The 72089-nt window shown below is 41.2% G+C and overlaps 1 protein-coding gene and 1 long non-coding RNA gene across 3 annotated transcripts; one reads left to right on the top strand and one right to left on the bottom strand.

Moving 5' to 3' along the window:
* Positions 1-14173: 14173 nt before the first annotated feature.
* LOC132570606 (uncharacterized) lies at positions 14174-55533 on the bottom strand. Its single transcript, XR_009555333.1, has 3 exons — positions 55350-55533; positions 45184-45254; positions 14174-15752 (listed from the first exon to the last, which is right to left on the bottom strand). It is a non-coding gene; the product is annotated as an uncharacterized LOC132570606 (long non-coding RNA).
* On the top strand, positions 55420-65757 carry ZFAND5 (zinc finger AN1-type containing 5). 2 transcript variants are annotated; one of them, XM_060237468.1, is made up of 6 exons: positions 55420-56132; positions 60519-60676; positions 61069-61180; positions 61525-61625; positions 63843-63968; positions 64168-65757. In XM_060237468.1, the coding sequence occupies exons 2-6, from the start codon at positions 60526-60528 to the stop codon at positions 64314-64316; spliced, it is 639 nt and encodes a 212-aa protein (XP_060093451.1). In that variant the 5' UTR covers positions 55420-56132; positions 60519-60525; the 3' UTR covers positions 64317-65757. The 2 variants fall into 2 exon arrangements, with proteins under 2 accessions (XP_060093451.1, XP_060093450.1); XM_060237467.1 differs by having other exon boundaries at positions 55656-56132; positions 60524-60676.
* The last annotated feature ends 6332 nt before the right edge of the window (positions 65758-72089 follow it).

Below are 72089 nucleotides of genomic sequence, written 5' to 3'. Positions count from 1 at the left end.
CCCACCGCACCAACTGCTGCGCCTTTTGATCCACAGTTGCCTCCCATTCCCCTTATGGTGACCAGATCTCCATAAAAATAGATCCAGTAGCTTTGATGGGAATGGGAGGTAGTCACGGATCAAAAGGCAACCACACAGCAACTGGTGGGGAATCGATTGCTTGTGCGGGCTCAAGCAGAAGCCCGGGAGTGGAGCAACTGCAGGTGAGGAATCAGTCTTAGTATTTAATAGTCCTTTTGGAATGTTCCAAATACCTCATGCGTATTATCTCTGTAAACAATGAATAATGGCCCTGTATGACAAATCAGTATTATCCTCATTGCAGAAAGGAAACTGAGATCGAGAGACAGTGAGTTGCTTAAAGCCCATTAGTGTAACAAGAATGGGGTAATATGGTCTCTTGTCCCAGCTGCAGCCTAGAATGAACTCATAGTGATCCCATAATATATTGCAAATTATTTAAGCAAAGTAATTTACATAATATTTTCTTTTGAATTTGAAATGATTCAATTCTGGGGCAGACTGGCCATTAAGGCCATTGAGAAAAGTCCTATTGGGCCAAAGACCTAGGGGGAAAAACATTGGTGGGTCTTTTTCATGAGGCCTTCCCCCCCATACACACACAGACAGGATACCTGATCTTCATGAGAGGAACATGCAGGGCTGTGATTGCTTTTCAGCTGCTGCATACCTTGTGTTGGCCTTTTGACCTGACTTGTAGTTGATCTTTTCATCTCTCCCTCAAACCACTGTGGCACACATATACCCACAGACTGGGTAAAATGTAGTTTATTGCCCTACCTGGCAAAAGGAAGAAAAAAAGATCAGAAGGAGGTGGGGCAGAAACTGCACCAAAACTTAAGAGGAAAACAGAAAGCTTCATTGAGAACTTGGGTCTCTCTAACCAGATAGCAAAAATTATATGCATAGGGTGCATCAGCTTGCAGTTTTCTCTTAAGTGCTGGGTATATTTGCAAACTTACTTGTACAAACTAAGGCATGCATAACTTTAAAATTTCACAAATATATCAAATATTGTCAAATATGTCAAATATTGCAATTTTATATGCCAAGTAAGTTTAAATGATGTATTTATGTTTTTAAAGCAGCAATATTAGTTTAGGTTTGACAGGACAGCACATATTTCAGTTTTCCCCAGAAGTTGCCTTTTTTCCTGAAAAAAAACTGCAGGAAAAGCTTCCCACCTCCTGCTTCAAAATTTCTGGAAATTTATATCTCTAGGACTGCCCCAGCAGCCCCAACTCAGGAACCCTTATCTTGTTTGGGGTGATGCTTGTAACTTGTAGTCAGCACTGCAGTAAGCTGGCAGTCCTCTCTTTATGCAGTGTGGGAGAGCAGCTACCACAGCAAACAAGCTGTCTGCATGGGTAAGGATGCCAGCTTGAGGTTGGAAAATACCTGGAGATTTGTAAGGGGAGTCTGAGGAGGGCAGAGAGGGACTTCAGTGGGGTCATACAGTCCATCTTTCAAAGCAGCCCTTTTCTACAGGAGGACTGATCTCTGTCACCTGCAGATCAGTTGTAATCCCAGGAGATCTCTAGCCAGTAACCCTACTGCATGGACCCTGTGTGGGGCTGGTGAGCAGCCATTGCCATGAGTGAGCAAGCTGCCTTGGCCCCATGAGGAGCAGGTGAGCAGCTGCAGAGGTGAGCAAGCTGGCTGCTTGGGCCCTCTGTTTGGTAGATTAACAGCTGCTGCCATGAGAAAGCCAACTCTTGTTTCTTCTCTCCCTCCCCCCCACCTTGGTTGGGAAGTAGGTCCATTTGTAGGGCTGTTTTTGCTTCCTAGTGCATCCCACTTAGGATTTGATTCCAAGTTGGTAGATAAAAAATTGGTAGAAAGTAATTTGTTCAGAGCTTGGATAGAGCTGCAGTCTGGGCAGGATGTCACTCTTCTCTTTGGCCTTGTGTTTATAGCTTAACACAGTATACATTCAGTGATGAATGAGAAAAAACCAGAATACATGTGAATATCACTGGATTTTATAAGTAACTCTTGAAATTTCTAAGGAAAGTTATGGCCCTGCCTAAAGCTACCTACTGAGGTTGGGTATGTGTTTTATGTGCCATCAAGTTACTTCCAATTTATGGTGACCCTATGAATTAATGACCTCCAAAACATTGTATCATTAACAGCCTTGCTCAGGTCTTGCAAACTAAAAGCCATGGCTTCCTTTATGGAATCAATCCATCTCATGTTGGGGCTTCTGCTTCCTGAGGTCAGAGCAGGTGTCATATTTAAAAGCAGTTCATATGTAAAGTGACCAGAAGCAACTTTGAGTGAATTCCTGCTCTACAATGGACCAGCCTTGATGACCAAACTTAAAGGCAGGGCTGTGAAAGTGGGAGGGCTAGGACAACAAATTTTCAGTGAGCCTGGGACACTGTGAAGCTGGTCATTTGCTCATATTTTGATTGGGCAAGGAGGGCCTCACAAGACATGTGTCTGGGGATCTGTAGTGGCTGTTAGTAGCCCTGCCTGGAGGCAAAATGGCCCATCCAGTTATGAGGCCTTATCCCATTAATCAGGTTTGCTTCCAGCAACATAGCAAAGAGTTAATCAGAAAGTCAATGGTGAAGTGAATAGAGACTTTTGTTCTTAATTACATATTTAGTGTAATTTGAAACGTGCTTGGAGGAAGAAAACATAATACAGGGTACAGCACTTCACAAACATATTCCTATATCCAGTCTAAGATACAGGGTGACTCTTATCTCAAGACTGGTAAACATTCATTTGAACAGGTGTTTTTTTTTTAAGTGCTATACAATATTTGTTTTCTGAACAAAATGTTCCATATCAAAGAGTCCTAAATGCTCAGGGCTTTTTTCCTAGAAAAAGCCCAGCAGGAACTCATTTGCATATTAGGCCACACCCCCTGATGTCACCATTGTTTCACATAGGGCTTGTAGAAAAAGCCCAGCAGGAACACATTTGCATATTAGGCAACACCCCGACACCAAGCCAGCCGGAACTGTGTTCCTGTGCATTCCTGCTCAAAAAAAGTCCTGGCTATAATCTCCATGTAGCTGCCAACCTCCAGTTTGGGCCTGGAGTTCTCCAGAATTACAACTGTCTGCAGAAATCAGTTCCACTGGGTGAAATGGCAGCTTTACACCTCAATCTGAATCTCCCCCTTCTCCTCTGTGCAAGTCATCATATCAGCCTTGCTCATATTCATTTATGAGAGTCAGATTGAGACATAAAGGAGTTAGAGTGACTGACAGGTTCTCTCAGCGATGGCCTTCTTTGGATATTAAAAATTAAAATTACACGCACACACTTTATATGTGAACAAATATGGATGCCGCTGCTGTGTCTAGTTTGGTTCCTTCTAAAGTGCAGGCTAAAAAACTTCAAAAGAAAGTAAAAAATAATAACCCTATAACCCCTAAAGTTCTTCAAGGAAATACAGGATGTCTTAGTTTAAAATGAGTGTACACTTCAAGTCTACATATACCACACTTCTTTGAAAACCTTATGCTGTTTTCAACTGGTATATTTTAAAAGGAAATGACCAATGCTCTTGTTGATATTTCCTGCTCCTGTTAGAGAGTCTACTATAACAGATCATTCAACTTTCAGAGTGTGAACAGTAACTGATACACTTTATTAGCTTTTATTTGTGATCTTCAAAGACACTGAGCTAAACTGAATATAAAAGCACCACGCACTAAAACATAAATAAGTGGCAAAATGCAATAAGGTTAAAACTGGTACTTGAAAAGATTTGTAGTACCAATAAAAAGCATTATGAATCAAAGAACTATGAATGGTGGTCTTGTGTTGTAATGATGAAGCCTTTTCTTGTTTAGTGATAGTTCTTCTCAACATATTCTTCAGAGCTAGAAAGGGTAATTTACTGCCCACAGGTCTATTTCCTGTGGTTTGTTGTCATCTTTCTGTGGCTCAAAGCCTGTCCTGGAATGTAATACATAATAAGATAGCTTGATTGTCTGAAAAGTACACCACAGTCATGCATCAACCCATCACTTCTCTCCTTTTCCCTGCAAGGATATCAGCAACACTACTGTTGCACACTGTAACCCTCTTCAGACATTACATCCATGGAATGGGATCCTGTTGACCTTGGTTTCCAATTCGTGTGTAATAAAGCTGCACGTGCATGGAAAATTCACAGGTTGCCCATTTCACAGGAAGTGCCATTTCATATATTGGGTGCTTTGTGGAGACAGCATACTTCTGATATGCATAGTCTGTTGATTCACATTTTGCATGGAGTAGTTAGAGTGCTGAACTAGGATCTGGGATTCCCAGGGTTGAATCCCTGCTCTGCCATGGAAGCTTTCTGGGTAACCTTGGACCAATCACACACCCAGTTTAGCTTACCTCACAGTATTGTTGTGTGGATAACTGGAGAAGAAATGAGTGATGTAAACTACTTTCAGTTCCTACTGAGGGGAAAGGTAGGATATAAATTTAAAGATAAATAAATATACCACTTGCTGATTGTAACTCAAAGCTAGTTCATATGTTACCTGAATGGCTGGGAATGTCTTGTGGATTGATGCCACACATCTTCAGAAGCATTTGAAAACTGCAGTTGTGTGCAACAAGGAAGTTACATTGGCTGACCTCAAGGCAAAAGAATCATGATGGAGCACAACATTCATGCAGCAATATTACTCATATATGAGAAACCAAAACAAAGAGATCTAGAGAAGGGCAAAGCAAAGTTAGTTCTAAGCAGCTTCCTTCTTGTATATCCAGTGATTTATGGAATCCATTGCAGATGTAATCTTACCTGCACTCGATACAGAAAATCCCCACTTGTAAGAATATTGTGCATGGAATTCCAAAATTTTTGGAAACATACATAATAAATAGGTTGACTGTGAAAACTGGTTGTCATCCTAACCTCCTTTTGGCCTAGTAACATGTATGGTAGATTTGTGATCCTTTCAGAGTCTTTTTGGTGTGCATACAGAAGTCAGATCCTTGTGGAAGGTCTCCATCCCTCTAGTTTTTATAGTAATGATTGTATTTTACTGTAATCATGGTATACACCATGTCCTGTGAGCCGCCCTGAGCCTGCTTTCGGTGGGGGAGGGCGGGATATAAAAATAAAGTTGTTATTATTATTATTATTAGTTTCTTTTTGATCAGGTAATTCTGAACTGCTGTTCAGAGTCCATTGCAATGAAAGCAGTTCAACAGGAATAGAAAACAAAGCCACTTCTCACTTACATACACAATAAACATGATGCAACATGACCTCTCTCTGATTCCTCAGTAAACACAAAAGGCAGGTCAGAGTGGTATTTGTATTAAGAGTGCCTCCCTCTGCTTAATACACAGTTACTGGATAAACACCCTGTCATTTCCTGTTCATTTCAATGTCTGTGTGCCACGTGCTGGTTTACAAAATAAACTCCAGGGGGTGTAGGAAAGGTAGCCATTTATAAGAAAGGTAAAAATATTAAATATATGTAACTTCTTGAATCCCATGGGCCAGGGTAATGTTCATAAACTCAAAATGTAAATCTAATTTATTTAAATACAACAGAAAGCAACTGTGAAAAACACTTTCCAAGATATCAATATTGGTTCACTAACCATTGTCTCAGAGCAGAGTCCTACTCTCAATCCACTTTGTAGAACGCACAGACAGCACTGTGTGTTCTTCCTGAGGCTAAGACTGGAGCAGAGTCCCAGATGTTAAGAACCAGACTTGCAATAGCAGGAACTCTTCTGGTGAGGACACTGGATGAGTCTTCATACGGTTGCTAGCTCTCAGGTCCCGACCAACTGCCAGCCAGCTGGTTGGTGAGGGAAAACCTACCCCCAGCAGTGATTTCATTACGCAACATCCCTGCCAACGCCCCCCTCCCCAGAGTTTTGCATAAAATCCAGAGTTTTACCACTTATGTGATGTCACTTTCTGGTGCTCACCCACCCCATAATGTCCCCCAAATCCCCCCGCCATGATGAAGAGTGGACCTGGCAACCCTAGACTTCAAGCTTGTTCGTCACCATAGGAGCAGTTCCCCTTCAGTGCTTCTCCCCTTCTTGTCCTTTCAGCTAGCCCAGTCCTGCTTTGTATCACTTCTCATTGTCATGGTGGGTCTTTTAAAAACATGCCCCATAAGTCTTTGCTGAACATGTAAATTAACATGCCTATGTACACATTTGCTATCTGCTAGTCCAATCTGACCTAAGCTCTATCTAAGATCTGCAGCCTACTAATTAGACCTTTGCCCAAACCCCTTTTTTCCCTAGTGCAGGTTTATATATATTTATGAGATAAGCAAAAATAGTTCAAAAGGAATGAAAAAAAGGAACTGCTTTAGTTTCCTCCACCTGCCTGCTATGCTTTCTTCTTTTTCCCCTTCTGCACATACCGACCCTGCAATGTCTCATATATTTATAAACTCTGATACCATGTGGATCTATCTCAGCATTCCCATTCCCATTTTTAAAGGATTTGCAATTTTCAGCCTATCCTCTGATAAAGCAAACAAGGGAGCCTGCAAATGATGGAGCTTCAAGGCTTGTGAGGAACTGAATGGGACAATGCAATCAAGGAATAATTCACATCACTGTTATATATTGGTACTACAGAATGTTGGACACATGTGCATGTGATTTTTTACAAGACTGAAGTCAAGAGTCAGCATCACTGGTCTACCAAGATCCCAAAGCCACGACAGGGTCTGCTGCCAATGTCTCTCCCATCATGATTCAGTGACAATCATTACTACTTGAAGTCTTTGGCATCCTCTGAGACTGACCATTCTCAGCATTGTCTTGAAACCAGCAGAAAAATCTTTGATGGCAAAAGAGGCTTCTATCAGTGCAGTAGGGACTTCCTTGCCTCCCTTCCGCCACTAAAAATCAAAATGCTCCTTGGAATACTGCTTTTGGGGGGACAGGAGACTCCCAGGAACAGCATGAGAGGAGAGACAAAATTCTGCAACAAGATAGCAAAAATCACCCCACTTCCATTAGCAGAAATTTTCCAGGGGATCTTACACATCACCAATAGGTGGTATTTATAAAGGTAGAAATGCCAGTTATAACCTCCCTCACAGCAAAGACATACGTGCCTCAGTTGTCTAAGAGGAGTGGACAGATAGCAGCAGTGACTACTCCTTGCCACAACTAAGCTTTGTTTTGGTGCTATACCACCACGTATAGTAGCAACAGTACTTCTCCATTCCCAACCAGGCCTCGACCAAGAGGAGGGAGAGGAACTTTGGCTGCACTTACCCATCCATGTGCATGCTGGGCCTCCTGCACCTGGGAGCCTGTTGGGACTCAGAAACGACAGAGGTTAGCCACAGAGGAGAGACCTCGCCCTTCTCCTTGAAAGTCAAAAAGCTTGCCCTGCACTGCCTAAGCGTCCTCACTGTGTACCATCCACCACCAAAGTGCCTCGCCCTAGCTCTGAGTCCGCATGGCAGGGAACTCCATGGCAGAGTCCCTTGCCTGCGTCCTACCCTACCTAAAGAGCTGTGCAGGGCTGGAGCGGGAGGCTTTGTAGGAGAGGGGGACTGTGATTGGGTGCTAGAGAGTAGGCTTATCCCGTCCAGGGTATGCAGGGATTGGTGTGCCATTTAGTCGGCTCCCTAAGGGGTTTTGCGGCTGCGCTGGGAGCAGCAGCAAGCTTTGTTTTCGGGATACATGGGTCTCTATTGGATATGCCAGCATTTGCCTTGTCTAACTTTGTGCCTCTCGTGGGGGGCGTTCCCAGGCTGGAAGGTCTTTGGGAGCTAACACAGGCCATGACCCTCAGGCCACCCCCTCCTGCGCCAGCATGGCTCTCTCCACCCCAGTTGTGCTGCAGGCAGGGCAGGGCGCTGCCCTGACATTTCTGCCAACGTAGCGGTTAGTTTGCTCCCAAAGCACTTTCAGCCCCCCTTAGAATTGCACTGTTAATGCGTGCAGCCCAAAATCTCTGTGGAAACACTGCCATAGTAAGCCTTGCCTATTTCCAGACATTATAACCCTCTGAGGTCCCTCCCCTTCCCCAAAACCTGCCCTCCTCACACTATAATCCCAAATCTCCAGAAATTTCCCAACTTGGAATAGGTAACTAACCCTGCCTCTGGATTTGTGTGGTAAAGGTACACATTCAAAATCTGGGAAATAAGGTAAGATATCTAGGTTATGTAGGGAACGTGTTTTCTCTCCTGACATACTTTCAAAAATAAATTCCAGTGCAATTTTTCTGGTTGACAGAAGTCAGTATCTCAAGAGTGTTGTGTAAACCCTCACCCCATTTATTTTGTCCTGCTCCTTTTAGAACAATCATGTGCTTTCATTTCCAAGAACCCAGTTCCAAAACTAGTACAGTTCTTAGTGGTTCTTGCTGGCAGTGTAATGAGCTCCACTGAAGCAGAAAATTTCTCTCTCGCTCTCACTCACTGACTCACTTTCACACACAAATATATACACATCCACCACTCAGAATTACACTCTTCTAAGTCATGAAAACACCAGGTTTAAGTCTCTTTAGGATTGCACTGTAAGCCATAGTAAGAAAAATTATTATAAATATACAGAACAAAGTTAGAGTCCAATGGCAGCTTTAAAACCAACAAAGTTTTTTTTAAGGTATGAGTTTTCCACCTGGATCTTTTATAAAGATATGTGTGGTGTGACAACCTGGATTAATTCATTAGGTTATATTGGGCAGGTCTTTTTACTGGTGATGATGGAAAGTGCTGTCAAGTCGCAGCTAGCGTTTGGCAATCCCATAGGATTTTCAAGGCAAAAGACTTTCAGAAGTGGATTTCCACTGCCTGCCTCTGTGTAGTGACCCTGAGCTTCTTTGGTGGTCTCCTATCGAAATAGTAGCCAGGGCTGACCCTGCTTAGCCTCCAAGATCTACAAGACTGGACTAGCCTGGGTGATCCAGGTCAGAGCTCTCTTTACTATAAATTAGCAAATATGTGTATGACAGGTTTGGAGTAATGTGTATTTTCAGGCAAAGATGAGTCATCCTTATCCCATCCATGAGGCAATCTAAATACTGGCACGGGGGGGGGGGGAGCCACAAGGGCAGAAAGTCGTATGTCATGTTTGGCCTAGATAACTTTTGAGCAAAACAAATTGTTTATTATCTGTGGATTATACTTATTATAATATATATTATCTTTTGATACAGCTCCCAATAGACATTTTCAATGCCTATTTAATTTCTGGGATTCTCCTTTTGAACCAATTCAACTCATACCATATAAACTCTGTAGATTAAATCCACTATTATATTAACACCCACGTTAAATGAATTTCCATGTATTTAAAAATATTGGGTTGGATTCAATGAACTATGAATGGAAGGTGGTGTTATAGGAATGAATTTTCCCCCTTTTCTCCCTTTCCCTAGCATTTTCACAACAGGCACTCTGGAAAGTCAAGTTTGCAAGCAAACTAAGGAACCATGGGTTAAAAATATTATCACAATGTCACTTGTTGTTCACAAGACCACTACTAATACACCATTTCCAATTATTATAATAACACCATTTTCAACTCATTCCATAGATAATTCCAACTTTATACAATTATCATGGTTCCACAAATCCTTAACAGCAATTCTGAAGGGTGTATTCCTTCCATTCATATTATTATAAAGTAACTGAAACTACCACACTGTGATAGACAAATTGCAACCTCCTTATGCAAGCATCATGACCCCTGAGTGTCACCCCGATGGATCAGCGATGATGTAGTCTCCAGATTTCAGTACATTCTCATCAGTCTTCCTCAAAGTCTCTCATACTGTTAGAACCAAATTTTCCTTATCTGGAAGTGTCAAATGTAATTTTTATATACACAATAAACATACTATAACAATTTTACAACTGTTTCCTGTATATTCCATTTGTAGGCTTAACCATCGCCTTCAAGTTTAAACCTGCAGACCCTGTCATTGTCAATTTCCTGCAGGCATGATGTCTGTCTTGTCAGTTTCAAAATGCAGCTTGATTCTCAAACAATACATTTGCTAGCAGCTCTAAAATGCTTAGCCACTAATTGACAATTCAAATACAGCAGTTTCATATTACATATCTTTAAAGGTTCAGCACCATAATTCATATATTAGATTATATAATACCATTTAGTATGAATACATAATTTATTTACAGAAAGAGGAGAAAATCCAAACTAAGATTTAATTCTTCAGGCTCACGGGTATTTAATTTGCAAATCTAAAAAGTCTCCTGCCACAGTATATAGGATGCATCAGACATGTTGTTTGCATGGGCAGAATATTTAAATATCACCCAAAACCTCAGATCATCAGGTGTGTGACCTTCTTTAATAAAATGGCTCACCATCAGGATTTCCATAATTTGATTTTTTAATGCAGGACCTATGTTCCAAAATTCTAGTTTTCACACTCCTCATACTCATCGCTATATAGATTTTTTTCCACAAGGACATTTTACCAAATATATTACTTTTTTACTTCTGCAAATAGAGAGATGTTTGAATTTTATAACAAATCTATCATTGTTTATAAACTCTTTACCTTGCATAGATAACTTGCAGGCTATACATCCCCCACATGGAAAATGTCCTTAAGTAGCCTGTGATCAGCAAATTTAGCACATAGACTAGTGTCAGATTTTAACACATAATCCCTGGTAATTTCCTTTTTCTAAAACCCACTTTAGGCATCTCCTCACATCCTGGAATCCCAGCAACAATATGCCAGTGCCTATAGATAATATTGATAGAACTGCCCAAAGTGGAGTACTGAAAGGCACATATAATATAATTTGATTTAAAAGGACATGTATCTTTACATAATGATGTCATGTCCCTGTTTTTCACCCTATTCTGAGCCTTGAAAGGCAGGTAGCCCTTAGGAGAATAGTTTACATTACAAGGAGCTGAAATTTGTAGGGAAAGTGTTAGAACCTTCCCCCTCCCCTGTGAATTGTTCTGAAAGTAGAAAAAAAGGCACACATGTGAGCATTTCTACCAATTGTCTCTTATTGCTTCTCTCCCCATGTCACATCACACCACATTTTTGCACAGCCTTATAGAATGAGTAATTCCCCCTTCACATCATTTAAGTACCGGACTCAAACATCCATGTCCCTGGGTAGACTCATCTGCCCTTTTGGCCAGTTGCAGAAGCCTCTGCAATGAAACAAACATGATTAAAACAAAAGTCCACCATTACACTTCCTGCAAAGTTGTTCAACAGCCATTCACGTTGGATTGGTGACAACTAGAGGTTCATCTTGGGGGTGATCATGGCCATTGAGCATAGTGTGTTCGCCTATTGGACAGGTTTTCAGCATCGTTACTTCCTAAGGGTCCTAATATTCAGAAGCAGTTTAGGGAGGTGGTCAGGAAGCTGTTAAGGAAAGAGAGAGTCCATGCCAGAAACTTTTTCCTTTCACAGTTCATTGCATATATTTCACAATAATTTAGGGGCCAAGTTTTGTAGCTGAAAAGAAGAATTAATAAATGGGTAGCTTATCAGCTAGTGTGTCCTTAAAAATTTGGGAATTGATCACTTTGGTTTGATCACTTTGGTAACGTTATCTGGTTTAATAAGAACATAAGAGAAGCCATGTTGGGTCAGGCCAATGGCCCATCCAGTCCAACACTCTGTGTCACACAGTGGCCAAAAAAATCACACACACACATATATATATATATATATATATATATACACACACACACACACTGTGGCTAATAGCCACTGATGGACCTCTGCTCCATATTTTTATCTAACCCCCTCGAAGCTGTCTATGCTTGTAGCCGCCACCACCTCCTGTGGCAGTGAATTCCACATGTTAATCACCCTTTGGGTGAAGAAGTACTTCCTTTTATCCGTTTTAACCTGACTGCTCAGCAATTTCATCGAATGTCCACAGGTTCTTGTATTGTGAGAAAGGGAGAAAAGTACCGTACTTCTTTCTCTACTTTCTTCATTCCATGCATTATCTTGTAAACCTCTATCATGTAACCCCGCAGTCGACATTTCTCCAAGCTAAAGAGCACCAAGCGTTTTAGCCTTTCTTCATAGGGAAAGTGTCCCAACCCTTTAATTATTCTAGTTGCCCTTTTCTGGACTTTTTCCAATACTATAATATCCTTTTTGAGGTGCGGTGACCAGAACTGCACACATTATTCCAAATGAGACCGCACCATCGATTTATACAGGGGCATTATGATACTGGATGATTGGTTTTCAATTCCCTTCCTAATCATTCCCAGCATGGCGTTGGCCTTTTTTATTGCAATCGCACACTGTCTTGTCATTTTCAGTGAGTTATCTACCACGACCCCAAGATCTCTCTCTTGGTCAGTCTCTGCCAGTTCACACCCCATCAACTTGTATTTGTAGCTGGGATTCTTGGCCCCAATGTGCATTACTTGGCACTTGGCCACATTGAACCTCATCTGCCATATTGACGCCCACTCACCCAGCCTCAACAGATCCCTTTGGAGTGCCTCACAATCCTCTCTGGTTCTCACCACCCTGAACAATTTAGTGTCATCTGCAAACTTGGCCACTTCACTGCTCACTCCCAACTCCAAATCATTTATGAACAAGTTAAAGAGCATGGGACCCAGTATTGAGCCCTGCGGCACCCCACTGCTTACCATCCTCCACTGCGATGACTGTCCATTTATACTCACTCTCTGCTTCCTATTAATTAGTCAGTTTTTGATCCACAAGAGGATCTGTTATTTTACTTCATGACTCTCGAGTTTTCTAAGGAGCCTTTGATGAGGAACTTTATCAAAAGCTTTCTGGAAGTCAAGGTAAACAACATCTATTGGGTCTCCTTTGTCCACATGTTTGTTCATCCCCTCAAAGAAATGTAACAGGTTAGTGAGGCAAGATCTTCCCTTACAGAACCCATGCTGAGTTTTCCTCAATAACCCGTGTTCATCAATGTGCCTACTTATTCTGTCCTTGATAATGGTTTCTACCAACTTTCCCGGTATTGAAGTCAGACTGACTGGCCTGTAATTTCCCGGATCTCCTCTGGAACCCTTTTTAAAGATGGGGGTGACATTTGCTACCTTCCAGTCCTCAGGAACGGAGGCAGATATCAATGAAAGATTACATATTTTTGTCAGAAGATCCACAAGTTCAACTTTGAGTTCTTTCAGAACTCTTGGATGTATGCCATCCGGACTGGTGATTTATTAGTTTTTAATTCATCTACCAGTTGTAGGACCTCCTCTCTTGTCACCTCAATCTGATTCAGGTCTTTCAACACCCCTTCCAAAATTAGTGGTTCTGGAGCGGGCAAACACTTCTCGTCTTCCACAGTGAAGACGGAGGCAAAAAATGCATTCAGCTTCTCAGCCATTTCCCTATCCTCCTTCAGTAATCTTTTGACCCTTTGGTCATCCAAGGGCCCCACTGCCTCCCTGGCTGGTTTCCTGCTTCTAATATATTTGAAGAAATTTTTATTGTTGGTCTTTATGTTTTTTTGCAATATGCTCCTCATAGTCCCTTTTTGCCTGCCTGATCACAGTCTTGCATTTGATTTGCCACAGCCTGTGTTCCCTTTTATTAATCTCACTTGGACTGGCTTTCCACCGCTTAAAGGGGTCCTTCTTACCTTTTACAACTTCCATTACTTTGTTTGTTAACCATGCAGGCCTTTTCTTATACTTGTTCGTGCCTTTCCTAACTTGTGGTATATATTTTATCTGAGTTTCTAGGATTGCAGTTTTAAATAGCCTCCAAGCTTCCCCAAGGGTTTTGACTGTATTTTCCTTTCCTTTCAGTTTCCTCTTCACATGCCTCCTCATCTCAGAGAATTTACCCCTTTTAAAGTTAAACATGGTTGTGCCAGTCTTTTGGGGCAACTCTCTATTTATACAAATGGCGAAATCAATAACGTTATGATCACTGCTCCCAAGCGGTGCGATCACTTTTACATCTCTCACCAAGTCTAAGGCATTACTTAGGACCAAATCCAGGATCGCCCCACCCCTGTTAAGTTCTGAGACCATCTGCTCCATAGCACAGTCATTGAGAGCATCAAGAAACTCAGTCTCTTTCTCTCGACCAGAACACATATTGACCCAATCAATCTGCGAGTAGTTAAAATCACCTATTACGATACAGTTTTTACGTTTAGCCACTATCTTTATCCTTCCATCATAATGAACCTGGAATTCATAAACAATAAAAAAATTCACAAAAATAAGTTTATTCACTGGACAGGATCAAAGGTTAATCTGTGATGCAGATATGTATGATTGAACCAATGGGGGCCATTTCATTAGGCAAAGAGCACAGAAAAAGCTTTAATACCTTTCCCTCCCCCTGGGCCAATTAAAATGAGGTTTTCACACATTCACCCCCAACCTTTGTTTCTTCCCTTCTCCCCCTACTTCTCTCACACTCTTTCTCCTTCCTGCCATCCCTATTCTTACTCTACTCCTCCACTTTCTTTCTTGCCCCCATCCCATCATATCTCTTGCTTTTTCCATCTCTTACCTCATCACTTTCTTTCTGCCTCCCACCCCATCACTCACTCTTTTTGCCTCCCCATCACTCTCCCAGCCTCCTGCCTTCTTCCTCACCCCCACAGCTGCAGCAGTAGATCTGTCTTGCCCATTCACAGCTTCAGTCACTGGATTTAATTATCCAAAGAAATGCCAACTTAAATTATTAGAAATAAGATTTACCCTGTTTCTCCATTCATGGAATTCCCAGTATTCCGAGTACTTATTCCATTGGTTTCACTAGAATTAGCATGTTTAAATCTTTGTAAATGAAAACAATCAAATGAGAAGCAAATATGATTTTTTTGGGGGGGGGGGTTGGCTGGCCAAGACCATTTCAGATAAATATATTGTGCATTCTGAATGAACTGTGTTTTCAAAAATGTTTATTTTATTTGAGGTATTGTTAGCCTATCTTCCACTTAAAATTTTTGTGTGACCATGAAAAAGAAAGTTCATGGTTGTGGAACTGAAAACTTTGATATGAGGCAAATCCAAGTTGTGAAGGCAGCTTCAAAATTCTTGGCATGATCACTGTTCTTATCTTCCTCCCAAAGAATGCAGGGCAACATATATGGCTTAGCATCTAAGGGGGAGAGCTTCTAGGGCCCACACAAAGCTACCTGCTGAGCCTCAAGGCTGAACTGTAATTAGAAATTTTCTATCTCCAAGCCTCAGATTTTAGCCACTGGCAGAAAAGTGACCAAAGTATATCCAGATTGTTGCTTCGTACATGCAGACAACAATTAAAGGCTAGGTTTTGTCTCTACCTTCTGCTGTCACTTTCTATCATGGGAGGCATCATTTTGGCTTTACCATCTGAAGAGTGCATCCTTACAGGTTAACAGGTCTATTGAACATGCAGCTATGAAATAATTGCTGACAGCAATCCAAAAATTTTAAATGACACTAATTTGGGTGGCACTGAATTTCTTGTCTTGATACAAGTGTTGACTGATGAAATATGAATAATAGAAATTAAAGGCTACTAAGGCCTACTAGCTCATCCACTTGTCCTCTCCGCCAGATCAAAATTGTTCCCTGAAGATAATTCCCTACTGCTTGTCTAGACCAATTTTAAAGGACTCAGTGAAGAGGACTCATCATCATCATCTTGGCAGCCTTCTCTGCAGTGTTAAAAGATGTCACTATGACAGTCCTTTCTTCTGATTGCAGCAGCTGGAGCACTTTGGAGCATCCTTCAGGATTCCTCTATATTCAGTCCAGATCTTGGTGTCCTGGCCTGTTGCCATCATGGTTGACTTCTGTGTTGTTGAAACATTCACAAAAGTACAAAAGGGTGTTAACAGATTTGTGGGGAAAACATGCAATAATCCACCCTGAGCCTACTAATTGAAATTGATAAATGTATTTAAATAACAGATGAAACAGAAGATAACAATGTCAATTTTTACTACTTTCATAGTCCATAAATAGTATCAACCACATAAAAGGAACATACAAAAATGAATGATTGAAAGGTGATTCAGATTCAATTCAGCCTCCTGTGCAATCTCAGCAAAGAAAGGTAGCATATAATAACAAATGATAAAGTTTAAACATTCCTAGGAACAGCACCTTGCATTTAAAAAATGGATTATATATTATGTTACTTTTGCCTACACATGAATGAAATTAATATCTATGTTGGATAAAACACATTCTTCATAAAGTGGTACAAAATACAGTATAAAGTACCCAAGATTAGTTTCCATTGCTTACTGGTAAAGCATGCAACTATATTAATATTTGAAGTGCTCTGATAAGAATACTTTCAGTATTCATAGTTCTGTGGCACCATTTCATATTCTTAATCCTTAAATAGAATCAAGGTTACTCAGAGCATTTTGGCAACTAAAAACCTTCAGAAAGGAACAGTCATTACCCTTAACAAAAGGTCAATTTTAATATGAATTCACACAGTGGTCTCCAACAAAAATAGCCCAAGCAAATTCTATGCATATATAAATATAATTTGTTCTTTTATCAGAGAAAGAAGAAAATGGAATCTTCTGGACCTCTGACCTTCCAAAGAAGTGCAAAATTATTAGTGATAATCAATGTCATCACTGTTCCTCAATTTTCCCTCCAGTGTAAACAATTTCAGCAGCTACATGTAAAAAGCTGCAGAATACTCTAACCAGATTATCTGTTTCTTTTGCTTAACACAGCAGGGGATAGAAACATGAAATCTAGATTACATGTAAATTTCTAAATATAGCAACTGTGGCCTTTGAGAAACATCTACTGCTTAAAATCTGGCAATAAAAGCTAACAACCCTGGAAGCACGTAAAAATACAGTCTAATTTGGAATATTCAGGTCCCCAAATGAACGGCTTTTCATGCGGATATTTTCACTTCAATAATGCCATCAAGTGAGCTGGGTTGTAAGATACATGTATATGGTGAGAAGCAAACCATACTAGGGGAATTCAGAAACCAGAAGTCATACACTTTGTACAATCTGAATTGATATTTTGTAAGGTACATGAAATCTGATTTAAACAAAAATAAAGCATATGGGGAAAGGTTGTTAAAGCCAATTTCTAGTATCAGAGTTTGCACATGAGAAATATGCTTTGAGGTAAGACATAGGAACAGCTTAATTAAACTCTTCTTATTTTTGTTTATAAAAGGACCTACCATTCTCTCCTTCAAACATGAATGCACAATTTATGACACAAGTATCCCTCTATCATATACGATTTGTGCCAACCCTACATTCTTTCTTGGGTAGCTGAATCTCTGACTTTGCCCACTGTGCAAGGGAAATTGTAACTGCCTGTGAGAATCCTTTCTCCTATCTGCCTGAAATTTAGTGGGTTGGGTCACTTGCATATGCAGTATAGTCCTTGAGAATTGCATTCCAATTGGATAAGATGAAAATTACAACCACAAATATGCTTCCCATTAAAACCAATAGAAACTAATAAATAGGGAAAATAAATAGGTAACAAGTACATAAAGACAAATAATAAATACATTAAAAATGAAACAAAAACAGAGCTTTTTTTTCTGCTGGAGCCCACTGGAGCAGCCATGTGCTCCCAGGCCAGACAGTGTTGCCTAATATGCAAATGAGCTCCTGCTGGGCTTTTTCTACAAAAAAAGCAATGAACAAAAATATGTGCATTTCCCCAGCATGCACCCCAGAAACATTACATCTAGATGATAGTATTTTAAATCAAGAATTCAATCTACAGTTTTTTATTTTAATTCTATGCTCAGTTACCAATATTTGAAGTCATTGATTTCATTGGAGTATGCAGAACTGTGTGAAGGATGGCAGCCTGAAGAATACATAAGACTGAAGATTTGGGTCATAGCCAAAGACACTTATCTTAAAAAAAAGAAAACCCATGGATTTACTTCTCAGTAAATGTGATTAGGATAATGCTGCTGGATGCCCAAAACATGATCAGAAAGCACATGACTATGAAGGGAAGACAAAGGCAGGAATGATGTAACAATCATGCTGAAGTTGAATGAGTCTGGATCCAAAATCAAAGGCAGGTCCTTGAAGTGAACTTGGCATACGGACCATCACACTGCTGTAGTATCTAACTCCCCCACCACACACACACCAAGGGGTTCTTTCTTTACTGGTTGAGGCCCGTCAACTTCACACTCAATGTGAAGAACTGTTGGAGTTGTCAACAAGCTTGAAGAACAAATATCCTGTTCCTTTAGGAGAGGCTTAATGTGGAAATAGTTAGCTGGAGCATTTCATGGTATGGTGATAAATAATATCACCTGTAAAAAAAACATTTCATTAAACCTCTACTAAAGTTCAGAATAGTTTTTCTCCAAGTAGTTGACTATCCAAGGAATTGCTCAGGCATCATGAGGTAACTTAGGATGTTTTGTTGAGTCAGCTGCCTGAACACTAAGGACTGTTGACTTTTGTACTTTGAAACTTGCTCATTGTATGGTGGTTAACTAATTCCTTGAGAATTTTTGGAATAAAATAAATGAGCATTGGCAGTACTCACAATCATCAGATACAGCACAGCAATAGTGAGCAAGTTTAGAATATAGCATAGAAATTAGGCATATTCATTAAGCAGTCAGATGTTTACTAACCTGAACCCCCAAACCCTCTATTTGTTAATATATTGTTGATATATTTAATTTTCTATATTGCTCCATCTGGATGCTTAAATCCAGAGACAGGAACAATGAACAGACGGGACAGATCTTTCTACCAACTTGAAAAATGCCACAGGTTTGACATCTTATTTTAAATACTTTGGTGGGATTATACTCACCAATAGAAGAGCAACTGTACGAACAAGTGCCCTAAGTGGCCATTACTATAGGCAATCACAATAATAGTGCCAGCCTTCCAAGTGATTTTTTTTTTCCTGTACAAGGGAGGCGCCTCTGCAGTGTTGTTTTGGCCAGGCTTGGTAGTACTACCACATGATTTGAATGACTCGCCTAAGACTGGCTGCTTAACACTGTTCAACAGCAGCCACCTCAAAAAAGACCATGTGGTAAGACCAAATTTGAATCCCTATTCTACCAAGGACCTCATTTAGCCTAAATTGCCTCACAGGATTGTTGTGAGGATAAAATGAAGGAGAGGGGAATGATGTAAGCTGCTGTAGGTCCCAGTGGAAGAAAGGCAGGATATAAATGAAATAAATAAATTATAAATATAGCTGAAGATGAGGGGCAGATAAAAGGCAGGTTAGTGGGTGAGTAGGAGAGAAGAAAAGAGCCCTGTGGCACAGAGTGGTAAAGCTGCAGTACTGCAGTCGGAGCCCCTGCTCACGACCTGAGTTCAATCCCAGCGGAAGCTGGTTCAGGTAGCTGGCTCCAGGTAGCTGGCTCCAGATGACTCAGCCTTCCATCCTTCCAAGGTCGGTAAAATGAGTACCCAGCTTGCTGGGGGGAGAGTGTAGATGACTGGGGAAGGCAATGGCAAACCAGCCTGTAAAAAGTCTGCCGTGAAAACGTTGTGAAAGCAACATCTCCCCAGAGTCGAAAACGACTGGTGCTTGCGCAGGGGACTACCTTTACCTTTAGGAGAGAAGCAAGCAGGAAAATTGAGGGTATCGGGGGCTGCCAGAAGGAGAGAAAGAGGAAATTGTGTGTGGAAAGGATACAGGGGGAAATGAGGTGTTCTTCAGCACGGTGGCTGGCACCATGAAATTAGGCTGTAGTTTTCCCAGCTAGAGGCTGCCAGGAGGAGGAAAGAAAGGAAAGCTGAAGCGGGAGAGCAGATAGAGGTAGATTAGCTGGTTGGTGGGAAGGAGACAAAGAATGAGGAAAAAGCAAGAGGATATGGGGACTTCCAGTGAAAAGAAAGAGCAGATATGTAACTAAAAATCAGCCATGCTATATAGGTTTTGTCAATTAAGAGGATTGCTTTTATAGGCTTACCTTTTCAAAGTATTTATATATTAAGCACAGATTCAGGTGGCTAGCAGTGTTGGTCTGAAGCAGCAGTTTTTTCAGATACACTGAAACAGAAGTCACCAGCGATTACAGGCGAGGAGGGTACTGCTCGGAAAGGCCAATTAAGAGTCAAGATGCATAAAAAACTGAGCAGTAAATACAGCTAAAACTGGATAAGGATGACTGGTAAGACTTATGAATAGTAGCAAATTAGCATACACATACAACATAAAAAAGGAGTTTAAAGCAGATGCAGGAACTGAATGATGTTAGCATGGGTAGTGACATAAGAAACCAATGTTTATATTAAGTCCTAAGGATTCCATTGTCCTGAGAGTTGTAATAACTTATAATTTAGCAATCTCTTGTTCTAGTCTGTTTCTGAAGTTCCTTTGAAATTGAACAGTTACTTTGAGGTCCCCCACTGAATGTCCCGGAACAGATGAACACACGAAGCTGCCTTATACTGAATTAGACCCTTGGTCTATCAAAGTCAATATTGTCCACTCAGACCAGCAGTGGCTCTCCAGGGTCTCAGGCTGGTTTTTCACATCACCTCCTACGTGATCTTTTTAACTGGAGATGCTGAGGATTGAACTGAGACCTTCTGCATACTGAACAGATGCTCTGCCAGTAAGCCACAGCCCCTGGTTTCTCAGTTTTGTAGTTCTTGATGTCAAATTTGTGTCCATGTATCCTTTTGCATAGAGTTTGCCCTATAAAGAAAATGGAAGGGCATTGTTGGCATTTAATGGTATATACAGAGTTTGAAGATGAACAAGTGAATGAGCCTGAAACAGGGCCATAGTCAGTGGGGGCCACAGAGGGCAGCACCCCCTATTGAATCTTCATCATTCCACTGCTGCCTCCTCCCTTCTCCCAAAAAGTACTTTGCCTTTTAAAACACAAGAGGGTACAGTGAGGTGTGGCAGAGCAGATGGTTCATCTGGCCAGTACTACTGAATTCTAACCTATGTAACTGACATTTGGTAGCAAATGCTTATAACTGTAATGAAAACAGCAGGCAGCATAATGGGATAAATATGTCCCTGTGACCAGATAATAAACCCAAATAGCCCTGGCTTTGTTAATAGAAGTCATTCTCAATTCATCTTCACACTTAGGTGTGTATATAAGGATTGGGCTGCCTGGCTGCCATGGGAGTCACAAAGTGAGCATACATAATCAAGATTTTGTTAATGGAGAACAGGTGGAGAGTCTAACTATATATGTGACAATTATAGTATTAAATTTAATGGGATTTTAATATGCAAAGAAACTGTCTACCTCCATAATAATTCCAAATCTAGTTTCCTAATAACGCATGTTGCAGGAAAAATACCAAGCCTATGCTATCAAAATGTAGGAAAGCAATCAGGGATTTTTAAGTAGGAGAAAGAGATACAGGCGCACAGGGACCACTCACAGTTCCATTATCATTCTGGCAGGGGCTGAGAAAGCTGTGTTTCAAGGTTAAAGAAATTAGTATAATCACACCCAATTGATTGCATGTGTTACAGAGAAACATTAGCCACACTTTTAACAAAGGTAATACACTGACCGTATATGAAAGAGTCAATAAGTGATCAATATGGGTTCAAATATATGGTTCAGTAATCTCTAGACTACTTAACTTCTAAGCAAACCTCCCTGCTATGATGTTTTAGAGGGATATGCTTGTAATTATCTGACACATAAAATTTATGGTGTTAATATAATCATTTCTATTAAGCTCTTAACATTTATTACCTGCTGTAAACTCTAAAGACATAATGTTAAGTGAAATCTCATAAGCCAATTTTATCCAATTGCAGAAGAACATCTGTGTCATGACATCTATGGGCCAGCACAGCAGCAGTACATGGTGCTGGGAAAACTAAAGTCCTTTTCATATTCTACTATAGAAATAAAAGAGCCATTTTCAACACCACTAGCATTTGCAGTAAAACCATACCTGTACACCTCAGCAGGATGGGCAAGACTGTAATCCATTTTTTTATCCTGTGCTGGCTAATCAAGAGTCCACTTCAAATGTATGGAAGCCGAACACAAATGAAAAACTGAAGCATTGCCCAATTCACACAAAATGACACACACACGTATCAAGTGCATCATGCCGAACACATGAATGCAATCAGTGGTTTCCAAATAGGTTAAGATAGACACCTTCACACAGAAAGAAAGAGAGAGACTCAACAGTTCCATTATCATTCTGGCAGGGGAAAAGAAAACATCAGATACATACTGTTGGCAGATTCTCAGTTCACATGGATGTAATGTTTCGAAGGGAGCTGTCCTGTCTCTGCCTTTTGTCACATTCCTCTACTGGGGACCATGGACAGCCACTGCCAGTCTGAGTAGACAATACTGACTTCAATGGAACAATGGTTTGATTCAATTCAAAGCATCTTCATGTGCCCAATTGCCTTCTGAGGGAGCCATTTTGTACTTGGCTCCAGCTAGTGGACTCTGGATCTCCAGTATACTAAAAAGAGCTTGAAGGCTGTTCAGCTCTATGCTAGAGCAGGGTGGTCTCTGGATGTTTGTGGTCTCTGGATGTTATGCAATCCTTTAAACTAGCTCTGGTGTTTCAGCCTCTTTGAATGTAAGAAAAGTTATCACCTTTCTGGGCAGGTTTGGGCAGCAATTCTTGAGGCAGGGGGAAATGTTCAGATTCCAAGGAAGAGACTGTCTTGCAAATTCATCTCACAATGGGGGGAAAGTATGAGTTTTCAAAAGATAAAACTAGGGCAACACTGGGATGTTGATGAAGTTGTCTGTTCACAGAGAGAGAGAGACAGACAGACAGACTGATAGACAGACCGACCGACCTCTGGTAAGATCAGTGAATGAAAATGCAACTAACGTAGTCTGGAAAACTCCTGTCATCCAAGTCCCAGTGCAATGTTCCATTCTTTTCATCTTTCTCAATGTATTGGTTGGTCATCATAGGGTATAATTGCCTATCTTCCAACTAATAAATTTAAAGGTATATCTTACAGGTTGCATTATTTGCAATTTCATCAAAGGAATTTAAACAAGGTATGTGGGAAAACAGAGGCTTAAAATGCTGATTTATTTTAATGTGATGCCTCTGACTAGCATATATACATGATTTTTTAAAAAAATTATTAGAGCTTAACTTTTTATGTAAAGTTCTTGATTGTATCAATCATTTTAATCTGTTCTCTAATAGCCTCTGGCTATAGCAATAAAGTTTTATTAAATCATTGAACTAAAGTGAATAACTAAATAATGAATTCAACAAACCTTAATCAAGAAAATCCATGTTATAAAACCAGGGAAACACACACACATCCATATGATATCAGAACAGGATTGCTTCAGGTAATGAGGCAAGATGTACCTACAGCAGCTATAGCTAGCAGTTGGGTATTTTTTCTCAGACTTAATCTATCTCTTGATCATTTCACAGTTTAATCTCTGTCTGGAATTTTGGAGAAGGTACGGAGCTCCAGGAGTCATCTGAAGATTCCTTGCTTGCAAAAACTGCTCCATTCTGGGTAGTATCATTTGAGCACCAAGGAAACTATTCATATATACATGTTCAAGTGCATTTCTTTGTTTTTTTTTAATTAGAGCAACTGACTCCAATCATCTCCATTCTCTAGCATGGTGTGATACTTTCATAGGATTTAAAGCATAAGGCTGAAGCACAGATCTGGAGCTTTTGACTCTCTGTGTAGCTTGGAAAATGAGCTGCAGGGAGGCATATCTCAGCTGGATGTTTGCTTCCATGCTACAAGAAATGATCTTGGCATTCACAGCATGAAAGCTTCAGGGTTTTAGAGCGATAGCAAAATCTTGCATATTCCCAAATATGTGTTCTTGCAGGCAGTTCAAAACACTTCAAGGACCTAGTTCTGGACAAAAGCCTTGAAGCCATTATCCAGGGATATTCATTTACTAGATTAGTTTAGGGAGTAGTGTAAACTTAATCTATGGAACTGCATATTGTCTACATACAATGTTATAAAGTCTTTTAAAAGTTTTAAATCAGATCAGGTCAGAGTAATTCTGCATAATTTGATCAAAATTTGCATAAACAGGATAGTTGGGTGATAAAGAGGATTAAAATAGATTTATTTCTATTTAGGAATATAAAAAGAGCCCTGATTTAGGAACATAAAAAGAGCCCACTTAACCCAGCATACTGCTTCACACAGCAGCCAAACCAATTGCCCTGGAGGGCCAACAAGCAGGGCACCAGAGGCTAAGGCCTTTCCCTGATGCTGTCTCCTCACATTGGCATTCAAAGGGTTTCTAATGCCTTGACTCACCATGGTTAGTAGCCTCCATGAATCCACCAAGAATCTGTCTAATCCCTACCTAACCCAATCTGTTCTCATGGGCATCATTATTTCCCCAGGCTGTGAATCCCACAATTTAATTAGAAGAGCATTTTACACACATCATTTATGTCACACTTTTTTATCCAGTGCAACCCAAAGTTGCTTACTATATTCTCTCCTCCCCCTTCATTTTATCCTCACAACAATCCTGCAGGGGTAGGTAGATTAAGCTGAGTGTATTATTGGTCCAAGGTCACCCAGCAATTTGATTGCCAGCTCTAGAATGCTAGGATCATTTCTGGAGATTTATAAGATGAAGCCTGGGGCAGTTGTGGCTTGAGGAAGGGAGGGACCTCAGCAGAGTACAATGCTGAGTACAGAGTACAGGTCCAACTGGCACTAGACAGGGGAGTCCTGGGTCTGTTCTGGGATCTTATTTCTGAAAGACCCAGAAGTGACATAATAATAATAATAATAATAATAATAATAATAATAATAATAATAATAATAATAATAATAATAATAATAATAATAATAATAATAATAATAATAATAATTTATTTTTGTATCCCGCCCTCCCCCGCCAAAGGCGGGCTCATCATCATGTCACCAATGTGGGGATGGAACTCTAGTTTTGGGGCAAAACTCTATGGTTTGTGGCTGATTTTACACTAGAGATTTGCCCAAAACCTAGAGTATCATTGCACAATGTCGACAATGTGATGATGTCACTTCTGGGTGATATCATCATATCACCTTTTGAGCCACTTATCTGTGGGATTTTTCCCTGCCAGCCAACTGGCTGGTGGCAGGGAAGCATCCCACAGGGGTTCCCCCACCCCTGGTGGGGGTCTGGCAACCCTACCTCCAAAGCAACCATTTTCTCCTGGGGAACTAATCTGTCAACTGGACATCAATTGTAATACTGGGAGATCTCCAGACCCCACCTGGAGGCTGACAACCCTACCCAGCAAGCTTCCGTGGTAAACTGGGGATGTGACCCTTCCAAATCCTCATCTGACAACTAACCACTACAAAAATATTTCCTTTTGTGCATCCTGAATCTATTGCCCAACAACTTCAGGATGCCGAGTTCTAGTTGAAGAAAAAGCTCTCTCTTTATTGACTTTGTCTTGGTCCTGTTACTTCATAGCCCATTTTAAAAATTTATCTTGTCTTTTACACAATACTATGAATCTATAGTCAATACCATTGATCTATTTGAATGACTGGAAAATACTGTGTTGTTCCCTTTTCATCCCCTCAGATAAGCTGAGTTTGGGGAAAGGGTTGGCCATTTCTTTTAGGTAAACCTAATCACAGCAGATGCAATCATTGCCCTTTGGGGCTTTACAAAGTCTGCTTGAACAGCCTAATACCTGATTCAGTCATGAGCACAGAACTCCAAGGCATCAGAGACAAATGAGCATCATTAGAATAGTGGAACACAACAGCAGACTTCCAGCACTAACAGCAGATTTCCAGCACTAACAGATTTCCGTCCAGTTCTTAACTTGTTGATTTCTCTCCCCCCCACACACACACGCATATACACCATCATCTTGTTCAATGCACATCCCCCCTTTTGGGGAGGACTGCTTTGATTCAGTTACTTTGCTCTTTTTTCTCCATACAATAAACTGTGGCAGCAGAACAATGTGTTCTTTGATTAAAAGGAAAACACAAAAAAAAAGAAAAAATGAAATCTGCTCTTGTTGGAAGGCTTCCTCCACTCCTACTCTGTTCCCTCGGGGGCTCTTTTTCCTAATTTCTTGACAGCTGCTTTGCTCAGCACAAGGGTTTCTTCTTACCATTCCCTTCACACACCAATCTCTTTATGCTGAGACCCCCTAGATGTATCGGTTGGAAACCTTGCACACATAAAGCCTAATTGAATATTGTGAGACTTTTTTCTGAGGTTTGCATAGGTTTGCGGTGCTGTATTACTGTAACTCACCTGCCATTTTGACTATCCTGCTATTTGTACACTGACTGCTGCTAGTCCACATATTTTCCTTTCAGAATATGAGAGTCAATTTAGGTTTTGCTATTTTTATACTTGCTAAAATGTTATGGTAGTCAGGAATGCTATTTTAAGTCATGCTAGTTGGCTGAGGCAAATGCAAGTGTCAAAAATACAGCTTTTCTCAAATGAAGAAATGTCGTCATTGCCATGACTTTTTTTGTTTTTTAAAAAGCCCAGGAGGAACTCATTTGGATATTAGGCCATACCCTTGACATCACCATTGTTTCACACAGGTTTTGTTAAAAAAGGCCCAGAAGGAACTCATTTGCATATTAGGCCACACACCCCTGATGCCAAGCCAACCAGAACTGTGTTCCTGTGTGCTGCTGCTCAAAAAAAGCCCTGGTTGTCACCCCACCCCCACAGATTAAAGCAGCCTTCACAGAAGGCAGAGAATGCTGTCAGGTACATTAACCAGTTTACGTGTTCATGCTAACCTCTCTCAGTTCAAACAATTAAAAACACATTTTCATCCCATAAGACAAAATCAGAATTGCCTTTATACATCTCATTATCACAATCCAGAGATGGGCCTAGATAGCTTGTCACTCTCAAACCTATTGTGGGGTGACCTTTTCAGTGCTAACAAGTCACACAATGCTAATCAGATTTCATGCTGGGGTCCATCATGCTCAGCAGCAACCAATTCATTCCCTTTCTAAAATATCCAGTCTGGTCAAAATTCTTGAAGGTTCATGACCAATTTGATGTTTAGGCAATGAATGTCATCACATCTTTCATGCCGAATAGCTTTTACACTTGCTCTGTTACATTTTGGAACCTGTTATTTTATCCAGTATAATGTGGCTCAAATGTCTGGGCAAGGATTATGGAGACTCACTGAAGCTTTGAACAATCCAAGTCAATAAAACAGAACTGGTAGATGAAAGAAATAAATTTATATAACCCCCTCCCTCATAATTTCAGGCTTATCAACAGAAAGGATGGCAGTGAGTCAAAGCAAGAATTCAGGTGGGAGTTACAAGTGAATGATTTAAATGCACTGATGGCCAGTTCTTTCCTTGTGAAGCAGGGAGTATGATAGATATGGCAGCAGAAAAGTGGACCTTAAAATACTGTTTTGTGCACCATCCCCTTCTCCAAACACAGAGAAGTATGAGGATGAAATGCTTGGGATGATTCCCTTAGAAATGGAGAGAGAGAACACTCATGGGGATGAATGATTTGGAAGCATGGATGCTACCTGACTTGCTGGAGGATTTATTTATTTACATTATATTTATATCCCACCCATTCCATAAAGACTCAAGGCAGCTAACAGCATAAAATAGACAGTAAACAAACAATATTAAACAATAAAATAATAAAATAATCAGATAAATAACAATGGTGCTACTTCAGGCAGATCATATAATATTTTCTTTCTCACGCGCACAGATCCTGGGCAGTTAGTAATAAAAGCACTATGGATCCAGATGTGGTGGCAGCCCTCTCCCATTAGATGTTATATGCCATCCGAAACAATTCAGTCTTGCAGGCTCTGCAGAACTGTGATAAATTCCACAGGGCCCTGATGGCTTCTGGGAGGATGTTCCAAAGTACTGGGGCCTCAACCGAGAAAGCTCTTGCTCTGGTGGAGTTGAGCCTAGCCTCCTTTAGCCCAGAGAAAGCCAAAAGATTTTTGAGAAGTTGATCGCAGTGCTCTCTGGGGAATATGTGGGGCAAGGCAGTCCTGCAGATAGGTAGGTCCTACGCAATATAGGGCTTTGAAGGTTAATACCAGGACCTTGAAATGGATTTGGTACGCAACAGGCAGCCAGTGCAGCACTCTCAGCACAGGCTGAATGTGCTCCTGACGAGGAAGCCCCATTAGTAGCCTGGCTGCAGCATTCTGCACCAGCTGCAGCTTCCGAATCTGAGTCAAGGGCAGCCCCATATAGAGAGCGTTAGAGTAATTGGTGCACATCATTTTGGTAAAATCAAATAGCCAGGTAAAAATTTGCTTAGATTTTTAACATCCCTAATCCAATTAGAAAAGCATCAAACAATATAATGGATGTATAAAAAGTGACAAGTTTGCATGGTTAAAAGGAAGAACAATTTTAAAAGTGATCTGCAAAATCCTGAACATGGATTTTTTTTAAAAAAAAAAAGAAAAAAAAAGCCAAAATAAGAATCAAAAGTACTTTGGAAAGCAACTGGCTCAATGTAGTGAGAAAAAGGTCCCAAACCATAAATGACTTGCAACTGAGCACCAGCTGCTTGTTTCCAAGAGATGTTTCACTTATAAGAAAATGAATTAACTCTGCCTGTCGAAACTATGAAAATAAAATGACAGTCCACTATACCTAACATGGAATTGTCCCACTTAGCCAAAATCATTTTTATAACACTGAAAAGCACAGGCCTAGCTTTCAAAGGATAGTCTCTCTGAACTACAGACAGTCCTGTGTAGCTCTTGATCCTTGAATTATAGAGCAATTAAACTTACCCAATGAAACAGTAAGTAAGTTGCCAGATGACTGCGGATCAGGAAAATATAAATAGCAAGCCAACGTCATGAAAAAATACATCATGAAAGGCAAACTTGCTTCCCAAGATTTGTGTTTGGGAAGAGGCAAACCCCGGCTATGCTGATTGGCTCATATCTATATATGGGGGTGTGACGGAACCGGCCCGATTCTGCCTTCAGACCCGGTCCCGTCAACTCCCTATTGAGTCGCCAACTCCTGGAGGGAGCTATTTCTCCTTTGGCCACTTGGGCTCGCTGCCACCACCTGCTCAGTCTAGGGGTTCGGATTGAGAGGAACAGGACTCCCAATCCCCCTGTCCAGCTCTGAGGCCAGGCCTCAAGGTCCTCTGCCACCCTGTACTTGGGATTCACAGAGACCACAGCACTTCTTTGGGGAACCCCTGGAGGATTGGCACCTTATCCAACCACAGGCTTTCCCCCTTTCCCCGGGGCCCCCTTCATGAAGCGTGGTCTAAAGCGGTTGGGGATCTATGTGGTACAGAGTTTGACTGCCAGCATTCAAAACAGTAACAATATTTAATTAAAAGAGAAAAAGAAAAGAAAAGAAAAACAAAACAAAACAAAAACAGTTGCATGTAAAAGTTTAGCACAACACAGCACCCGCACAGCAACCAGCATGACAAATAAAACGTGGTTTTAAACTCATCCTACTGTCCCTGGTCTAAACTTGCCCTGCCTTGTGGATGACTTACTCGGTCTGACTGCCTGGGGTCCTCCTCCTCTTGAGTAGGCCTCTCCGACAGTCAGGAGCCCACACACTGGCAACCTCTTCCTTTGAGCGCCAGCTGAGAACTGGCCTTTTTCCCGCCTAACTCAAATAAAAAAGAACAAAAGAACTTCCTGCCCCTCTAGGAGGCTTTCCCCCTAGAGTTGCTGATTTAACTCCAGAAGGGGGGGAGGCAATGAGGGGAAGGCTGAAAGAACTCAAAGTTGAACTTGTGGATCTTCTAACAAAAATCTGTAATCTTTCATTGAAATCTGCCTCTGTTCCTGAGGACTGGAAGGTAGCAAATGTCACCCCTATCTTTAAAAAGGGTTCCAGAGGAGATCCAGGAAATTACAGGCCAGTCAGTCTGACTTCAATACCGGGGAAGTTGGTAGAAACCATTATCAAGGACAGAATGAGTAGGCACATTGATGAACACAGGTTATTGAGGAAGACTCAGCATGGGTTCTGTAAGGGAAGATCTTGCCTCACTAACCTGTTACATTTCTTTGAGGGAGTAAACAAACTTGTGGACAAAGGAGACCCGATAGATGTTGTTTACCTTGACTTCCAGAAAGCTTTTGATAAAGTTCCTCATCAAAGGCTCCTTAGAAAGCTTGAGAGTCATGGAGTAAAAGGACAGGTCCTCTTGTGGATCAAAAACTGGCTGAGTAATAGGAAGCAGAGAGTGAGTATAAATGGGCAGTCTTCGCAGTGGAGGACGGTAAGCAGTGGGGTGCCGCAGGGCTCGGTACTGGGTCCCATGCTCTTTAACTTGTTCATAAATGATTTAGAGTTGGGAGTGAGCAGTGAAGTGGCCAAATTTGCGGATGACACTAAATTGTTCAGGGTAGTGAGAACCAGAGAGGATTGTGAGGAACTCCAAAGGGATCTGTTGAGGCTGGGTGAGTGGGCGTCAACGTGGCAGATGCGGTTCAATGTGGCCAAGTGCAAAGTAATGCACATTGGGGCCAAGAATCCCAGCTACAAATACAAGTTGATGGGGTGTGAACTGGCAGAGACTGACCAAGAGAGAGATCTTGGGGTCGTGGTAGATAATTCACTGAAAATGTCAAGGCAGTGTGCGTTTGCAATAAAAAAGGCCAACGCCATGCTGGGAATTATTAGGAAGGGAATTGAAAACACATCAACCAGTATCATAATGCCCCTGTATAAATCGATGGTGCGGTCTCATTTGGAGTACTGTGTGCAGTTCTGGTCGCCGCACCTCAAAAAGGATATTATAGCATTGGAGAAAGTTCAGAAAAGGGCAACTAGAATGATTAAAGGGCTGGAACACCTTCCCTATGAAGAAAGGTTGAAACGTTTAGGGCTCTTTAGCTTGGAGAAACGTCGACTGAGGGGTGACATGATAGAGGTTTACAAGATAATGCATGGGATGGAGAAAGTAGAGAAAGAAGTACTTTTCTCCCTTTCTCACAATACGAGAACTCGTGGGCATTCGATGAAATTGCTGAGCAGTCAGGTTAAAACGGATAAAAGGAAGTACTTCTTCACCCAAAGGGTGATTAACATGGGTGATTAACATGTGGAATTCATGGTACTTCTTCACCCAAAGGGTGATTAACATGTGGAATTCACTGCCACAGGAGGTGGTGGCAGCCACAAGCATGGCCACCTTCAAGAGGGGGTTAGATAAAAATATGGAGCAGAGGTCCATCAGTGGCTATTAGCCACAGTGTGTGTGTGTGTGTGTGTGTGTGTGTGTGTGTGTGTGTGTATATATATATATATATATATATATATATATATATATATATATATATATATATATATATATTTGGCCGCTGTGTGACACAGAATGTTGGACTGGATGGGCCATTGGCCTGATCTAACATGGCTTCTCTTATGTTCTTAAGGCTAAAGAACTTCCTGCCCCTCTAGGAGGCTTTCCCCCTAGAGGCGCTGGTTTAACTCTGGAAGGAAGGAGGGGATGGAGGGAGGCTAGGCCAAAGCCTGCTTTAGTAGTTTAATGTTCCCTTCCAATGAAGCACCAACATTAACTAAGATGGCGTTTCTCCACAGGGGGTTTAAAGGATGTGGTTCTTCATTTCTAGAAGTAGAAGTGCTGGGATTCAAACATGTTCCAGAAGATTTTCCTCCAAATTTCAAATAAATGTGTACTGTTGTTGCTTGGCGATGAGGTGAAGAAACTCTAATTATGTCAAAGGTATATTCTGCCCTCATCCAAAGGAAGTCAGGACTAGAGATGTAAAATTTCCAGAAATTTTGAAGCTCAGAAAAAAAGCCCAGGTTTTTTTCCGGGTTTTTTCGAAAAAAACGGAAATTTTTGGAAAAATTGAAAAAAATTCTACATTAGCACTTCTTTTTTCTTTTCCAGGTTGAAAGTTATTCTGTTACTTTAGGAACATAAAATAAGACTATGGACAATTTTACTTGGCATGAAATTATCACAACTAGCATATTAAAAATATAGTGTATCCAAACAATTATTACAAACAGAATTTACTTTTTAAGTTTTATTTGTAATTGTAACAAATGGAGCAACAATCTCCTGAACCGTTTACTAGTTTATGTGGAACAGATAAAAAATCCTCCACGAAACAATTTTAAAAAATCCAGAAGTAATAATTATGCATATTTCCTCTCCACAGTATTAATTAAAAATAAAAAACTCATTCTCATAAAAAGAACTGAAGAGGGGGGAAGTGTATAGAAGGAAGTGTAGGATTAAGTTTCAATGAATGGGCATGACCTAGAATTTGCTTGTCCTCAGTGCACATAAATTAGAATACTCTGATACCATACATATTTTTTTAGAAATGATTTGGAAAATATTTGAACACCTTGTCTTAAAATATTTTATTCATCATGTTAAATAAAACGTCCCATAATCCGGTTTTTTCCTTTCCTTTCCTTTCTTTAAATTTTTCTAATTTTTTGGGAAAAAAACAAGGCTTCAGGAAAAACCCCCGAAAAAAAACCTGTTCCCCCCGCCCCCATTTTTTTTTGTTTTTTTTCCAGGCCTTCACATCTCTAGTCAGGACTGATCTGTCCCATCAGTTTCAAAGCATAACTTTCTTTGGATTGAAATCTGATCTTTACTATATCAAACACATTATAGGCAGAGCAGAATTGGCACCCATTCCATGCTGGTCGCCAGGGAGGACCTGCCAACTCTAAGCCTTGCTCAAGCTAAGCTCCAAGTGAATACGATGCCCATAAGAGTGTCCTTTATTTTCCAAGTTACATATTGGATGCCTTAGAACAGGAGTGTCAAGCATTAGGCCTGGGGACCGGAACCAGACCATCCAGGTCTCTTATCTGGCCCAGAAGCAACTAGTACAAGGGAGGGAACAGGAGGCTGCTGGCAGGGGGAGTGAGCAGAGCCACTTCAATTGCAGCTTCAGCATGATGGAACAACCTCATCTGCAGCAGTCAAGCAGCAGCCATTTGCTTTAGTGGCAGCCTCACCGGTTGTCAGGAGATAGGTCAGGCGGGCAAGCTGGATACATTCAGAATCATGCAGCAGAGTCCAGATCTGAGAGTCAAGCCAGGGAGCTGTTGCCAAAGGGGCTGTCCAGGGAGCATAAGCAGAATGTCCACGGACCCTGCTCAACAAGGCGTTCACAAAGCAGAAATAAAAAATCAAAGCTAGTCCAAGGTCACATGGATGAGGCAGGTCCAGGAGCTGTGGTCACTGAATTCTAGTGGAGTGACTTGTTGCTTCCACAACAAGCAGACTCCCTGAGCTGGTTTTATAGGCATCCACCAATAAGCTGTGTTAGCAGCCAGCGGCTGAAGTTTAACTCTACAACTTCACCCAGACGTTATCAGCAAGCAGCTGCTGACAGGCCAGGAACAGAGCACTCTGTTGTCTTTCTAGCAGTTTCCTTCTTAGCTGTTGCCCTCAGCATTCAGAGTAGAGGTGAGCCTGCTGGATTGCTACTGCTTAACTGAAGTTCACCTGCTGCATCAGGGCTGGGTGCTGGTGGCTCTGAATCAGCTGCTGATTGTGAGCCTTGATAAGCCTGCAACTCCTGTTCCAGCTTGTCTTCTGCTGGCTCAGAGCTAGCCAAATGAAGCTCCTCTTCTCCTGAGGAGTCTCTGCTACTGCTGAGCTCATGACACTGTTAAATTGGGAATCACTACAGTCACATCCACACTGGCTCAGTGTTTCAAGGTGAGATTGCACGCCAGTCCGCTTGGTCTTCAGCTCTGGGGATGGCTATGGGATCAGCACTTGCATGGGGGGGGGGGGGTTGCAGACAACCCTCTTCTGGGGCCTGCTGGTGGCAGGGTATGAATTCCTGGATTCTTGCTTTTTTCTACTGCTACAGACTAACATGGCTACACTTTTTGATTTTGCAGGCTAATGAGTGACTATTAAGGTGTGAGGTGCAGCTATCACCTGCCAGTCTTTTATTATGGTAGGTAGGTAGGTAATTTTATTTATATCCCGCCCTCCCCGCCGGAGCAGGCTCAGGGCGGCTAACAACATCATTCAGTTTCCCTTATACAAAAGACAAGGTTACATTAACATTAAACATTAAAAATTCTGATAAGTTTAAAATCACTTAATTAAGTTGATAAAAGTGCTAATGCTAGTTGTGCTTTTATAATGGCGGTAATCATTAGCAATTTCTTTCTTCGTCAGCGAAAGCCAGTCGGAAGAGGAAGGTCTTGCAGGCCCTGCGGAATTGTTCAAGGTCCCGCAGGGCCCGCATTTCCTCTGGAAGTTGGTTCCATAGGTTCGGGGCTGCAGAGGAGAAGGCCCGGTTACGGGTACATTGCAGCTTCACCTCTTTCGGTCCGGGGGTGGTCAACAAGTTTTTTCCAGCTGACCTCAGTGCTCTCTGGGGTTCGTATGGGGAGAGACGGTCCCTAAGGTAGACAGGTCCTCGACCATATAGGGCTTTAAAGGTAATGACCAGCACTTTGTAACGAACCCGGTATGTAACTGGCAGCCAGTGCAGCTCGCGCAGCCCAGGCTGTATGTGCTCCCATTTAGGGAGCCCCAACAACAGTCTGGCCGCTGCGTTCTGCACCAGCTGCAGCTTCCGGGTTCGGTACAGAGGCAGCCCCATGTAGAGGGCATTACAGTAATCCAGTCTCGAGGTGACCGTTGCGTGAAGTACCGTTGCCAGGTCTTGGCGCTCTAGGAAGGGAGCCAACTGCCTTGCCCGCCTCAGGTGAAAAAAGGCTGACTTGGAAGTGGCTGCAATCTGGGCCTCCATTGATAAAGAAGGCTCCAGTAAAACTCCCAGACTCCTGACCCGGTGCGCCGCTTTCAGTGGCGCCCCGTCGAAGACCGGGAGAGGTATTTCCCCTTCCCGGGCGCCCCGACCCAGACAAAGGACTTCTGTCTTCGCTGGATTCAATTTCAGCCCGCTCCCCCTCAACCACATTGCCATGTCCTGCAAGGCCCGGTCTAAATTTTCAGGGACGCAGCCAGGCCGGCCGTCCATCAGCAGATAGAGTTGGGTGTCATCTGCATATTGGTGGCACCCAAGTCCATATCTCCTGGCAATCTGGGCAAGAGGGCGCATATAGATATTGAATAATATTGGTGAGAGAACTGCCCCTTGAGGCACTCCACAATCCAGTGTGCGCCTCCGGGACCGCTCACCACCAATTGCCACCCTTTGTCCCCGATTCTCGAGGAAGGAGGAGAGCCATTGTAGGGCAGACCCCCTCACCCCTATATCGGCGAGGCGGTGGGTCAGTAGCCGATGGTCGACCGTGTCGAACGCGGCCGACAGATCTAACAGCATCAGCACCGCCGCACCGCCCCGATCCAGATGCCGTTGGAGATCATCTACCAGGGCGACCAGTACTGTCTCCGTCCCATGACCCGGGCGAAAGCCGGACTGGCAAGGGTCTAGGATGGAATTATGATCTTCCCAACAGCATGAAGGACAGCAGCTCCACCACACCCACCTTTTCAATTAGAAATAGCTCAGAACAATGGTTTCAAAGAGTGGATTTAAGATTATCTTAAATCAAAGAGTGGATTTAAGATTATCTTAAATCTAAGAGTGGATTTAAAATTATTTTAAATCAGTATGTGCTAGCAGTGCGCCTTTGCCTTTTGTCTGAGACTATGTCAGGTCACTGTGTTCTTGCAATGAATGCAGATTACAACAGGGTTTCCAGGTCCCTCCCTAGTCACCAGTGAGGGATACTGGGCAGGGTTTCCAGGTGTCTCCTGGACACCAGTGGGGGATCGGGGACAGGGTTTCCAGGTCCAGGTTGGGAAACTCCTGGAGATTTGGGAATGAAGCCTGGGGAGGACAGGGACCTCAATGGTGTACAGTGTAACAGAGTCAACCCTCCATAGCATCCATTTTCTCCAGGGGGAATGATCTCTCTAGTGTGGAGATGAGCTGTAATTCTGGGGAATTCCCCAGGAGCCACCTGGAGGTTGGCATCTCTAAATTACAGAGATAATGGATGTGGTGCACTTTGAACAAATCTAGGATCATTTGGCTACTCTAATACTAAAAATTATTATTACCATAGTGTTGGACTATGCTATGGAAGCTTGCTGGGTCAGTCACACAGTCTCAGCCTAACCTACCATATAGTGCTGTTGTTGTGAGGATAAAATAGAGGAGAGATTAACAATGTAAGCTGCTTTAGGTCCCCATAGGGGAGAAAGGTGGAATATAAATAAAGAAAAATAAAAAAAAAACTTCACAGGGTTGCTGTTGTGAGAATAGAGGAATAAATAAACAATATTGTAAGCCACTTGGCATCCCCATGGAGGAAAAAAATGTTATATAAATATATCTAAATAAGTAAATGATCAGTACTCTGTGAATCCAGAACAATGACCATGTTACTATGTTTGTAATTACTTATTGGCTGAAACATAACCAACACCTTCTCAGTCTGGCCTTCAAGGTTATTCCAGTATGTTATCTTGTGGTGATTATATGTAGTGCTTTGTAGCATGGAAAACAAATTGAATTATTTTGTTCGGGCTTTTGAAATAATCTTGCGCCTTTTGTTCTACAAAAGGTACATTTGTTACATCATGACAAAAGTATATATTTTGCACCAGGGCTTTTTTTGCAGAAAAAGCCTAGCAGGAACTCATTTGCATATTAGGCCACACCCTTGGCACTGAGCCAGCCGTAACTGCATTCCTGTTCAAAGAAAGCTATGTTTTGCACACCTGCAACTGTACCCCATTTCTAACACTGACTCCAGCAGTGTCCATGATGATATCTTACAATAAACGTTTATTTTAACTACATGGAGAGTAGTTATTATTGAAGGTAGTCCCTAGACCTGACACTAATTGACCAAGAATATTTTCAGTTCCTTTCAGCTTGTTTCAGCACTCTTTGGTTTGTTTATTAATACAAACCTCCAGCCTATTAACGTGGAGTTATATTTCGGAACAGCATTGTTAAAAAGTACAAATAAAAGTATTAGCTCAATTTATTCATTATGATCTATATCATTTAGATACTTCAGAATCTTTGAAAAAAGTGTGAAGCCCTAAAGCTTGAACTGTTTAAATTTGTCAGCGTCTCTTTTCCATTTCTTTTCTTCTTCTTTTTTGCACAGAGGGCTTTTTAAGCCACAAGACAGATTGATAACATTTCTAAAACAATGAATAAAAATGACACACAACTATATTTGAACAAGAAGTCAATAATACTGCTTCAGCTTAAAATACATTTCAAATTAAATAGCTCAGCTATGGAATTTAAAGCATCAAAGCAGGCTGTCTGAGGCGACACTTCCTTTTGGTATTATATTCCCACATTAACATCATCTTATATTGGAGTCAAGCTATTGCTTCTCTTCCTTTTTATAAGAGGCAGTTGGGGTTATTATCCTTGTACAGAGGACAAAAGTCAGAAATATGCCAAAGCCATGAAATGACAGTGAAACTTTCAAGCCAGTGCAGAATATGGGAACAAAGAACTCTCAAACACAGTAAATGGTGGAGAGGGAGATAAAGTGAAGTGTCTCTGGGTTCACGGTCCCTTTTGAGCATAAGGGAATTGACTGCTCTGGTTCACTAATTTAATGTTCTCATCCTCTGTCATGCTGAGCTCTGGACAGCTGGGAGTAGGCACCCAAAATGAGCCTCTCACTATAATTTGATCAGTTATATGTGAGTATAAATGCTATAAACTATGCAAGACTTTACATGGTTCTGAAGACATTTACCTTATCACTGCAGAATAATCCAAGTAGGCAGCCATGTTGGTCTGAAGTAGTAAAACAAAATAGTAGTCGATTGCACCTTTAAGACCAACTTAGTTTTATTCAGAAGGTAAGCTTTCATATGCATGCACACTTCTTCAGACGAGGAATGAGGTACAGTAAGCAAAGTTTACGTAACGAAAGTTTACGTTCTGAATAAAACTAAGCTGGTCTTAAAGGTGCAATCGACTACTATTTTGTTCTACAGCAGAATAAAGCAGCGTCCAAATGTTTGGTAATCCCAGATTCCATTGTCTCGTTAGTAGCCTTTGGTGCCTTTGTAACATGGATTTTGAGGTTCCAAGAGTAATGTGACAATCAACAGACTAACATCTGATATGCCAACCTTTATTGACATATCAAAGATAAAAGTACCTTAAAAGTTTGAAATAGAATGGAAAAACAGAGCAAGCAATAAACAAAATATATTAGTTAACAGCTTCCATGGTTTGAATTGCAAATTGAAGATAACAGGCAACATGACCAGAAAGTAACCGCTAGATCTTAACTGTCAGAAAGACCACACCAAGTACAGAGAAGGGAGTTCAGAATTTTTTCTCAGAACATTAGGGACAGATTTTCCAACTAAAACTAACACACCAGTGATGTTCAATAAATATATATTGCAAACCATTTTTATTTTTTATTAAATAAACTTCAGAATACCTCTGAATTAACAAAATATAAATATATTGCCTTGAGCCTGTTTTCTGAATACTCCTGCTTTTTCATTTTGAAAAATAAAACACACCCAAGAATATTAATGGCTCAGAACAGCATTAAATCATGTTGTGGTATGTCAGTGATAGGAATCTCTTTAACCCTGATATTCAGAAATTGTTGCTGTAACACAGATTGCTACTAAGGATATACAGATTCCCAAATTTCATCCAGGAACAAAACCAAAATGTTGTCCATTTTGGCACAGTTTGCTTTAGGAGAACTATAGCCTTAAAAAAGAGAGAGAGAGAAGTATTTTGAGATTTGGGGAGGGACGGTGGCTCAGTGGTAGAGCATCTGTTTGGTAAGCAGAAGGTCCCAGGTTCAATCCCCGGCATCTCCAACTAAAAAGGGTCCAGGCAAGTAGGCGTGGAAAACCTCAGCTTGAAACCCTGGAAAGCTGCTGCCAGTCTGAGTACACAATACTGACTTTGATGGACCGAGGGTCTGATTCAGTATAAGGCAGCTTCATATGTTCATATGAGATACTGGGCATATTTATTCCAAGAAAATGACCTCCATGTATTTTGAACATTAGGAAAATCTATAAAAGGGTGTGTGTGTGACAAACATACAATTACATATGATTGCAAGAAGAATGGCATTTTTTGTGGTTCCTTCTGTTATGGGAGACCTTTCCCACATAAAGATGACCAAAATACCTTTCAGAGACATAGGCATTGTAAGACCTTTCTTTTAGTGGGCTGACCTTTGGAACTCAGAATTAAATCAGGAAAGGGTGGGGGAATGTAAATAAAGATATCTTATTTGATTATTTTCTCAACAACATTTATTTATTAGTGCTTTTAGAGTGCCATAAAGAAAAGAATGCCAGGTCCCAGTCCCAAAAAGCTTGAGATCTAAACATTGGCTTAGAGAAAGAAAAACAGAAGCAAGAGTAAAGGAGGAGAGATTAAGCAGAAGGCACATTACAGACTCATAACATTTATTTCAGCATGAGGTTTTGTGAATCAGAGCTAATTCTATCAGATGTATGAAGTGTATATTCTTAGCAGATAGATATAAAATTTCAAGCAACACAACGGTGGGAGTGGGAAAATATTACATAAAGAGATCAGTGTGAAATAATAACCACTCCCAACTAATGATAATATGGGCAGAAATAAAATTAGATCTAGTCAAGGAAAGTGACCTATGAATTTTTGACTGCCCCAAGTCTTCAGGATGAGTTGGGCTGGTAGAAAGAAATATTATCATGTAACTAGAAATAAAAACAAAAAACTATTACAACAAGCATTTTATTGAAAAGTTCTCCCCAAACATGACATTTTAAAAAAAATTATATGAATATGTAAGCCAAAATGCCCTCAAAACTGAGGTTGGGGAATTGACAGGTGGACACTTGACTTTAAAAGGAACAAGAGTCTATATATACAGGCTCCACGTCCAGAAACTATTGCTCGAATATGCCAAGGACTCTAATTAAGTAAAACAATTAAAATTTATTCCAGAAAATATAGGCTTACATACAAGATAAAATACTCATAAAATCATACATACAGTCCTAAGAAAGATAGAGAGAGAGATAGAGAAACACATGGGAAGACGAACAGGGTGATATTTACTGATCGTAGTCTTCAAGGAATGGTGACGAGCGAGGAAGTGGGAGACCCGAAACTTGGCCTTAGAATCGGGGATGGATCTAGACAGCGGAATTGGGATACTACTAGAAGCACACCTGTGGGTAGCTAGCCCACAGGTTATAAGGACTATCTTGAGCCCTTAGGGGATGGGAGGTACGAGGGAGGAGGAAGGTGATCAGCTGATGCATGACCTCACAAAAAGGGGAGGCTTCGCAGTGACCATAAGGGCTGGACTACTGCGATAGCCAATAGCAAGTTAATTGGTGGCACCTAATTGGGTGCCCATAACTGACCAATGAACAGGCTTGGGTCCTGGTTACCTGAGTGAACTTTCAGGTTGAAATGGACCAGGGTGGGGATGCTCCAAGGTGACAGTACAGAGAAGAATGGGGGAAATCTCTGGAGTGGAGGTTCATGGGAGTGGTTTGAATTGGACCGAGGTGATGACAATAGATGGCCAAATTGTTATCTAAGGTAACACCCAAAAAGACACTTGGCTCCGGGTGAAGATGTTCTTCCTCTTCTTCAATCTTCTATTGTCACCAGTGTTTTGTCCAAGGTTTCGCTGGACAAAGACAGTGGCGGTTGGACAGTTGTCCACGCCTGGGGTGGGTCAATTGCCTGCAATCACAGGTGACATCTGGCGAGTACGTGAGCCGTTTGCTTCACTGGAATGGAGTCTGGCATGGTAGGAAGATAGTTGCATGTGGTGTTAGCCCTCCACAGGGAATCCATGGTCAGTGCTTCAAAACCGTTCGCCTGGATAGCTCCTGGCGGCGCAACCTCCTCTGCTCCACGGCCGAGATGGACGTCATACAGAACGACGGGAAGCCATCTGTTCTCCTGGTGGGCACTCTTGTACCGGTCTCGAGTGTCTTTGTAGCGTTATGGCTGCTAGTACTGCATAAGTCCCTTTCTCCCCTGGATAGGTTTACTCACACTCTCTGGCCAGAGGTGTGTGAGCTACTTCTCCAGGTGCTCTGGCAACCAAGTTGGTGACTACAATGTTCTATAAGGGGTTTTTCCTCACAAATATGCTACACATTCTTGTAGATATTTCTATGAATATACTCTTATTACTTCAGAGCTTCCTCATGTAATGGAATAGGAAATCCACTATTGGGTGCATGCATGTAGAGCAGTGGTCCCCAACCTTTTTTGGTACCAGGGACCTGATTCATGGAAGACAATTTTTCTATGGACTGGGGGGAGGTGATGGTTTCGAGATAATACAATCGTGCACTTCATTTCTATTATTACATTGTAATCAGTGCTCCCTGTAGGCTGTGGAGTCTTGTGAGCAAAAAATTCTACTTCATGAGCTACTGGCATCAAAGTTGTGAGCTATTGCATAAATTAGTTTGCTCTTGGGGCATTTTTCCTGAGCTAAGACAAAAATGTGTGAGGCAGAGGCTAAAAAACTAAGCTAGCTCACACTAACTCGGCTTAGAGGGAATACTGATTGTAATATATAATGAAATAATTATACAGCTTATGGACAGTGTTCCCTCTAAGCTGAGTTAGTGTGAGCTAGCTCACAGATTTTTAGCCTCCAGCTCACACATTTTTGACTTAGCTCAGGAAAGATGACCCCAGAGCACAGTAATTTATTCAGTAGCTCACAATTTTAATGCCAGTAGCTCACAAAGTAGAATTTTTGCTCACAGGACTCTGCAGTTTAGAGGGAACATTGCTTATGGACCAGTTGCTAACAAGCCACAGATAGGTACAGGTCCATGGCCCAGGGGCTGGAGACCCCTGATGTAGAGAGAATGGAGTAGCTTTTTACATCATTATCAAATTCCCAGATCATAATCTCTAGGTTGCTTTGGTTGAACCTTGCTGCATTTTCAATAAACTTACTGGATTTAGAAAACAAAGACATCGTTACCACATTTTATATTCTACTAGTGAAGTTGGCCAAATCTGAGGATACTTAAATCCAGGGACTGGACCTATGAATGGGCAAGACAGATTTTTCTACAAATCTGAACAATGCCAAAGGTTAGCAGAAAAAAAAATCTGAAATTAAAAAAACCCCTAAAGCACTGGGGGTTTAAAGAAACCCAAAAATGAGAAATGGAGTAGCTTTAAGCAATAAATTCCTCCAGTGACTGTTATAGGCAGCCAGAGGTTCCAAGCTTGGTTCTGTCTGTAAAAGGCAGGGGGAGGATATCAGAGCCCTTTACAGGCCTATTTTAGCCTTTGAGGGAGGAGGAATTGGGACCAGTCCCAGATAAGGTTTCCAGCTCCAGGCTGGAAAATTCCTGGATATTTCATTGTGGAGTCTAAGGAGGGCAGTATTTGGAGGCCTCAGCTGCATAATCCTATAGAGTTCACCCTTTAGAGCAGCCATTTTCTCCATGGAGACAAATCTCTGTCATCTGGAGTTCCATTGCAATTCTGGTTAATCTTCAGGCCTCTATGGCAATCATAGGCCTGAAAGCAACCTCTGGGTGACTTGATACTACCTGACTTGCATGACTCAACTAGGCCTGCTTGCTACTCTTCAACAGCAACAGCTTGCTACTCTTCAACAGCAGCCATACTAAGAAAACCAGTGTGGTGTAGCAGCTAAAGCTTCAGAGTTGGATCTGGGAGAACCAGGTTCAAATCTCCATCTTCCTGTGGAAGCTCACTGGGTAATTTGGGGTCAGTCACATACTTTTAGCCTAACTTCCCTCACAGGGTTGCTATGAGGAGAGAATAATGTAAACAGCTTTGGTCCCCATGGTAAACAAAGGTGGGGTATAAATACAGTAAATAAAAACTTAGCTGAAAATGGGAGGCAGATAAAAAAGCAGGTTGGTGAATTGCTGAGAAGGACAGAATGAGGCAGGGAAAGGAGAGACAATATGGGAGGTGGCAGGAGGAAAGAAAGAGGAAACAGGAGAAGGATACAGGGAAAAGTAATGTACGCTCCCACAAGTCCTTGAGGGTTCTCTACCATCCAAGTGAGCCTGGCCCAGTGGCTGGCACCACACAACCATGCCATAACCGTGCCTAGACCCCCACCGTTCTGGCTTCCGCCCAGGCCATGGGATGGAGACAGTACTGGTCACCCTGGTGGATGACCTCCAGCGGCATCTAGACCGAGGCGGCTCAGCGGTACTGATGCTGTTAGACCTATCAGCTGCGTTCAATATGGTCAACCATTGGTTGCTGACCCGCCGCCTCGCTGGCACAGGGATTCAGTTGGCCTTGCAAAGGCGTTCCTCTTTCCTAGATGGTTGGGGACAAAGGGTGGTGATTGGGGGAGAGTTGTCCCAGAGGAAAGTGCTTAATTGTGGGGTGCCTTAGGGGGCAGTGCTCTGCCCAATGTTGTTCAACATCTACATGTGCCCCCTTGCTCAGATTACCCGGAGGTACGGGTTGGGCTGCCATCAGTACACTGATGACACCCAGCTCTATCTGCTAATGGACAGCCAGCCTGGCTCTGTCCCAGAAAATCTGGACCTGGCGATGCAAGCCGTGGCAGGATGGCTTAGGCTGAGTCGATTGAAGCTGAATCCAACAAAGACAGAGGTCCTTTGCCTGAGTCACGGTGGTCTGGGCAGGGAAGTCCCCTTACCAGCATTTGATGGTGCGCCACTGACAATGGCACACAAGGTCAGAAGCTTGGGGGTGCTGCTTGAGCCTGCCTTGACAATGGAGGCCCAGATAGCAGCCACTGCTAAATCCGCATTTTTCCATCTTAGGCGAGTGAGGCAGTTGGTTCCCTTCCTTGAGCACGGCAACCTAGCAACAGTGATCCTTGCAACAGTCACCTCGAGATTGGACTACTGTAATGCCCTCTACTTGGGGCTGCCCCTGTCTCGAATCCAGAAACTACAGCTAGTGCAGAATGTGGCGGCCAGGCTGCTATGGGGCTTCCCAGGTGGGAGCACATACAGCCGGGACTGCAGGAACTGCACTGGCTGCCAATAATATACCGGATTCGCTACAAGGTGCTGGTTATCACCTTAAAAGCCCTATATGGCCTAGAATCTGCCTACCTTAGGGACTGTCTCTCCCCACACGTTCCCCAGAGGGTACTTAGATGTGGATTTCAAAATCTATTAGCAATCCCTGAGCCGAGGGAGGCCAAACTAAAGACCACTAGAGAGAGAGCCTTCTTGATAGCAGCCTCCTACTGGTGGAACCAGCTGCCAGAGGAAGTGAGGGCCTTGCAGGATCTTGCCCAGTTCCATAGGGCCTGCAAGACCATTTTCTTCTGGTTGGCTTTTAACTGACACTGAGCCTGTACTGTAGGGAAATTGAAGAAATACTGTCACCATTGAAATTATACAACATCAAAGAGGCTAGCACCAAATCATTTTTTGACTGTTTTAATTATTGAATGTGAAATTTTATAATACTGTATGGATTTTAATTGTTTGTTGTGGTTTTATGCTGTGAGCTGCCCTGAACCTGCCTTGGTGGGGAGAGCGGGATATATATAAAATAAAATATAAAGTATAATAGTTCTAGACAGAGGCTACTGCAGAGAGGCTGCTAAAGACAAAAGGGCAGATAAAGGTAGAATGACAGTTGGGTGAAAAGGAAGAAGGAAAATGGGAGATGCTCTGAGGACTTTCAAAGAAGTGAAAGAGTGGAGGAAGGGGAAATGAGAGATCTCCCACACATTCTTGCAGGTTCCTGCTTGTATGTTCCAATAGTCAACCCAACAAAATGTGAGCATATTAAATCTGGAGATTGGGCTCGTGAATAAACTGTTCTTTCTTCAAGCCTTTTTTTAAAAAACCAGGTTTGCAGAAAAATCTGAACTCTGTAGGGGAAAAAAAGTTTAAAAAAAAAACCCACCCAAAATGATAAAAGGAGTATCTTTAACTTTAAGAAATCGATGTCCTTAGTAGATGTTGCTCGGCAGCCACAACAGGCTTGATGTCTATCAGTAAAAGGTAAGGGGCAGGGACTTTGCCTTTGAGAGAGAATTCATTGGGGCCAAACCTGCCAGAAACCACCAAACAACTTGATACCACATGACTTCCAGGGGTCACCTAGGTTTATCTGCTTGATACTGTTTGACAGCAAGCACCTCACAAAAGTCAGTGTGGTATGGTTAGAATTTCAGACTAGGACCTAAAATCCCCATTCTGCCCTGGAAACTTTGAATGTCAGATTAAGGACAAAACCTGGCACAATTACTCTACCTGGGGTTTCCAGGATACATAAAATACAGCAGTAACAAGTAGCAGATACAAAAGCATCGTCTACAAACCAGTTTGGAGTTAGAGAGCCATTGGTTCGGTCCAGGCTTGGGAACCAGCACAGGATACAAGGTGTAGGTTTCTAATTACAAAAGAAAGGAAAGGTTAACAAGAACAGATTATAAAGAGGCAAGAAATATTGCTTCCACACCAAGCCTTGCTCAGCATGTTCCTTTTAATCTTTTGCTTCCTTTTTGCTGACTCACCTCCCCCCAAGGCCCAGGTGTTGCTTCTTCCCAGTGGATTCCCCTTCCTCCAGGTGTAGGCCCTTGGTATGTCCTAACAGCCTGTCAATCCTGATCCAGGAATGAACATTGATCACTGCATAACCAGACAAGCACTCCTTCTTTCTTCTACACTGTGAGGGTTTAGCCATAGCTGGGAAGTGTTCTTGCTTCCCGATGCTTCCTCTGTTGGGTCTGCTTCTCAATCCAGCTGCTCAGATGGGTATTCCACCAATGCAGAGCCCACCTCCTCCAAGTCTTCTTCTGAGGAGGAGGAGGTGGCAGCTGGCTGGCCTGCAACACTGGGTGATCTTGGGGCATTTACACATGCTCAGCCTAATTTACCTCACAAACTGGAGTAAATCAAGAGCACCAGGATGCCTCCAAGTGGGCAGATAACCTACCTCCAACCTGGGCAGGGCCAACCCTGTGACAGAAGAGTCTGACCCACCCTGCCTGAGGTGAGATGGGAAGGTAGCCCTGAACCCAGCCCACTCAAGGCAGGACAGGGTAGGCAGCCCCAGGCTTGGCCCAACCATGGTGAGATGGGGGTGGCTGAGACAAGGGAGGAGGTGCCCTAGGTCAGCCCACATGAGGCAAGTGAGGAGGAGGTACTTGGTTCTGTCTACTCAAAGTGAAGTCAAGGTGCCCTGCCTGAAACCAAGGAAGAAGCATTTAGATGACATGATCTGGGAAGGGCTACCTGATCTACCCAAGCACTATGCAAGGCAAGGAAGGTAGCACTCAGCCAATTGCTGCTTTGTTCCTTCCCCTCATCCCTTTGGGAGAGCTGGACAATATCAGGCAGACTACCTCTTCTTCTCTCCCTCCTTCCTTTCTGGGCAGGGTGGGCTGGGGGAGAGGGCCCCTTTTCTAAGAGTTTTCACTTCTAGTCCATTTCTGGGCACTTATTTGTTTGTTTGTTTTTGAGGATAATCTGGTGGAAACAAGAATTATGTGAACTGCTTTTAGTCCCCATTGAGGAGAAAGGTGGGACATAAATGAAGTGAATAAATAATTAATATGGCTGAATAAAAAGGTAGTGGCAGATAAAAGATAGGTAAGTTTGTGCTGAGAAGCAGAGAAAAAGCAGAGAAGGGTGAGGGTGTAAGGGAAGAGAGAAAGAATAAATAGTGTAGGGATGGTGATACAAGGGGAAATGAGGTCCCCTTTCACAAGCCCCTGAACATTGCTCAGTGTAACTGGACTTAGCCTACTGACCAACACTGTACAACTGGGCCATAGTTTTCCTTAGAAGAAGCTGCCACAGGGTAGGAACACTGTACAACTGGGCCATAGTTTTCCTTAGAAGCTGCCGCCAAAGGGTAGGAAAGAAGGTAAGGCTGAAGATAGGGGGATAAATTTTAAGTTGCCTGATGAGTGGGAAGAGAGGAGGCAGAAAAAAGGGAGAGGCTATGGAGGTTTTCCCAAAATGAAAAAGTGGAGGGGGGGGGTGGAAATAACATGGCCCCGCAAATCCTTGTGGATTCCCATGTGTTATATCTAATTCTCAACATGGCCCCATCTGTGGATACTTAAATCCAGAGCCATAAACAGACAAAATGAATCTTTTTACAAACCTAATGAAAGTTCCAGTTTCTGTCAATGAAAGACCGAGGAAGGAGGATAGGGCTGGGTGTTTTCCAAGGTGTTTTTGGGCTCCCATAACACCCTTGCTCCTGTCCTTTCTCTGGAGAGAGGACTCATTGGGGTCATGCCAAGCAGCATCCACCAGGCAACTTGCTACTAATTTCAGAACTCTCCTAGGTGCAGAACTGGTTATGACTTGGTGCCACACAACCCACCTCTGATGAGCATCCCTGACACAATTTGCATGACTTGGCAGTGGCCTCCACAAAACTAATCTGAATGACTTACATGACTTTTGCAACTTGGCCTGACTGTTCGCAGGGAAAAGCTGCCAAGGGCAGAGGAGGGAAAGATACCAGTCAGTGTGTAGATGTGGCTACAGTATTAGACCAGGATCTGGAAAACCTGAGTTCAAAACTCCACTCTGCCATGGAAGCTTGCTGTACAAATGGGCCATAGCTGGATCAGTCATCCTCGATCTAATCTACTGCACAGGTATGTTGTGAGGATAAAGTAGAGCCCCCTTTGGAGAGAAGGTGGGGTATAAATGAAATAAAGCTGAAGTATGGTCTGTGTGCGCAGATAAACAAAAGGCTGGTGGGGAAATGGGAAGGAGATAAGCTAGCAAGAGAAAGGATATGAGGACTGCCAGGAGGAGGAGGAGAAGAAATAATGCAGGGTAGGAGAAAAATAAGTGACTCCTGCAATCCCTTGCAGGTTCCCTGCTTGTGGTGCCAGAGTTCCTTGGATCCACAGCTTCAATATAAAGTTACCATGATCTGGTGACTAACCCTTTATACTCCTAATTGACAGATGAGCCTTGAGATTTAGCTGGAAGAGAGTGATGGGGGGTGAGGAGAACTCTCATCACTAGGATGGAGAATTGGTCATGGTCATCATCTCTTAAAGGGACAGCCTCCCTCTTTTAGCTTTTGAGCAGTTATTTGCTGGTTGGTTCAACCCTGATCCAGGGTTGAAGCTGAAGAAAGCTAGCCAACAGAACAACTTTTACAGACCTTGATTCTAAAATTTAAAAAGTTTGTTCTAAGTACAGAAATGCACAGATGAGGGAAAATTAACAAAGAGAAACACAGAACCTAAAAAAAAGTTTATTTCTAGGTAACTCAAAATATATGATATTTTCCCACCTTCTACAATTTCTTTGTAAGATGGAACAATCTTCCAAGGGTTAAAGGTTAACAAAGCCTCATTCTTGCTAGTTCTTATTATAAGGGTAGAACAGGGGAGGGTATTGTCTCCCCTTGTCAATCTGAAAGTAGAGGGCAGTAGTTAAGTATTTCATCCAAAAAACCCATGGCCAATTAAACCAAGTGCTTAGGTTCAAGTGATTTTGGATTCAGTATTCTGGAATAGCTGTACATCAGAAGTGAAAAGTGTGTCTAGAAGGGTGTCTCTTGGATAATCATTAATTATTGATCTTTCCCCCCCCCTTCCCCTAAATAGTCATCAGAGTGATGGACAGTTTTCCTTAGATGTCAAATCATTGGCCTTACTAAGGGAAATGGGGTTTATAGTCCGAGAGGACAGAGACTCACAAAATGAGACTTCCCATAAAAATTGCTACATAGCACTATGCTCCTATTTTAAAAAAAATTAAATCCTGGTAAAATATTTTAAACAGTGAAGAAAGTAATCAGTAGTTATCTAGACTAGAAGAACTTCCAAAGCAGTGTTCTGCTGAAGCCAAAACAAAGCTACAAATAGCAGAAGGGTGTGTAAGGTGAGGGATGGGTATTACGAAGAGAGGTCAAACAGCTCAGTTTCTAAGATCATTGGCATGTTGCATCATGTTGCAAAACACAGATGAAAACAAGATTCAGACAAAAGAGTAAATAATCCACTCAGAGTGGGTGTGCATCACTCCTAAGAGTTGATGAATTAGTAATTAAAATGTCATCAGTTAATGTTCAGTAGGTACTTGGGAAGGTGAGGAAACATTGTAGAAGAACAAGAAGACATTGGATTTATATTCTGCCCTCCACTCAGTCTCAGAGCAGCTCACAATCTCCTTTATCTTCATCCCCCACAATAAACACCCTATGACGCAGGTGGGTCTGAGAGAGCTCTCTCAGAAGCTGCCCTTTCAAAGACAAGCTCTGCAAGGGCTATGGCTGACCCAAGGCCATTCCAGCAGCTGCAAGTGGAGAAGTGAGGAATCAAACCCGGTTTTCCCAGATAAGAGTCTGCACACTTAACCACTACACCAAACTGTCTCTCAGATTTATATTCTCTGTATTTTAATTGTAGATTTATATTCTCTGTATTTTAATTGTAGATTTATATTCTCTGTGTATTTTGTTTTAATGATGTTTATTTAGGGTTTTAAATGGTTTTAAAATGTCGTTTTATGATGTACATTTTAAATTGTTAAGCCACCTTGGCCCTTGTAAGGACAGAAAGACAGCATATAAATTCTGTCAATCAATAAACATATAACTCAGGTTGCAAACTTCCAAGTGGTGGCTAGAGGCCTCTTGGTAGTATGACTGTTTCCCAGGTGACACAGATCAGTTCACCTGGGGGGGTGGGGGGAGTTCACTTTGTGATTATAAACAATTTTTATTAGTAACATATGGTAGCAAAACTATATCTATATCTTACAACTTAAGAAAGAAACATTTATCTAACCCATATCTTACTTTTCCCCCACCCCTCCCCCCGTTACTTGACCCCCGCCAGTGTTTACTTAAGGAAAAACAAATATTAAAGGTACCCTTAACTATTAAAGAACCAAAAGTTATACTCTTATTTTAAGAACTTAATCATTATCAAAGATTGTCCAGTGTCCCTTTATTTTCCACTCTTTTTCTACGTATCTTCTGAACTTCTTCCACTCCAACTGAAAAAGTTCTAAATCATAGTCTCTTAATATTCTTGTTAATTTGTCCATTTCACTCCATGACATAACTTTTATAATCCAGTCCCATTTCTCTGGTATTTTTTCTTGTTTCCACAACTGCGCATACAATGTCCTAGCAGCTGAGAGCAAGTACCAGATTAAAGTTCTATCTTCTTTTGGAAATTTTTCCATTTGTAATCCCAACAGAAAAGTCTCTGCAACTTTGTTAAACTCATATCCCAAGATATTAGACATCTCTTGCTGGATCATCTGCCAAAACGTTTTAGCTCTTTCACAAGTCCACCACATATGGTAGAAAGAACCTTCATGCTTTTTACATTTCCAACACCTGTCTGGCATCTTGTTATTCATCTTTGCTAATTTTTTAGGAGTCATATACCATCTATACATCTTAAAACAGTTTTCTTTAATACTTTGACATGTTGCGAGTTTCATAGAGTTCTTCCACAAATATTCCCAAGATTCCATCTTTATTTCTTTATTTACATTGATTGCCCATTTTATCATTTGAGATTTCACTACTTCATCTTCTGTAGACCATTATAAAAGTAATTTATATACTTTTGAAATTAGTTTCTCATTGTCTCCAAGCAGAACTTTTTCCATTTCTGTTTGTTCTTTCCTTATTCTTTCAGTTTTGATGTCATTCTCCACCAAGCTTTTTATTTGTTGCATTTGAAACCAATCATATTTATGACTCAATTCTTCAGCAGTCTTCAGTTCTATTTTCCCACTTTGTATTTTTAATTGATTATAGGACAGCCACTTTTCTTTGCCTGCCTTATCCGTTATCTTTATCACTTCAGCTGGCACAATCCATAAAGGTCTTCTCTCATCTCCATATTTCTTATATTTTATCCATGTATTTAATAAATTGCTCCTTATATAATGGTGAGAGAAAAGACCATCCATCCTCTTTTTTCCATAATAGAAATATGCGTGCCAGCCAAATTTATTTCCGTGGCCTTCCAACACTAAAAGTTTTTTGTTTAACAGCGTTATCCATTCTTTCATCCATACTAAACAAACTGCTTCATGATATAATTTTAAATCTGGTAGCTGAAATCCGCCTCTCTCTTTTGCACCTGAAAGAATTTTCATTTTAATCCTTGGCTTCTTCCCGGCCCACACAAATTCTGAAATTTTCCTATGCCATTTATCAAATTGTTTGGCATCCTTCACAATAGGAATAGTTTGAAACAAATACATTATCCTTGGTAGAATATTCATTTTTATTGCAGCTATTTTACCCAGCAATAACAAATTAAGCTTGTTCCATTTTAGCATATCTTCATCCATTTTATGCCATAACTTCTCATAACTATTTTTAAACAGATCAATGTTTTTCAATGTTATCTCCACCCCTAGGTACTTTACCTTAGAGGTAACTTCACAGCCCGTTAATCTTTGTAATGCTTGTTGTCTATTCAACTGCATATTCTTACACAATTTTTTTGATTTTTCTCTATTTATAGAAAGTCCCGCCAACTCCCCATATTCTTATATTTTCATTAACAAAGGTGTAACTTGTATGGGGTTTTCATTTATGGGGGGAGTCCACTTTGGAAGGTGGACACTATGGCATTATACTTCATTGAAGTCCTTTCTCTTCCCAAACCCCACCCTCCTCAGTCTCCACCCCCAAAATCTCCAGGTACTTCCCAATCTGGAGCTAGCAACTGTAATACACAGCTGTCATAAATACTTTACATACTGAGGGACCATATGGGAAGTGCCAATTCCATGGGGGAGGGGGCTGGCAGCAATGCCTAGGGACCCCTTCTGCCCACTCACTTCCGTTTCCACCCACTCATCTGCATGCCCCTGCGCCAGACTGTTCATCCTTCCCCTGCTCACAAGCCTTTTGCTGTCTGCACCACATTCATGCCCTTTTCCCCTACAGCACTGGCTGTGTGCACAGCTTTTAGTACACTCCATTTACTTTCTCATCAGTGCTGAGAACCTTGGAACTGTGAATGGTGGAGCACTTGCAAGAAAATGGGCAAGGAAGGACACACAGACAGGTGGCAGGGTAGATGCATAGGTGGTGGTGGGGTCAGCAACAGCGGCCCCACCAGAATCCCTGGACCTGGAAACTCCCCCCCCCTTCAGGGTATGCTGATGCCAGAACTGTATACAGGTAGTAGTGCCATTAATGTGGTGGTACATGGTGTCTTTACATCTCAAGCAGTTTATGGGTAAGGATGAAGCATAATAGTCAACAGCATCATGGCATTATCAAGGATGAGATTCCTGATGGCTATGCATAAAATGCTGATGTAGAGGGTTTCTGCATTCATTGTAGCTAGAATGCTGTTTTGAAGATCAAAAGTGGGCTGCAGTTTTCTTCAGATAGTCTGTCTGTGGTATCCTCAGATGTCATTGCAGGAGAATGATGATATAAATTCCCAGGACAACTGGGTGTCCAGGATTCCCTATTTTATGGATGTTAGATAACAAAACAAATAGCTCTCAGTCAGGGTTCCTTGAGTGTTTCTGAGAAGCTTTGGTCCTATGCTCTTCAAGAAAGTTTTTTTCATCAGGCTGCAAAGTTCCTTATGATATTCCTTAGTGGAGTTTGAAGACAGAAGCTACTAAAATGCGCCATTTTTCAGTCTCCTGCTTGTAATCACATTTGTTCATTACCACCAAATTACCATCCTTTGTCAGCTGCTTTAACAATAAGGACAGTGTTGTTTCTGAGACCGCAGATGGCCTACATTCTGCAAGGCTGAGATTAGGCGTAACTGCAAGGCGTAACTGTCCACAACTTCAGCCAAAGCAGGAGAAAAGAAACAATTAATATACCTGAGGAAGTGAGCTCTGATTCATAAAAACTTATGCTGAAATAAATTCTCTTTGTCTCTAAAATGTTACTGTACTTTGTTTTGCTGAATGTAAAAAGCCAGTCTGGAATTTAGACTATCCAAGGAGTCCACAGGAAGCCTGAGAACAGTTGCTGTATGTTAGTAACTGATCAGCACTAACGTAGAGAAGCACTCCTTCAGCTTAGATAATATAAATAAGCCTCCTGATCACTGCAGTAATTCATGTGAATCTAGAACAGCAAGAGACTTTACAAAACAGGATAGACTCTTCTGCTTGGCTATGCTAATGCTTGCTCAGTTAGACTGAAAATACTGCTGGGTGAGATGCCAGTTTATTCAGATATTAATAGTGACTTGGCTTTGTGATAAAAGCGATACAGTAAATTGGATTTGTGATTAAATGTCAACAGTTTTTCAATGTACCTGAAGAAGTGCGCATGAAAGCTTATACCCAGAATAAAACTTTGTTGGTTAAAGGCGCCAATGGATTCAAACTTTGTTCTGATGCTTCAGACCAACGTAGCTATCCACCTGAATCTATTAGCAGGGATCATGATGCACTCAGCTACTGGCCTCAATCAACAACTAAATTTACAAGAATGAAGTACTTGTCAATTGATAACTTTTTTTAAAGAAAAAGATAACCATATTAAAAACTGAGAATATACATCACTAAACACTGCCATGACACAATCATATGTTTCTATGGGTCAAATATGACATCAAGGACTGGCGATGGGCCGTAATAATAATAAACTGAAACTGACATCAAGGTTAGTGCGTAGCGTAGTGAGTGACCATATCCAAACCAACATGAACTGGCAGAGACTGACCAAGAGAGAGATCTTGGGGTCGTGGTAGATAACTCACTGAAAATGTCAAGACAGTGTGCGTCTGCAATAAAAAAGGCCAACGCCATGCTGGGAATTATTAGGAAGGGAATTGAAAATAAATCAGCCAGTATCATAATGCCCCTGTATAAATCGATGGTGCGGTCTCATTTGGAGTACTGTGTGCAGTTCTGGTCGCCGCACCTCAAAAAGGATATTATAGCATTGGAGAAAGTCCAGAGAAGGGCAACTAGAATGATTAAAGGGCTGGAGCACTTTCCCTATGAAGAAAGGTTGAAACGCTTGGGGCTCTTTAGCTTGGAGAAACGTCGACTGCGGGGTGACATGATAGAGGTTTACAAGATAATGCATGGGATGGAGAAAGTAGAGAAAGAAGTACTTTTCTCCCTTTCTCACAATACAAGAACTCGTGGGCATTCGATGAAATTGCTGAGCAGAAAGGTTAAAACAGATAAAAGGAAGTACTTCTTCACCCAAAGGGTGATTAACATGTGGAATTCACTGCCACAGGAGGTGGTGGCGGCCACAAGTATAGCCACCTTCAAGAGGGGTTTAGATAAAAATATGGAGCACAGGTCCATCAGTGGCTATTAGCCACAGTGTATATGTGTGTATATAATTTTTTGCCACTGTGTGACATAGAGTGTTGGACTTGATGGGCCGTTGGCCTGATCCAACATGGCTTCTCTTATGTTCTTATGAAAAAATGGACTGGACATTCAGATACTAAGAAAAATAGTGTTTATATATTTCAAAATTGTAATTATGACTTTTTCTAGTTGAAGCAGAGTTGTCTCCTCTCCCAGTGAAATGGGAAAGAGGCACAGATTGTGTAAATAAAATTATATTAAACAGATCCAGAGTTAAAATGCCTTTTGTCTTGAACATAAAAGTGGTAATTCAAAAACAGCAGTCCTAAGTAAAGTCAGCATATGGTTTCTGATTCTAAATCTGCTAGGGAGAATAACAATACTACAAGGGAATAATGAGAGAAAATAATAAAACACTGTAAAACACTATACTTCAAAATGGAAGATGAATTAATGACATTCAGTTTCTGATAAGTACAATGCAGGTGTACAGTTTGAGGTCACCGAAGTCTTCCTTCAGAAGACCAAAATTTAAATGGAAAATATGCTTTAAAAGGCAGCCATTCTCAGCACATCATGGATAATACAAATAAATGAACAGCACCAATATGAGATTTTGCATATTTCCCAGGCAATGTGCACAGCTTCCAAAAGCTATGGGAAATATGCAGAACATCCACATATCAACTGGGTATTCCACCGCACCGTGCATACTACTAAGGCATTTTCCCTTTGGTGACTATACACATTCGCTGCTTAATAGGCGCACAATACTTGAATTGTTCCACAACAGTTAGCAGTTGATTATACATATTAACAGTTCTCTGTCCACACTCCCAATATGGACACATTCTCGGCAGCATTCAGAAAATTTACACAGTAACTGCTTTTTATGAACATACAGCTCTCATGAAAGCCAGCAGACAACCACGTCAGTACTGCTGTCACGGTAGCTGGAATAATCCTAGAGCAGTAGCCCGTGTGACTGCATTACAGCAAAGAGTCCCGTGATACCTTAAGGACCAGCAAGTTTATTCGAGAAGGGAGCGGAGGAGACCCTAAAAGGTAGCGTTCCTAAGGGCGGCTTCTCGAAAGCCGAGCCATCTACAGGCATAAACACTGAAGGGTAAGCCTTTCCAATCTTTCCCCTTCTCTCTGGCCTAGAAAAGAAAGTGATAAATAAACAAACAAACAGAAGGTGCAACGCACTCACCGAGGTCCGGCTTCCCCTTCACCCAGTCAGCTCTTCCCTCCCTCCGTCCCATTTCCTTTCAACGCTCCTTGTCAGCACTTGCTCCGCTCCTCCCTCGCACTTAGTGGAGGGGAGGAAGAGAGGGAGAAAGTGACGTTAACGATCACTCTATGAGGCCTGCGCTTGCGCGGTCGCTCTCGCACACGTCTCCCTGCCTCGACTGAGTTCTCTTTCCCACCGGGAGGGGAGGGGAGGATCGAAACGATGACGTGTAGGGCCGCCTTTCCTTCTTCCTGTCTCTCCGCCTTCCCGCCAGCAGTGAGTGACTCTTATCAGGGTTGAGCTGGGGAGCGTGCTCGTGCCCGCCCAGTAAAGCCACCCAGCTGGGCCGCTCAGCCACTCTCGGTCCCTCAGAGTGTCTTGGCTGCTGACGCGCGCGCTCGCAGTCTACCCAGGCAGCGGTTTGTGCGCGTGAGGCTGTCTAATTCCGCCGGGCCCCGAAGACTCGTGGCGGCAGCAGCAGTGACGCCGCCATTATCACCCGCGCGCGGCAAGGAACCATCTTCCTCTTCGCTTCACCCTTCCTCCCCCTCCCGCGGCGTTGTCTGGCCCCGCGCAGTAGCAGCTCCTCCTCCTTCTCCTCTTGCTGCTGTTGGAACAAAGGAAGGAAGCGGCGGCGGCTGCTGCAGCAGCAGCTCCGGGACTCCTTTCCCGCTACAGCCGGGAAAGCGGCGCCTTCCTCTTTCCTTCTTCGTTATTCAACTTCACCCCCTTTCCCCCTGCAAGTAGAAGCCGAACGAGCAGGTGAGTTTTCGGTTCTCTGTACTGGTCGCCACCCTCATAATTTCTGAGGCGAGGGTGGGGGTAGAGAAAACATGTCCTTTGTGGAGTCTTCCCCACTTCGCGCAGGAAATGGCGCGGAGAGGGACGCGTAGGCAAGACTTGGTCGACGCGGGGGAGCTTCGGGGTCCCGGCTTTTGTGTGGGCCCGGAAAGCTCGCGGTGCGAGTAGGCGGCGACAAACGCGCCTGTTTCCTCCTAGCGTTCTTGTCTACCGAAAAGAGAAAGACAAAAGGGCCGCTGGGCCGACTTGGTTTTGTGTCTACAATTTATTTTTCCGGGGCGGCGATGGAGGAAGTTAATTATCGTTTCTCGCAGTTGGATTACATATGTTGGGGAGGGGGTGAGGCTTAATGGTTAAATGGAGGGGCCCACTTAATAAGATAATTAAAATGAGGAAAAACGGGGGAAACAAAGAGCTGGGCGAGACAATGAGGCTTCCTCCTATGCTCTGCTTCGCGTGGGATTCCCCCCCCCTTGCCTTCCACCTCACATGTCCGCGGGGGGGGGGGCTTTTGTGCGCGCCTACGCGCTTCGTAGTGTTGACCTGAGGGCGGGGGCATTGTACGGCTTTCCTCCAGCTGAATTGGCCTTGCAATGACTCAGTAGTTTCTTTTATGAGGCCCTTAGGCCTTGGTGTATGTTTGTCAGCTGGTTGGATGTGGTCGGGGCGGGAGAGAACGAACCAGCTCCAGCAGGGCCCCCACCATCTCCTCGACTGTCTCCCTCTTTTCCCTTTCTCTTCCCTTCCCCACCAATATTGCAACTAGAGCCCGCCCCGATCATCGCGGTCTGCCATTTTCTAAATCTGTTTCCTTAGCGCCTTTTATGTCCCCTAGTCCTTGGCGCTGTAGTGAGGATAGGTTTTCTCTTTCTCTCTCTCACCTCCCTCCCGCTTCCCCCATGCTTTGAGCTGTTTGGCAGCGTCTTCTCCTTTGTTTCTCTCCCTTGGCTGGTCCCGCAATTGTGCCACTGTGAAATGTCCATTTTTTTGCTTTTTTTATTGTGCCACCACCCAAGCTTTCGAATTTGCCGTTGAAAGCAACTGTCGCCCATGTCTTTCCTTCTCCTTAACACAAATATTAATTTATAAAGTACAGTATTTTAATGAATATGCAGGTCAGACATTCATTTTAGTGGCATAATTGGTGCAGTTTCCATAGATTTAGTAGTCCCTTGTTATTATTGTCTTTGCTTCTTTTTCTCATTTTTATACTTCCATGTTTGTGTGTATATAAATGTATACTTTGAGTGTGTGTATACACAACAGTTTGTGTTATGCACATATAGCAGCTTAAGAAATATGCTTTATATAAACTAGTGAGGAAAGGTAAGTTATTTTGGTCTTTTAGTGTAGCTTTTTGGGCATTTAAGTGCATTTCATAACAGCTATTATAAACTGATATTCGTGTTATGTCATCATTACTTTTGTAGTGTTACTGGGGAAATGTGAGCAGTTCTGTAAGGGCAAGGTATGAAGTAACAACAGGCATCTTTTGTATTAGGATGTGTAGAAGAGCAGAGATATTTTAGGAAGAAACCATCTGGTATATATGATCTGTGATGTGTTTTTAGGAATAGCAAAGCAGCAGTCATCCGGGCCTTAAGTTAATTTCTGCTGTGTCCACTACTCTTGCTCGGAGCTAGAATTAAAATTGGCTGCAAATAGTTAGATTTTGACCTAGATATCAGTTTGAGCTTCGTCTTTTCAACATTTATATTTTTTGCCAACGTGGGTTTGTATTTTGCTGCTTCAATTCTCTGTACTGTGCAGGAGTTGGGCAGCCTTTTGAGATATAAATAGAAGCTGATTTCAGAGGCCCCTGTTGACAAGGTTTTGTGTCTGAGCCTCTAGCTTAGCCTGTCACATTGCAGCCTTGTGACAAGCGGAAACTAATGCACGCACTCATGTGACCTTAGCTTCTGAGAAATAATAAAACAAGCACACATGTAATGGTATTATAAGCAAATGTTGTACTGGAAATGTTGAAGGTGTAAAGAGGTAGATTGCTTGAGAAGTTCCATTGCAACTATCACATGAGAACCACTGGAAATAAAAAATTGTTCTCTTGCAAAATGGAATATGGTCTGTTGTTTTTCTTACTACAGTCATTTGCAGATGGACAGGGGCCATGGTTCACTGGTAGCTCATCTTCTTGGCATGCAGAAGGTCTTTTGTTCAATCAGTAGCATCTCTAGTTGAAGGTGTGAAAGACTTCAGTATAAGATCCTGGAGAGGTGCTGCCAGTCTTACTAGGTAATACTAACCTTAGTGGGCCAGTGATCTGAAGGCAGCTTTGTGTGTGTTCATGGGAACTGATATTTCTCCATAATTATAGTTGTGGTACCCTTAAGGACTTTAAATTGGATGTTGTGAATTGAACATAATAGTAAACAACTGAAAATGACTGTATGTCAATTATTTAGTTGGTTGAATATTGTTCGTATTTCTAATTACTTCAAAATGATATTTTGACATTAATTGTATATAATAAACCTATATTTAAGATTTGTGCATTTTATATGTGCATAGATTTACTCATGTGGTTTTTTAAAAATAAAACGTGACTCAGAGGTAGTTTTTAAAATGTAAAGTTGGGCTAATAGTATTATGATATTGAACAAGCCCATCTACTCTTTTGGAAAATGAAAATAGAGACCTTCTGTTATGTCTGTCTTGAGACTATCTTTATATGCATGGTACCAATGTAAATTCCCTTGTAGAACAAGCATAATTTTTGGAGCTGTTCTAAGTTGATGTACTTGTGAGTGGGGGAGAAGCTCTTTGCTATCCCCAGAGGAAAAACTTTGAGCTGAAAAAGCACCCATTCAAAGTGTTTGAGTTTCAGACTATTAAATGCTAGCAAGTATGTATATTCTAAAGTTTTTAGAAGATATTTTTTGTAAGGGACCATATTACAGGGGAGGGATGGTGGCTCAGTGGTAAAGCATCTGCTTGGTAAGCAGAAGGTCCCAGGTTCAATCCCCGGCATCTCCAGCTAAAAAGGGCCCAGGCAAGTAGGCGTGAAAAACCTCCGCTTGAGACCCTGGAGAGCCGCTGCCAGTTTGAGTAGACAATACTGACTTTGATGGACCGAGGGTCTGATTCAGTATAAGGCAGCTTCGTACGTTCATATTGTGGTCCAGTTGAACCAGGGCCCTGTGGATCCTGTGTCAAATTTTTTAAATTGGTCTTCATTTAATTGCTTAATGAAGGTAAAATGTTTAGCATTATATAAACTTAGGCTTTTGAGGTATGCACAGATGAGCTTTGCTAGCAGCCAAATATATATGCAGCCTACTTTGCTGAGTTATTGTAAAATGAGTAGTTTCTGTTAATGAATATATTAAGCAGACATCTTTTAGAAGTCCTGTTCCTGCTAATATTGCTGAGCTGAATCATTTTGGTTGTGTAGAAGTAGCTGATTTCTGTATTCTTAAAGAATTTAATTGCATAATATTTTTAATCAGAGTATCTGATTTCCTGCACAAGTTGTCTTAAGACTGTGTTATGTTTTTGGAAAGCATTGTAGTGGTAAAGCTCAATTCATATGAGAACATTGACCAAACTCATTCTGTCCGTATGTGTTTTGAAAAACTATTTTATCTCTGGAGCCTAGATGTAGCCCCTAAACAATAGAACCTAGTGATAATTCTGGGTAATTATATTTTCTTAAGATAGATAACTAGCTGGGTGGTTTTTGTTTTGTTTCTGAGGGCAGACTTTGTTCAAGAAGCAGTCTTCCTCCTGCATATTACTTGCTGGCTCAGAAACTAGTGGCATGATTTGGATAGTTAAGGAAGTTGTATGTGTTGTAGTGTTGTTAATAGACATACATGGTTGAACATCTGAATGAACATTCTTATCTGATTTGGCATATACACCGAGGAGCAGTTGAGAGCATATTCAGCTGAAAGCCATGCAGCTTGAGTAGACTTCATCTGCACCCCATGCTTCCCATTTACACCCCCTCAATAAGTATGTGAGAGTGGGCATAACTCCTTCAGTCTTAAAAGCATGGGGAGGGGATTGAGCCTTGAGAAAGTGCCTCAGCTTTCCAGTCTCTTCAGGCCTGTTATCTACTGCTATTATGGACTGGCAGGGTGAGGGGGAATGCATAAGCACAGTTCTTGCACCCTCTAGTTTTGGCAGAAAGTTCTTGGTTCTACCAGTTTTGGGCAGACAGCCATAAGTTAAAAGCAGGATGATATCTCAAGGGTTTTATCTGTAGGGATTCCTTCTAGCTTGTCTGCACACAGGAACCCTAAGGTAGAGTGATACTGCAACACAACTAATAAAATATTATACCATCATGTTCTAGGTCCTAATCATTTTTGATTTATTTTTCAGTATAGAGATGGCTCAGGAGACCAACCAGACCCCAGGGCCCATGCTGTGTAGCACAGGATGTGGATTTTATGGGAATCCTAGAACTAATGGAATGTGTTCAGTCTGCTATAAAGAACATCTTCAGCGACAACAGAACAGTGGACGAATCAGCCCAATGGGTATGTCTTAAAGTAAAGTATGAAACATAACTGCTGTAGTGGCTAGAGTGTCCAATTAGGATCTGGAAGAAACAGGTTCATATCCCCGCTCTGTCATGGTAGTTTGTTGCATGATCTTGGACCAGTTGTACTCTCTCAGCCTAACCTCCTTGGGCACCTTTTAGGGAAGAAAAGCAAGGTATAAATAAATGTTTTTTGGCAATACTGCATTTTTTGATAAATAAACATCTCTGTGGACACAGGCCTTTCCCAATTTTGAACCATTTTTGGTTCTTAAGCTTTCTCATTGTACTGTCAACTAGTTTGAAAGACTTAAAGTACCAACTTATAATTTTAAATATTATAAATTTACATTTCCTTGTGTGTTCTTATTGTCTGTTTTTGTTGTGCAGGATCATCAAGTGGTTCCAACAGCCCTACCTCAGACTCTGCGTCTGTACAAAGAGCAGAAACTAGTTTAAACACCTGTGAAGGTGCTGCTGGCAGCACATCTGACAAATCAAGGTAAAAACAGTACTGTGGTAAAGAATTAAGGCTGGAAGATAAGTCTAGGAAATCATCTGAACATGATAGTACAGGGAGTTCATGTTAAAGCTAGTTTGTAGAGGATTTTCCAGCTATTAAATTTTTTGGTGGGGGGGCCTTTTGTGAAGTCAGAATGAATCTCATATCTTTAAGAGTATCGCATTTTCCACTTAGGTGCCATAGTTTGCTTTATCAAATTTTAGCATCAGTAAGCTCAATAATGGCTATTAAAAAAAGCTCAGGGTTTTAAAATTTTAATTTTATAAGTTGTTAGTCTTCCTAACAGCACTAACAAATTGCTCTCATTTCACTGATACAAGCAGAAATGTGCCTGTTGCCGCCTTGCCTGTAACACAGCAAATGACAGAAATGAGCATTTCAAGAGAGGAAAAAGTAACTCCGAAAACAGAGACAACTGAGCCAGGTATGCTTTTCAAAAATAATTTAGGTGCAGTTAGTTCAGGGGGACCTGGCAGCTCTAAATCTTTAGCAACCAAGGAGGAAAAAAACACTCCTTTAGATTTTAGCATTAAGATAAATTATGCAGTAAAAGATCATCTATTTTAAACAACCACTGAAGTTTAAAGTTCTTCTGAACTATTCATATGTAAGTCACTTCCACATCAGTTAGTATATTAGCACATTCAGTAGTTGGAATGCATTGAATACTATTTGACCCAGTTGTTTAAAAAATCCATGAAAAATGTTTCTGCTTGGTGATGTTCAAAGGCTAGTAATATAAGAAACTTGCAGATATTAGTGAAAATTAATTTTTCACGTTATGAATGTTTGGTGTGTTTTTGAAGTACTAGTTTGAGATGTATTTCTGTCCACTGAAGGCCTCAGAGTTGAAACACATCCAACGTTTTACTTTTTCTGTAATGTGTATTATTGAGTAAACTTATACTACTGAAAATATTTGAAATAGCCACAGATGAGGCTACATTCATATGAACATAACTTATCAAGTTTTCCTTAGTTGTGTTTAGTGCTGCTTTGGCATTTGAAAAGTTAAAACATTTATTCAGTGTCATGAAGATTAATTCTGCATAGTGATTGAAGTTGGATATGGGATGTAGGCAAATTAGTATGAGGGGAAAAGCCATTTCATGCATGTACAGCAGAGCGCTTCTGATAATTTCATATATGGGCTGGCTTTTTCTGACAACTACATATAGGAGACTTGAAAAAAATCTTTAACTGAACAGCATAAATGAATAATAGTGCTAGGGGAGTGGCTGAGGCTTAGTGGAAGAACCTCTGGTATTTGCATGCAGAAAGTCCTGGGTTCTTTCTCCAGCATCTCCAGGTAAAAAAGACCAGGCAGTAGGTGATGTCATAACACCTACCTGAGACCTGGGAGAGTTTGCTGCCTGTCTGAGTAGACAGTACTGATCTAGGTGGACCAATGGCCTGATTCAGTATTAAGGCAGTTTCATCTGTTACAATAAAGGGCAATATTTTGATGCCTTAGAAGTATGTCATCTGGCTTTGAATAATGAAAACTGATTGTTGCTTCAACATGCATTATGGACTGTGAACTCAGGTTACAGAGCAATCAGTTAATGTGTTCCCAGCTGAAGGTTTTGATAAAATCTGTGTAAGCTAAGTAAATGGGCAGTATTGTAAATGAAAGAAAAACTTTAGAATACATGGATTTCTTTGTAACTTTTAGTTCATGAACTAAATTTGAAATCATGCTACTTTCTCGTGTGTGGTTCTACAGCAGTGTATCTGAAAAGTGTGCACAAGTAGCTGAAATAAAGATAAGATAATGCAATTAAGAAGTTTCTGCCTGCTTCTGGTTGTTTTGAGCACCTTAGAGTGTCAGCAGCTGTTGGGAGGGAGCAGAGAATTATATGCAAGGTGGCAGAAATAATTTTTAAAAATATGGCAACAACAGAGTAAAGTTTGCTTCACGAAGTGATGAAATGCCAAGCCATCATCCTTCACTTTCCATTTTCTCAAGCAACTTATTTCTGGCCATAGAACAAGCAGTGCACAGCCAGTATTTGGGAACTGGTGTAATATTTTTGTGCCCCAACAAAGCTTTGATATCATGAGTGGTGTCTTAGTTCCTTTTAGCTCTGTTAGTCATGCAGTATAACATTACTCTCATATGGTCAAAGCCAGCATAAGGGCCATGCAAGGTTGATATAAACATCCCTAATCTTCCCAACTTTCCCTTTGTACCAGCAACCATATATAACCCTGGAAAAGTTTATTCATAGTGTTGCAGGACCTGTTTGGAGTAATAGCCATGCTGATTGGGAAGCTGCAGTGGGGAGCAGGTGAAATTGCTACCTCATTGGAATTGTGGTTATGATGAAATGATTTTGCCCTCTCCCTGTTGCAGCTTTCTGACATGTATGGCTATTACTCCTGCAGCCCTGCAAATAAAATTTCCTGGAGTTCTGGTACCCCACATGGAGTAATAGCGTAGTACTGGAGAATAAAAAAGTTATAAAGTAATTGCAGTTTGATGTTTTCTTTAAGAAATGTTATTCCAGGAAGCTTAGCTAGTATTTTATAAATTATTTGTGCTGTGTCTTTTTAGAGTTTATGTTGGATTATGCTTTAGAAGTGTCTTATTCTATTTAATCAACCAATTCTGGGTTTTTGTTTTTGTTTTTTTAAACAGTTGTAACTCAACCCAGCCCTACAGTTGCTCAACCTAGTACATCTCAGAATGAAGAAAAAACACCTGAAATGCCCAAACCAAAGAAGAACAGATGTTTTATGTGTAGAAAGAAGGTTGGCCTTACAGGTATGTTCATTGGACCCATGCATTCCTCATCTGTAGTGGTTAATGCTTTCCATGTATGATAAACTTCTTTTCAGTACAGAAATCAGAGATTTAAAATACTGATTTTTAACGGGGTATTAAGTCATTTGCCTAAAATAATGGTCTTAATTAACTCTTTGCTTCAATATCTCAAGGTGACACTACTCTGTTATTTGCACAGGGTTTGACTGCCGATGTGGAAATCTGTTTTGTGGACTTCATCGTTATTCTGACAAGCACAACTGCCCATATGATTACAAAGCAGAAGCTGCAGCAAAAATCAGGAAAGAGAATCCAGTTGTTGTGGCTGAAAAAATCCAGAGAATATAAACTAACCTACTTGGTGAAAAGACTGATTTCCTTTCTTTTTATTTTAAAATATCCTAGGAAGACATTAAAGAGCAGATGCATGGCCATTTTCCTTTGATGTTCTCCCGAGTTTTACTTTAGTCTGTCTTATTGATTGATATTTTAGGATGTTGTGGGTGTTACAGGCAGAATTGGATAGATACAGCCCTTTAAGATGTATACATGCCCTCCCCAAAAATGATTTGAGAGAGTAAGACCTGCACTGGAAAACTGACATACACAGAGGACAGAGTTGGCTAGTTCACATGTGCCAAACAGATGCATAAAATCTGCATGTTTGCAGCAGATTTGCCTTTTGGGAATGTAATTGAGGTATATCATCCTTGGATAGTGCTACGTGCCTGTTTGATTAAATGTACACCAGGAAAAATGAGTCTACTTTTACCATAGTTAAACTTCGTCCTCTTTAATTTTCCCAACTTGTAGTTTTGGAGCTGAGCTGCAGTTTAAGGTCACCTGCTAAACAAAAGCAAGAAACCTGAGCTGGAAGGGTGAAATTCTTGGAACTGATGAAAATTGCTCAACTGTTAAACTGGTTTCCAAAGGAGAAAATTTAATTTCAGAACTTTATGAACTAGCCTACAACAAAAACTTTGTCTGCTTTTTCTTGTGTGTAGCAAAGTTGTGTATCGCAACACCAGAAGACTTTGTTTTATAGTTTACAAACAAAAGGCTACATATTTTTTTTATAAACTTAACTACAGCAGCTCTGTCAAGTAACATGCATCTGATGAACCTAGGTTGCAAATGTATTCAAGCATTTAATTTTTCATATACATTTTATGTTGAATGTGTTCTGGGTTCAAGATAATAGCTCTCTTAATTTTTATAGTTTTCAGATATAGTGAGATTGCACCATTTTGCATGGAAAAATCATACCCAATATGGCTGCTGTAGACTAAGTGGTACCTGGAACCACTCTGAGGGCTGCTTTATCATTTTAATAGTATTTGGGTGTAGGACTGTAGTGTTCTTGGGTGTATTGCATGGGCTGCATTATCTACAGCATTGTACAATAACAACTCTAGAAAAGGCAGTATACTTCACTGATGCTTGTCTGGTAATATCACTTCTGTGTTATAATGGAAGGGTTTTTGTGATGTATGAAACTTGTGTTTTTTATATAAACAAATACAGTTTAGACTAGTGTGGTGGTAATGCCTGATCTCATCTGTAAATAGTTGTGTATACACAAGGCACTACTTCTGGCATCGATTGCAGTGTTCAGTCTTAGTTTCTTCATTAAAAGCATCAGGTTTTTGCTTTAAACTTTGTCCTTGGTTGAGTTATTAGATATACAAATGTGTACAGATAGTTCATATTTATGTACTGCACATAATCATGCTACTCAGCATCTATGCGATATTGTATTATGTAAATAATAAAATCATGTACAGAGGGATCTAGTTCCTTTTGTGATGGCTTATTGGATAAACAGGGTTCTGTTCCATGGGAGGAAGCAGTGGTTGAAACTAATCATGACTTTTATTTGATTTCTAATTCTTGGGTTTAGCTGTTTTAGCCTATGGATGGGGGAAAGGGTGCCAAACATCAGCTGATGAAGATTTATTCAGGTGAGCAGTGCCTAAAAGCAGGGAATACAAACAACTCCACGACTAGATGGAAGTTCCGCAAATAACATTTCTCGTACTAAAGAAACCCTAGAACTGTTGTAGCCACTTTTGTATAGCCACTTCACTGCTAATTATGTCATCTTAGACCTGCTTCTGTCTAAAGCAGAATCTACTTAAAAGGCTCTCAGTATTTGCCTGATCAGTGGGAAGATATGTTAATGTAATAAAGAGAATGTTATTTTGAGTTAGTGGATATCTGAGGTGGATGGCATTGTCATGTTCCGCAAGACTTACGGTACTTAGTGCAGAAAGCCTGTGTTCTAAATTGAATGATGACAAGATTCAAGAGTACAAGTATCAGCTCTTCAAGTGTGTTTAATGCTGTGCATGTGGTTACCTGGTTATGTGCTTCTGAAATATTCAAATTAACTGACAAATATGCTTGTTCCATACTATTGTTAAACAACATTGATCTATACTGCATAGTAGCTAAGTATTGCTGTTAGATGGCTTATAACCAGAAGTGATAGTGCTTAATAATTAAAACGTCAACATTTTATCATATGCTATAATACTATGTTGGCATTCCTACATTGAAGAGAACTGTGATTTGAATGACAAAATTTGAATTGCTCCATTTCAGACTACTACTGCAAAGCTGCTTTCTAAGGTGATCAAGCACCTAACTTATGCAAACTAAAAATGCAGTTATGATAAGCATCTTTCTGAACAGGAAGACTAACTAGCAATTAACAGGATGCATACCTGAAGCCTTTTTTGAAGTAGTTGCTAGAAGGTTTGATTCTTTTTCATAAAAATAGCTAGACAAAGCAAATTCACCTGTCCAAAAGATACAAGATGCTATTCATTTGTTGGTGGTGTTTTAACTTCTTGTAGTAAATGCATGTGTGGTAAGAGACCAAGAGAAAAGTATACACTTTTTGTGTAAGTGTGCTATTGACAGTTTTGGGTCCTTATTCTCAACTATGTTCAGAGTCATTGGCCGCCTGCCTGTTCACCTGTATCATATTACTGTAGAACGGAAAGCCTCTGTTCTGCTTAGGCACAGACCCATTAAGAAGGTCTGTACTTAAATGACTTTCAGTTGTGCTTCACGGATATGGGTAAAAGGCTTGAATAATGTGTCTTGCCAGCTATATGCTGAACACTTGCCTTTACTGGGTCTTTAAAAAAATGGATCTAGGAAAGACTACCTAACTTATAGGTACAGGGAGCAGTGAATGTTTCATTAAGAGGGGGAAGGGGAATTTCAAGCTATTTTGAATGAGGAAGTCATGCAAGCCTCGAAGACTTCCCTGGACCCTGAAGATCCCAACAACTATTTACTGGTTACAAATACTACTTTTGGGTCACAATGCTTATATGGGTAGTGATAGTTCAATTAAAGCAATATTGGATAAGAATGATTTCAATCTAGTTTTGGTCATCCTGCTTCCATGAGCTATGCAAGGGAGGGGGTGTACAGAGAGTCCCTTTCATTCTCCTGAATGTCAACTTTTTTGATACCTTCTAACTAAAATTGTTGGCTGGAGTGGATAGCAGTTGGCGTGGTTCTCTGGAGACACATTTCAGATGGTGGTGTAGGGAGCTACTGCTCTTCCAGCAAGCAGCATTTATGATATACAAAGTTCAATGCATGTGAGAACCTAAAGGAAATGAGTGGTTGAGGTCATCCAGAGTCTTGTTAATGCTATTAATGTGTGGATGATATAAGACCCTTTTCCCAAGAAGTAAGTGGCACAATGGATATCCTGAAATTATGCCTGGAGGCAGTGATAGGTTGGATTATGGACCAGTAAAGTCAGGAAGGAGTCACAATTCCTCTTAAACAGATCCAAATATTATAATGTTAATAGATCCTGTGCTTCAGATGTGTGCTCAGCTATCCCTTGTAGTTTATGATTCCTTTAACTAGCTTTTGAAATGCAAGATCTGACTACAGCTCATCCATGCTTGTGTTACTTCCAAGTTAGGTTACCACAATGTGCTCTGTGGGGGCTGCTGAACTGCAATTGATCCAAAATGCCGAGCTTTTTTATGCATACATTTGACAAGGTTGTGTTTTTGCTCCTCTTTATAGATCTGTAGTTTCCTTGTTGCTATTTTGGCTTTAATATTTTTAGCAACTTGGGCTTTACATTTTATTTCTGCTCATTCTCTTTAATGTTTTCAGTTTATAGTTGACGGCTTGACATTTTTAATTGTTTTTGTAAACTTAATATTTTTGGTGTTAGATGTATTTATTTATTTTATTAGATTCCTATCCCGCCCTCACAGTGGGCTCAAGTTTAGCTAACAAGCAGTAAGAACATAACATAAGAACATTAAAAAAATCAACAAAATGCTATACAGTAAAATAATCAGTTAAAATTACATACTCAATGAACAGTAACACCACCAATACTATCCAAGGATCTTGTCAGGTATGGCGCTCATATTAATACAGTAATGTTGGCCAAGATTGTCAGTTCTGTGGCGACTTGACAGTTATCTCCCATATTATTTGCTAAACGCAAGGTGAAATAATTCAGTCTTGCAGCCCTGTGAAACTGAGAGGGCCCACAGGACTCTGATGTTATCTGGAAGTGCATTCCGCCATGCAGGAGCTGCCACGGAGAAGGCTCTGGCGGTAGTCAGCCAGGCTTCCTTCAGCCCGGGGATCACTGAAAGATTTTGGGATCCTGGGGCATGTGGGGAAAGGCAGTCCCAAAGGTAGACGGGTCCCAGGCCATATAGGGCTTTAAAGGTTAACACCAGCACCTTGAAACATCTGGAATGCCACAGGCAGCTAATTCAGTGTTTTCACAGGTTGAATATGCTCCCGTATAGGTAGCTCTAATAATAACATGGCTGCCGCATTCTGCACCAGCTGCAGCTTCCAGATTTGAGACAAGGGCAGCCCCATGTAGAGGGTATTACAGTAATCTTGAGGTGACCGTAGCATGGATCAGAGTTGCAAATCACCGTCCAGGAAGGGAGCCAACTGCCTTATCCGTCTTAAGATGAGAAAAGGCTGATCTGGCAGTGGCTGCCACTTGGGCTTCCATTGTCAACGAAGGCTCCAGGAGGACCCCCAGACTCTTAACCTGGGTGTATAAATAAGCCTCTGGATCTGTATTTGATGTTCTGGAACTAGGGATAGAATTAAGATAAAGCAACATGATAGGCAAATACTCCTGAAATGTAGTAATTCCAAGACTTGGTACAACAACAATTGTAAGGCAGGGTCATGATGTTCTGTTAGTGTATCTGTTTATGTTGATTTATTTTGGAGAATAAAGTTCTTCAGACTCTGGCAGAAAAGTATCAAGTTATAAGCAGAATTGATACATTTACTTTAGTACCATACATATTGCACTACCATTATGTTAGTTTTCCCTTTGACAGGAGAATGCAAGCCTTTTGTTTGCCAAATCTAGAAAAGACAAAACACAGAATCTTATAGATAGAGTGTAGATCCCCCCCACCATGTGCCCTGAACAGTAGCATTGTATGCCTGTTGCAAGGATGCCTTTAATGCAGTGGCAATTGTTTTTCTTCAGAAGGGCAGTAATTGCTTTTTAGCAGAAATCTAAGGCTTTGTTGACACTTTCCAGAAGTCTCTTCACAAGTAGCCACATTGTACTGTCCTCAGTTTGTGAGGTAAATAATATAACCCTGTCATGTCAATGGTGTGCTATTCTTGAAAGTAGCCAGAACAGAATACTCAAGCCTCTGAATCATTTGTGACTCTGTCCAGGGGTCTCACAGCAAAAGTTTGTGCTTTGGCACATTGAACAGATTTATAGTATTTTACTGTGTTGCAGTTTTAAAAACTAATCCTGTGTGACATTCACATTTCTTAGGAGGATGTTTCAAAGAGTTGTGGAGTAGTACATATTTTCTTATGTTTCCAGCAAACAGCTTTTAGTTGTAGGAAGTGTTGCAAAGAGCATATTTTTCCAATTCATTCTTTAAATCCATGATTTAAATACTTCTGTTTAACCCCTTTTGTGGTCTTTTATTGCTAGTCAGAAGACCATTGGCAGGTTACGCTGAAGAAAGTTGATACCTCTGACATTTTCTAGTCTCATTTTTTTCACATTGAGAGGTAGGATGTGGAATAATAAAAAGCATGTCTAGAAGTGGTTTCATTCTGTGTAGTCTTAACTTGGCATGGTAGTTAACTATAATTCAATAGTATATAAAAGAAGGCTGGAGGTATTCTGTTATCATCAAAACCTGAATTTTTTAGATCCAGGTGGGCAGCCATGTTGGTCTGAAGCAATAGAACAAAGTAGGAGTCCAGTAGCAGCTTTAAGATCAACAAAGTTTTATTCAGAATGTAAACTTTCATATGCCTGCATACTTCTTCAGACAATGGAATGGGGTACAGTGAGTAGAACGACATATCGCTGGTGGGCAGTGGTTAAGAATGCAAAGCATCCAATGGCAAAATAGTGTAATAAATAAAAAAAAAATTGGTCTAGATAATTTGTCTGAGAAACCATTTGCCTGTTAATTGTTCTATTGCTACAAGTCTGGGTTAAACAAAAGGACGTTTTTCCTAGTGATGTTCCTGTCCACCTAATTTACTTTTTAACATGTAACATACATTATAAACATCAATCTATACATAATATGCTACATATAATGTATAGATTGATGTTTATAATGTGTATTATGATGTATATAGAATGGTGCTTATAATGTATGTTACATCTTAAAAAGTAAATTAGGTGGACAGGAACACCACTAGGAAAACATCCTTTTGTTTAACCTAGACTAAACCCATTCTCACTGTGTATAGCTATATATCCACAGTATCCCAATGTGTTTCTCTTAGAATAGTGTATCAGAATAATGTTTTTTGTATTGACATACTCAAATAAGGGATATTGACTGTTTTATCTTATATACTGAATCCATTTTCACGATATTCTAATTTTTTTTCTAATGGCAAACTAGAATGATGTTTATAATGTATAGAATGTTGTTTATAATGTATGTTACATGTTAAAAAGTAAATTAGGTGGACAGGAACATCACTAGGAAAAACATGCCCTTTTGTTTAACCCAGACTTGTAGCAATAGAGCAATTAACAGGCAGCTTTTATTGCCTTTTATTGATTTCCCACGTAAATGCAATCCAGACCAAATGTTCTTTCAGTTTGTTTATTTCACTATTTTCCCATTGTATCCTAACTTCTGCTCACTGTACCCCATTCCATTGTCTGAAGAAGTATGCATGCAAACAAAAGCTTACATTCTGAATAAAACTCTGTTGGTCTTAAAGGTGCTACTGGACTCCTACTTTGTTAAATTTCTTAGTGTAGAAAATTCACCTACAAAAGTTAAAAAACTAGTAACTATCTCATCGAAGAAGCAACATCATTTTTATTGTCTCCCCCCCCCCACCCCCAATGACAGTAGTTATAAACTTCACAAGGGGTGGATTGTTAATGACACCTTAATCAAAGCTTAGCTATACAACTGTCTTGTTAGTGACAGTAAAGTTTGAAAGCTTGCACTTTCTTTAACCAAGGCCTAAAATTATCATCAAACAGATGTGCTATAAGCAGTGTTTACAGTCTATTACCTCTATTATTAGTCTCAAAAGCCACATGGTTAGAAAACTGATGCTTAGTTTCTGATTCTTCCTAGTACAGAATTATTCACTGTTTACTGATGTTGATGTAACTTTTTCTCCATATGTCGTCTTTCATAGGAAATGTAACAGTGGGCTAGTCATGCTTCTGCTTGGTGTGTAGATCCAGCTACTGCATGGCTAAATGATAGCCACTGAAATGGCTGGAAATGGAAATGTTTTTCCATTATTACTAATGTATTCTATAATTATGAAAGCAACTGGTTTTTCTTAAAATGCTTTCAAAAATAATTATATTTTCAGTATTCTCCATGTTAGTAATTCCAAAGAGGCACTAGTGTTTTTTGCAGCAAAACTAAGCTGAAGTTCAGAGGCATGTCAAAGAATAACAGTATTCTCACATGATTTCTTAAACATATTTTATGCAATTATATTTCATCTATTGCTTCCTGCTTTTCATGTTCTCTTGGACTGCAATATAATCTCCTATATAAAAAGGCTGCAGACTGGTGAGGCAATTTATTGCATATGAAGAAATGGGCTCGTCCAGAA

The sequence above is a fragment of the Heteronotia binoei genome, chromosome 4 (assembly GCF_032191835.1).
Source record: "Heteronotia binoei isolate CCM8104 ecotype False Entrance Well chromosome 4, APGP_CSIRO_Hbin_v1, whole genome shotgun sequence".
NCBI lineage: Eukaryota > Metazoa > Chordata > Lepidosauria > Squamata > Gekkonidae > Heteronotia > Heteronotia binoei.
The sequence above is the reverse complement of the archived record's forward strand: the minus strand, read 5'-3'. Positions and strand labels throughout refer to the sequence as shown.

Bases quoted from the DNA above. Each gene is read 5' to 3' on its own strand.
- ZFAND5 (XM_060237468.1), top strand. From the start codon at position 60,526: ATGGCTCAGGAGACCAACCAGACCCCAGGGCCCATGCTGTGTAGCACA. The intron at 60,677-61,068 runs GTATGTCTTAAA...TTTGTTGTGCAG, and splicing joins TGGACGAATCAGCCCAATGG to GATCATCAAGTGGTTCCAAC. The intron at 61,181-61,524 runs GTAAAAACAGTA...TGATACAAGCAG, and splicing joins AGCACATCTGACAAATCAAG to AAATGTGCCTGTTGCCGCCT.